Genomic DNA, 72,089 nt, shown 5'->3' with positions numbered 1-72,089 from the left:
TTTTGCCACTTCAGTAAGCATTTGTTGCTTCTAAGGCCTAATATTTACACATGTATTGGTAGTCATAGCTAGAAAGTAGAGTGCTCAGTTCTTCAGAAATTAAGGGTCTTATTTTTACCTTAAATCTTTACTTTGGCTCTCAGATCTCCATGATCAACTCAGGCAATGCTTTTTTCTTACCCAAGAGCACAAGAGAAAGGAACAAAGACACAGAACACAGAAATCTCTGTGAATTCCTGAAAGCTGGAGTTCGCACCCCCTGTAGTGTTGCCATTCACTGTTAGTTTCTGTCGGACCTTGTCAGACATTTGAGGCCTGTAACTGGAATCTAAGCTAATTAATGATCAGATCCAATCTGATCCCAGACCTGCTTTAGTTTCTGTCATGACTTCTGAGCCCAGTTAGGATAAAAAATTAGCTCAAATAAACTCAGAAAGTTCAAAACACAAATCTGTGGCATTTTGGAATCTGAGAGAGAACTTACCCACAAGCCTCAGTTGCAAGGAGAAAGCAAAGGACATCGGGTCCATTGTGTACCTCACATGGATTCTCAGTGTCCTCAGTGAGGACTCTCATGAAGGTCTCTGAGAGCTCTATCTTGGAATCTACAAATTTAACAGAGTTTAATTGAGCAAAGAGCAATTCACAAATTGGGCAGCTTAACTAGAGCAGGTTCAGAGAGACTCTAATGCTGTAGCGTGGTGAAGAAGGTTCATGGACAAAGAAGAGAAAGTGACGTACAGGGAACGTAAATGAGGTATAGAAACATCTGAATTGGTTACAGCTCAGCATTTGCCTTACTTAAATCCAGTTTGAACAATTGGCTTCCTTTATTGGCCAAAACTCCATGACTGGCAAAGAGGAAGGAGTAGAAAGGAGTGAAGATGAATGAAGCAAACTTTAGCTGGGAAAAATAGCTGACATTTTTGCTTTTATAACTTTTAAACTAAAGAAACCAATAATCCTTAACCAAGGTTACAACTTAATGAAAGAAGCAAGAGGTATCTTTAAAGAAGAATTTTTTTCAGGATCTAGAAAAGCTGCAGAAAACAACTCAAAGAAAGAAAATTCTCAATAGCCATAAATGAGGTGTAGCCCACAATTTTGTGCAGTCATATTTTCTAGGGTCCCAGGTTTTCAGCTGACCATTCATACATAAATTTCTAAAAGCCCCATATGTCTCTTCAAAATACAGGAAACCAAAAGCTGTGTACAGAAGGGAAGAGAACCAATGAATGGAGAAATTTATACAAATATCAAAACCAGAACTTCCCATGAATCAAACCTAGGCTGCTGAGGTGAAAGCACAGAACTTTAATTATTAGACAATGAGGCAAATTGGCCTATGCCATTATTCCCACAGAGGCAGTATTCAAAAGATTTTTTTTATCTTTGTTTTAGATCGGATAGTCACTCTTCAATTTTGTTCAAGAGAATTTTTAAGAGTGGCCACAACATATGTGTCTTCTTAAAATCTATTTTTTCTATTAATACAAATAAGGAAATTGTTTTGAATAAGAGATCACTAAAATTTATTTTTAGGAAAATTTAGAGTCCCGGCATAGTGGCTCATGCCTTTAAACTCTGGGAGACCGAGGTGGGAGGATCATTCAAGCTCAGAAGTTTGAGTTCAGCCTGAGTAAGAATGAGACCCCGTCTCTACAAAAAATAAATAAATAAATAAAAAGAAAGAAAAAAAGAAAGAAAATTAGCTGGACAACTAAATAAAAAAAAAAAATTAGCCAGGCATGGTGGTGCATGCCTATAGTCCCAGCTACTCGGGAGGCTGAGGCAGGAGGATTGCTTGAGCCCAGGAGTTTGAGGTTGCTGTGAGCTAGGCTGATGCCACAGCACTCTAGCCCAGGCAACAGAGCGAAACTCTGTCTAAAAAAAAAAGAAAGAAAATTTAGAAGTCCTTTAATTTAAAAGATCCATCTTTTGGCCATTAACCTCAATGGTATATTTATTCCTAAAGTGACTCAATTAAATACTTCTTTATAGAAAGCCCAGGTGATAGTTTTTCAGGTTTAGCCTGAAGAAGGCATGGAAAAGACAATTTCCAAGATTCCCAAAAATTCACTCTCAAAATTATACAAAGTCCTTTTAAGACAAAGACTCAAACCCCGGAGTATGACACATTTGGTACAAAGAGTGTGCTGCTTAGAATCTTATGTGTCTCAGACTCTCAGTCTTTTCAGATTGGCTGCCTGATGTGTTCCAAAAAAAAAAAAAAAACCACGCCCTCTGGATGTTAGAGACTGAGGAGAGAATTCCCGCTCAGTCACCAGAAGACAAGATCAGGGACATGATACAGGACAAGAAGGAAACTGTTAACGGAGATTCAGCACTTGTCCCCCAGGCCACATCAGAATAATGAGGAAAAGCGGTTTGAGGAGAAGGAAAGAGAAATTTATTAATTTGCCAGCAAAGAGGATGTTGACAGACTCCTGTCTCAAGGTATCAACCTCCTGCTTCCCAGCAGAAGTACAGAGCTGTTAATCTCATCTTTTGGCTAAAACAATCTCATAACCTCCACCCAGATTAATCCCATTTTGGGGCTAAAATAATATCGTGACCTCCACCCAGACAATTCCCTTGAGACATCCCCTGTGGCACAAAGAACAAAAGACATTCCCCTGCCCCTCTCCATGACTGGCCTGAGACAGGGATGCCCAGATCCTAGTTCTCCAAAAGGAGTGGGGGATGTTTTAAAGAGACAGAAAAAATTTTTGCCATTTTTTCAAGCCATTTCTTCTGTTCCCTATTCCCCTTTGTCTATGGAAGAAGGGGCAACTACTCTGTTACAAAACCGTATACAGTTTTTGTTTTCAGGGACCTGCAGCAATGTTTGCCTTAATAGACGCCAGTCCAGTCAGAACCATGTAACTGGCTAGTCCTCAGGGCTGGCTCCAGTGTCGGGTGTATGAGGTGCTAGGTCTGTGTTCTACCCTATGGTGACCCTCTTTATGACAAAAACAACACAGACAGACAATTGGCAAAAGAAAGAATGACAACAAACAATAACAACAGCAATAAAAGCTATTTCTGAGAGGAGATGGAATCAAACAATATAAATATTCATAACACAAAGTCCCAAAAAATATACCAATACCAGGGTTACTCACAAGACTAGTCACTCACAAAAAATTTTCTCTATTAATCTTAAATTTGGGAAGGACATTGATCTTTTACTGTCTGCTCAACTGGACCCCACGAAGAAAAAAACCAGGAATCTGACAGGTAAGTAAGGTATTGTACCATGCTGCCAGCTGGTCTTGGTTCCAATTTCCTCACTGTGGCTTTCAGGAGAGCAGAAAAAATGGTCAGAATCTAGTGCTATATGATTTTTGGTTACGAGGAAGTGAGTCAAACTACAGCTTGATTAATGCTTAATTATAACTATATTTTATCCAGAATTCTTGTTAGCCTTGTGAGGGCAGTTATAAAAATTAGAACCTATTTTTTATGTAAAACTTTGGATTGGGGGAAGAATAATAATACATCATTATTAATGTTAGTAACTTCCCTAATTTTGTATATGTACAAGTGATATTGGTAGGCAGAACATGATGTATAATAGAACCAGGGATCAGGGAAACTACATAATTTCTAAAAAGATAATTTTATCCAAAGCAATTCAATTTGAAGTTTTTTTAAACTTTAATAAGCTTGATAAGTATAAAATCTTCATTTCTCTTCGGGTTGCATAGACACAGCCTTAACTGACTCTTTATATAATCATCACCAAGTAATTATATTCCAGCTGGATGCTTTGTGACTCTCCTTTGACCACAAATTAGTCTGCACAAAATGACACAAGCCATATTGTGGCATCTTTTATTACTGCCAGTCGCTGACATGTAGCTGAGGACAATGAATATATTTTGAACAAGAATTGTGCTATTATCTGGAAGGCCAAATGCAAACCTGACTAACCACAAATGTCTAGGCCATTATTTTAGATATTTTTTTTCTGAATTCCCCATCCCTCTCCATAGTAATGTAACTAATTACTGGCAATACCTTTACATGTATTACAAGTTCATGAGATGTTTCTCTTCTCAGTTTTTTTCCTCCTCAATGAACTCGAGTTTACATATGAAATGTTAATAATTAAATTAATTGCTTGAGGCTGTGGATCATCCTACTGAGCCCTTTTCTTACCTCCAATGGCACGAGGCAAATGTGAGTACTCTACAAGCAACAGGGAATAAGGGAAACAAGTAATGTTCCTTGAGATTATCACAGGCAAAAAAGTTTTATGAAAAGCTCTATTTTTCTTGCATGGAAAAGCAATTCAATGAGCAATTCTTTTATAAATGCAAATTCTTAATTATACAGTTCCACAGAGTAAAAACAAATTAGCCATCTTCCTAATAACTATTCACATATCACTTCATGAATAAAAGAAAATAAGAGCAATTTTTATTTCTAAATATTTGCTCAAATCAAAAAAAATAATAAATAAACTAAAACAATACTTGATAGTGTAGGTAAATGCACATAGCAAGTACTAATATCAAAGCAATTAGATAAATGAAAAACTTTTTAGAATTATTATATTGACTTTGGACTGAAAGGTTTTATATCAATTATCTTACTTTGTGATGGTATAAAATAAAAATATAGAATTTTTTAACCTAAATATAAATTCTGTTTTTTACGTAAATGTATACTCAATTAAGCTTACTGAAAAAATTGGTAGAAATAAAGGGTATTCATAATCTAAAATCAAACAAATTAAATAGTGCTAACACATTAGAAAATTCAGAAGTCAATCTTAAAATCAGATAGTCATAACATCAGTTTTTATATTTTATGCTAAGAATAAAATATTATTGAACACATAACAAAGATTTGCATTAGCATTACATCTGATGTAGAGATGTAGAAATTAAAAGTTAGAAAAAGTAAATGTCATATGGAATCAAAACATAAGGAATTCTGTTGCTTCAATGTGGATAATAGTTCACTGTTGTTCTCAAGGTCTTCAAAATCAAAACATAAAGACTATGCTCTCAATATTCGATATATTTTTGGAATTCTGCATGGACTTTGTTAAACTGAGGTTTAAAAATCCTAATGAAGTTTTTATAGATTTATATTAAATAACTTACCTCTAAGTATCTCTTTTCATTTTTTTCTTATAAATTATTTTTCAAACTTCAAGTTATAGTATAACAGAATATATTGAACAAGACTATACTTCACTTTTTTCTTTTCAAATTGAAATTTTCTTTTTCACTTCTTATATGGAAGTGATCTATACATTTTAATTATTTTAATTTATTTCCTTCTTTTTTTTATTTTTAAAATATTTGTTCTTTTCATTCCTTGGTACTATGACTCTCCTATGCTCTCTCAATCTCTTGATTTTTCTCCCTAATTTTCCTGCAAATGCATTACTTTTCTAAGTCATATAATGAGACGACCTAATTTCAAGTTCTGTCACTGAATTAATAAAAGGATACAAGTAAAAGAATGCTGAAATTCCATGCCGTAGAATTAGAAAGAGAGCTATTCTTTTCTGCAACATTTTGGACCTCCTGATGTTCAGAGAGTAAAGATTTAAGAAGACAATAAAGGAGTTAATTGCAATAGTCAAGATGGGAAGTGATTAAAACATTTAATGGAACCATTTCATGATTGTGTTCATTGTCACAGCACTGCTAGGTCTTACAAAGATCACCAATGCACACAAATGCATGAAAAATAAAAATGCTTGGATCAATATTTTATTTTTCTTTGCTTCCAATTTTAATTTTCTAAAATATAACCACATTATGATTTTTAATGTATAGCATACATATTACATCTTGTCTTCAAAATCATCTCTTCAGTGATTACTCATTCTTTCCATTTTTACCTCCATCCTGACCACCGTATGAGTTCATGGTTATCAATAAATAGAAAGAAATTCTATCAAGAAATACAATTTACAAGGCAAAAGGAAAAAAAGGATCATTTGATAAAAAAGCTGAATGAACTGAGGGAAAAGGTCATGCAAATAAACTAAGAAAAGAACTACACAACCCTATGTTAATTCTGTTCAGAATTATTTTAGGTAAAACAGATATTTTAAAGTCCTATGGAGATGGTGTTGGGCTTTTACTTTCATCTTTGTTAATCGTAACCGGAATGTATACCTGACATTTTGTGTGTCAGAGACAGTTCCTGTACTTCATGGTACAAAATGGGTCTGCTCGTCTCGTCTCAGTTCCCATCCTTAGTGTGACACAGCCAGAGCTGATGAGACTTTTTCCTACATGAGTATCCAGACACTCCAGAGGTGAGGGATGAGGAAAAATGATATTTTTTCCTCTTCTTATAAAGAAGAAAAAGGCATCTGTCTCCCTCTGTTTCTGAAAGGTTCTTTTTATTCCAGTCCTCTCCAAGGGCCAGGCAACCCTGACATCTTCATTTTTCTGACCTGAAAATGGTTTCAAGTTCTGGAGCTTCATTCGTTTTGACATTTAAATTCATAGAGAAATAATGCCAGCCTGTCCCAGGTGCCTTGGGCTTTACCTAGGGGAAAGCCCAGGCTATAAAAAATTGACTCTCTGGGGGAGATAAGAAAAGTATGATAATTCATAGTGATAAGAACAATCAATTCGAAAAAATGGCTACAGATATAATTGTTATAATATGTGAAATGCTTATAAGAGAAGTGTAAGCAAGTATTCTCTACCTTGATAGCATATACATCTCTGTGGATTAAGAAGTAGAACTTTTTACAGGAACACTGAGAAAAATAAGAAAGTTTTATTTCTTCACGTGGCCAATTCAATTCAATGAAAAAATTGTGGTCAAATTCTTGCGGCAACCACTATGGCCAATTTTCAGGGGCATAAAACACAGTGTTTGTCTTCCAGATGTTATAATTTCATAGTGTCCTTGAAGTAAAAAAAAAAAAAAATCCCAACATAACCTTGAAGATATATATTTTAACAGGAATAGATTTATAGAACTGCATGTTTAATGTTAATAGGAGGAAAACATAACATCAATTTGTAATAACTTGAAATATTATGCAAGTGACATTTGACGTTGATCTTAAAGACTTTGTAAATTTCAGAAAGGCAACATTTCCCAAAGGAGTGCAGTTCAGACACAGAAAACTACACAGATAAATAAATTGTATATGAAATTACAGTATGAGACAATTCACATCACCTGATGTTGATCCTTATTTATGGTCCAATTAAGTACTTATTTTTCATGTATTCACTCAACAAATATACATATATATATATATATACACACACACATATCTTTGCCATGTAACAGAGATCATTCTAGGTCATTAACAGAACTGGAAAAAAGCATACAATTAAATTTAATTAATTACAGTATATATTATATGGGTACATAGCATGAAGTAAAATACAGTAGGATAAGAGTGAACTGAGTCTGGGGTGATACATTCCGTAGAATGATTAGGAAGACTTCTCTCCTAGGTTACATTGATCATTTGATGAAAATCCAGAATAAAATTATTAAAAAAGTTATACAAGTACAACAAACCAAAAAGTGTGAAAGTATTTATGTTGATACACTAGAGACTCAATATTTATTAGCGTAGGAGTGAAGAGAGAAAGCTTTTCCTCTCTCTGAAGGTTTGCTGAAAATGAATTGATAATAGGCAGATTCATAGGAGAAAAAGGCACACAAATTTATTAACATGCACATGGACATGGGAGTCCTGAAAATATGAGACTCAAGGAAGAGCCAGATGACCGAAGCCTTTATACTACTGTGGCTGTGAGCGGAAACTTCCCCTTTCCCCCAAAAGTTCACTGAAAGATCAACTCACAATTAAGGTAGATTAATAAGAGAATGAGATTTATGTACCATGTGCATGGGAAGAATCACTGAGTGATTACCTAACATCCCATTGATGTCCAGAAATTTTTATGCCCTCCTTTTGGAGGGGAAGGGGAGATAAGGAAATAGGTAATTCTGTTTAGGGGCAATAAATGATTGCTAGAGAGCATGACTGGATAGGGGAAACAGATTGGTAAATTAACCTGAGAGAGAGGTATTATGTTTAAAACGATGTGGGCCAGTTCTGGTTGCATTCTTGATCTTCTTTCCTGCAATAAATTGAGAAAACATGGAGGAAAAGGGAAGTCGATTTTTCTTTTGATGAGTTCCTCTGGTTGTGCAGATAGAGGGAAAGCCCCTTCCAAGGGCCTGTTGGTCTCTAAGAGCCTTTAATTCAAAGTACTCTTTATATCAAAGAGTCACATTTTGGGTTGAAATTTCCTAAGTTCCTTCATGGTAGAGAGAAGTGGAGGCTTGGGGAGTGGTGAGAGGTTTTGGGAGGGAAAAGGGAGGGAAGGAATGGTGAGCAAAGGCTATGACGCAGACAAAGTATCCCGGGCAGCAACCCTCAAAGTGCATAGATGGTAGCCTGTTAAAAGTTTCTCTGTGGGATTTTTGAAAGTGTCAGACTTTTAGTTTTGTTTTTTTTTTTTCCTGTGAGTTAATCTTTCCTAGAACCAGATAAGGAAGATAAGAGGGTCTCAGAGAAAGCCTGTTTGCATTCATTGATTACTTCACTAATGTAGATTTTCTCTACATATGCAAATCTCCCACACAAAAGGACAGCTTTACAGAGCTAACCCTCTGTTTGCAGCCCCTCTGAATAGCCATCTTTAAATACATTAGAGAAGCATATTTGGGGATGCCATATTTTGGTTTCCTTCACTCGTAAGCTCTTTTCACGAAAAATAGTGGGAAAAGCCATCTTTTGAACAAACATGATATGCATGCTAATGAATCTGTACTTAAGCAGATGGTGATAGTCTCTTTTTTCATAGCTTTACTGAAATATAAGTCACATATCATACAATTTACCCATTTAAAATGTAGAATTCAATGTTTTTAGTATTCCACAAAGTTGTACATTTATTACTGCAAGCAAACATAGGACATTTTCATTATCTTCAAAATAAATCATCCACCCCTTAGCACTCAGCCCTTTACCTCCCTCCAACCCCCCATCCTCCTCTGCCTTAGGCAAACACTAATCTACAATCTGTCTTTATAGAATTGCCTATTCTGAATATTTCATAAAAATGAAATTATACAATAAGCTGTCCGTTCAACTGTCTTCTTTTACTTAGCAGTTTTTAAGGTTTATTCATATAGTAGCATGAATTGGTACTTTATTTCTCTTTATTGCCAAATAATATCCCATTGTGTGGATATAGTACATTTTATTTTTCTATTATCCAGTTAATAGGTATTTGGATTATTTCAACCTATTGACTATTATATATAATCCTGATTATATATAGGATTTTATATATATATATATATATATAATTTACAAGCTTCTATGTGAGCACATATTTTAATTACTTGGGTATATACCTAGGAGTAGAATTGCTAGATCATGTGATAATTCTGTTTTATTTTAAAAGAAACCATCGGAGTGTTTTTCAAAGTGTCTATACCACTTTATGTGACTAGAGCAGTGTATGAGGGTCCCAATTCCTCCATTATCTTCAACATGTGTAATTATCTGGATTATTTTTGATTATAGTCATTCTAGTGGGTATAGACTAGTTTCTTGATATGTATCTGCCTGTTGGCCAATGATGCTGAACATCTTTTCATGTGCTTAGCTATTATCTTCTTTGGAGAAATGTCCATTTCAATCCTTAGATCACTTTTTTAAATTTGGTTTAACTTAATTTTGTTCTAATTAAAAACATTCAGTATGAGATCTACCCTTCTGACAAAATTGTAAGTGTATAATACATCATTGTGAACTCTAGGTACAGTGTTATAGAGCAGATCTTTAGAGTTTGTTCATCTTATTTGACTGAAAATTTATACTCACTGATTAATAATTCTCCATTTCCCCCTCCTACAACCTCCTAGAAACCACCAATCACTTTCTTATTCTATGAATTTGACTAGTTTAGATACCTCATATAAGTGGAATCATTCAGTATTTGTCTTTCTGTGACTGGCTTATTTCAGTTAATTACAATCTCCTCAAGGTTCATCCATGTTGTCATGTATTGTAGCATTTTCTTCTTTTGAAATTCTGAATAGTATTCCTTTATATGTACATACCACATTGCTTTTTATCCATCACTACATCAGTGGACATTTAGGTTGTTGCACATCTTGGCTATTGTGAAGAGTACTGCAGTGAACACAGGAGTGCTAATGTCTTGAAGAGATATCAGCTTTGTTCTTCTTAGTCAAGATGGATTTGACTATTTGTGGTCTTTTGTGGTTCTGAATTTAAAACTTACATTTCTACTTCTCTAAAAATGACATTGAAATTTTGACAGTGATTATATTGAATCTATAGAGTACTTTTGGTAGCATAACTATTTTAACATATTCCAGTCTATTAACATTGAATGTCTTTTCATTTGTTTGTGCCTTGTTTAATTTCTTTCATCAATGTTTTCTAGTTTTTAGTATACAAGTATTTCAATTCCTCAGTTATTTCTAGGTATTTTTTGTGTGTGTGTGTGCAATTGTAAATGGAAATGTTTCCCTAATTTCCTTTTCAGATAGTTCGTTGTTAGGTATAGAAACACAAAAGATTTTTGTATATTACTTTTGTATCCTGCAACTTTATTGAATTTATTTATTCATTTTAACAGTTTAAGCCACATAATATTCAATTACATGGAACTATTATATTATTCTCAAACATTTCTTATTGGCAAATATTTAGCTTGTTTTCAATATTTTTTCAATTAATAAATGCTGTAACAAATATTATTGTCCATATTATTTTTATAAGTATAAGTCTAACTACAGCAAAAATTCCTAAATGTTGAATTAGTAGGTCAAAGAACATGTGCATTTTGAATTTAAATATTATTTAAAAATGAAAGAAGTATCTCTTAGGTCAATAAAATATTATTCATCTACTATATGGAGCAAAATAAATACAAATTATTCTTTTATACTTATTCATAGTTCTTGTTATTTTCTATTACCAATGGATATGTTTCTGGTATAAAGTTTTCTAGCAATATTCAATTTTTTTAAAGTTACATATAAAATACTTGTCTGAGATATCAATTCCCGTAAGAAGCTAGGTGACCACATCCACATACTGGATCATATCACATCCATTTATCACCTCACACAATCATTGTTTCTGACACCAGTTATAATATTAGCCTTTGACTTTTATTTAAGGATTTTAGAAGAGGCTGTTGACAGATACAACAGTCAAAATCCTCTAAATACATTCACTTCTGTGAGAGAGGAAGAACAAGAAAATAATTACTACCTTCAAGATTTGGCATTTTCCTCCTTTTTGTTATTTTTTCTCTTTGACAGTTAGGAAACTCAACTTCAAATTTTATGTTCAGTCCTAGCAACTGGTACCAAAACAATATTACCTTTTTAAGACTAAGAGTAGCCTGTGGCTTCAAATATTAATATTTCTGTTTCCATTGTCTACCTTTATTATTGTGGCTTCTAATTCGCATGTGTGTCATGTGTGCTGTATCTAAAGTCTGAGGAAATGTGCAATATAATTGTTTTGCAGAAAAAAATAAGATATCAAGTCCCAAACTGGTATTAATATTATTAGTTGTTCTAAATAAAGGCTCATGGTCATCTACATTCAGGGAAAATGAAGGCACAGTTTTGCCTCCTTTAAGACAAACGAAGCCTGAGCTCTGAGAAATTCTTAAAGAAATTGGTTCAAATATATTTAATGTAGCACTTGTCAAATGTGTTTGACAATTATTAACATTCTTTTGAAATATTGTTCCTTGGGACACATGTGCTAACACCAGAAAATGAAATATGCTGGACCATTCCGTAATATTAATTTTGAGCCTACTCTGTCTCAGGCACTGGGCAAACCAATGTGCAAGTAAGATTTGTCCTCAAGGCTTCACAGTCTTTTCATATTCAAAGGCAAACATTTTCTAATAGATTTGACAAGAGATAAGAACTCAATCAAAAACCAAATAAACCAAAATAGTTTCTTGTTTATTAAGTATATTCCTTGATATTAAGTCTCTGTGTGCTATTTGCCAACTTTAGCTTTGTGATATTTTTCCAAATTATTATTATTTAGTGGAACATGTAAGCAAAATTACAGTTTTTATACACAATAAAACCACTGTCATTTAATTAGAATCATGCAAGAAGAATCTCAGTAACAAAGCTTGACGATATCTCGTCTTCTGCCTGGTTATAGAGGAAGAATAGCTTGGTTGTCAGACATACTGTATAAGGAGATGAAAAGCACTATCATTTGGGACCATTCATTGGCTAAAATTTTTAAATTGACCTTGGCAATGACCACAGAATGCTCCTAAAGAAAGATTTTAAAATGTGCTTTATAATATTTTTCTGGATATTTATTGGCTAATATAACAGGTGAACCATAATTACCAGGATAAAGAAATTAAATAAAATTTTTTTTGAGAAAAGAGTCATGAGTTTTATAAGAATTAATATCAATGAATGAAATGATAATGTCACTACCCTGTAAGGACAAATCATTAACAGGCAATTCCGATAAGGTTGTGTTTCTAGATAGGAAAGTAAAGCAGACATTGAGCATATCAATACTTGTTGGTTCACTCTAATACTGGGAAAAGAGGGAAAAAAGCAGTTTCTGAGAACCAGAGAGCAACAAGGAGGGCATTTTAAAGATAGGGAAGGACTGGTATGGGAAGAACAGAGTAAAAAGATTTTGGAGTGGAAAAATTGCCAGAAAAAAACACTTTATGGTTTTGTAGTTAAGTTACAGAAAAGAAAACCACAAGGTAATTGACATCAAGTTTCAAGTTATGTGATTATATGGATGATTGTGCCCTGCTGTTCATCATTTTCACAAGTTTCAGTATAAGAAGAAATGGACTTTCATAGGAGCAAGAGAAAGTAAGTTTTTACTGAAGACAGAATGATTTGATAGCAGGTATTAAAACTTGATATATGTTTCAAGGGACACTGTGTAACTAAGGGTGGCTTAGACTACATGTGATAGAATTTAGAGAAAGAAAAACTACTTTGGATTGAAACAAGCAAGGAAGACATTTATGGAACCTCGAATGTGACCTGAATTATGTAATAAAAGCTTATCTGAGAGTGTCACTGAAATCAGAATAATTAGGGAATAAACTAAATATATAAAAATTTCTAATCATTGTACTAACATTTATTTATAATTCTTTTCTTTTCTTTTTTCTCATTTGGTTGGTCTTCCTTTATTTATACAAGGATTTTGAAGGCATTGCAATTGTTGGTTGACTTTATTTTTTCAAATGTAGCCTCCCAATCTCTCAGGAAAAAAGTCCTTTTTTAAAAATGTAAATAGATTTAGGGATACAAATGGTTTTTTGTTACATGAATGAATTGCACAGTGGAGAAGTCTAGGCTTTTAAGATAGCTGTCACCTGAATAGTGTACACTGTACTCAACAGGCAAATTTTATCTAGCAACCCTCTCTTGCTTTGCCACTTCTGAGTCTCCAATATCCATTAAGTCGCTCTTTATGACCACCTGTACCCATTGCTTAGCTTCAGCTTACAAGTGATACATACAATATCTGTTTTCCCATTCCTGAAATACTTCACTTAGGATAATGGCCTCCGGTTTCATCCACGTTGCTGCAAAAGACATTATTTCATTCTTTTTTTATGGATGAGTAGTATTCCATGTTGTATGTATACCACATTTTCTTCATTTACTCATCAGTTGATGGACACTTAAATTAATTCCATAGCTTTGCAATTGTGAATTTTGCTGTGATAAACGTACTAGTGCATGTGTCTTTTTGATGTAATGGCTTCTTTTTCTTTGGGTAGACACACAGTAGTGGGATTGCTGAATTGAATGATAAGTCTACTTTTAGTTGTCTGAGGAATCTCCATAGTGTTTTCCACTGAGGTTATATTAATTTACATTCCCACCAACAGTGTAAAAGTTTTCCCGTTTTACCCCATCTGTGCCGACAACTATTATTTTTGACTTTTTAATAGCAGCCATTCTGATGGGGTAAGGTGGTATCTCACTGTGGTTTTAATTTGCATTTCCCTGATGATTAATGATGTTGTTGAACATTTTTTCATATGTGTATTGGATGTTTGTATATCGCCCTTTGAAAAAATGTCTGTTCATGTCTTTTGCCTAAATTTCAATGGGATTTTTTTTCTTGCTTATTTGTTTGAGCTTTTTGTAGATCTGGATATTAATTCTGTGTTAGATATATAGTTCGGGAATATTTCTCCCACTCTGTAGGTTGTCTATTTGCTCTGTTAATTATTTCCTTTGCTGTGCAAAAATCTTTTAGTTTAAGTCCTATTTATATATTTTTTGTTTTTGTTGTATCTGCATTTGGGGTCTTAGTCAAAAATTCTTTGCCTATGCCAATGTTTAGAAGAGTTTTTCCTGTGTTTTCTTCTAGAATTTTTATGGTGTCAGGTCCTACATTTAAGTCTTTAATCCATTTTGAGTTAATTTTTATGTACGGTGAGAGATAGGAATCCAGTTTCATTCTTCTGCATGTGGTTCTCTAATTTTCCCAGCACCATTTATTGAAGAGGATGTACTTTCCCCAGTTGCATGTTTTTGTCTACTTTGTTAAAGATCAATTGGTTTTAGGTGTATGGTTTTATTTCTGGCTTCCCATTGTTCTATGTGTCTACTTTTAAACCAGTACCATGATGTTTTGATTTCTATTGCCTTGTAGTATAATTTGAAGTCAGGCAATGTGATGCCTCCAAATATATTCTTTTTGGTTAGGATTGCTTTGGCTATTTGGATCTTTTTTGATTCCATATGGAATTTAGGATTGTTTTTTTACAATTTTGTGAAAAATAATGTTGATATTTTGATGATAATTTCATGGATCTGTAAATCACTTTGGGCAGTATGGACATTTTAACAGTATTGATTCTTCCAATCCATGAGCATGGGATGTTTTTCGTTTTGCTTGTGTCACCTATGATTTCTTTCATCAGAGTTTTTATTTATAATTTTTATATCTTAATAACCTTGAGCAATTTTTATGAGTCAGGCACTGAGTCAGGCACTATTCTTAATGTTTTATGTATATTAACTCATTTTTTTCTCACAGCAAAGTTCTGAGGTTAGTCAGGCCCTAATATTATCATTACTTTTCAAATGTGAAAACTTAAAGGTCAGTTTTAAATCTTAGTTTGGCCTCTGAAACCAAGGCCTTAACCATTTCACACTGTGTTCTCTTTCCTCAAATTTTACATACTCACATCCACATAACAAGTTAGACGTGCTAACTTCAACATGTAGGGTGTTTTACTTGATGATTTCCTCTGTAAGAATGCCTTGTCATTCAATAAACATAATTACTTTAAATACAGAAAGATGTATTTTTTCTGTTTTTTAAAAGGATATCTTTATAAAGTTCTTCAGAGATTAAAAAGCAACTGAACCTGAATTGAAACTATTATTTTTACAGCAAAGGCAGTAACTTATAATGACAAGTGAAGAAGTGACATGAGCATTTATTTTTTTCTTTACCACTTTCTCCTCTCCCATACATATATATATACATATAGTTTTGGGCCTAAGCATGCATATGAGTGTGTGTGTACATTATATATAGAGAGAGTATGTATTTAATAACTATATATCCATAATTATTATGGATGGATTACCTTTTTCTTGTTTTAATTATTTTTTAAACATGGATTCATGTCTTTCATGGTCATTTATCTGTCAGTTGTCATTCAAATTCAAACATTTTAATCCCTTAATGTTCAGTTAATACTCAATGCTCAGAAAGAAAATTATGTTAGAATCAATATTGTGCCCAGTGTTGTAAGTGAATGCACAGAGCGAGACAGCATTTCTTGACTATTTGATACTGGCCCACTTTACATTTGGCCTCAATGGAAACTATCTTGTCTGCATACCTTGACATGGCTATCTGAGTTTGCCTTTTAGTCTTAGCACTTTTGTGCTGCTACAACAGAATACCTGAGACTGGGTAATTTATAAAGGACAAAACTTTATTGGCTCATGTCTCTGGAGGCTGGGAAGCTGAAGAACACGGAGCCAGCATCTGGCAAGATCCTTCTTACTGCGCCATCCCATGGCAGAAGGTGGAAGGGCAAGAGAGGATGAAAATGAGAAAGGGTAAAAGGGGCCTGAAATAATTTATAACAAACCCACTTCTGGGATGATGGAAGCACTGCCATGATAAGGACATTAATCCATTCATAATAGCAGAGCCCTAATGACCAAAACATCTCTCATTAGGCCCCACCGTCCAACACTGTTGCATTGGGGATTAAGTTTCCAACACATGAACTTTGGGAGTCATATTCAAACCACAGTAATCTTCAAGTGCTTCAGTTAGTTGTTTGCTGCAAGCCTAATAGAAGAAAATAGTGCTTCCAAGAAACCATCTGGATCATTATTTCTATCCTTGCCTTAAAGTCACGTTTGCCAATTTCATTTAATAGGAAAATGTTGTTGCACATGTAAATTACAACATCTCTGTAATGTAGAAGCCTAGTCATGCATTTGAAAAATAGACAATTTACACAAACACCATCAATCATGCATATGCATGAAACACTCTGACTTACCCCTTTACTCCCATTATCAAAGAAAAAGTACTTTTCTTATTAAGATCTTCCATTGGAATCAAATGTTTGTCACGTGAGGCACAGTCTTTAAAAAGTGAAACACTCACTTAACTCTTCATCTTACTTTGATTGAAAAATTCCCTGGTGAAAAATTAGGTGGTTTGGAAAAGTGTATTGACTTATGCAGATGAAAAGGCATCCTAACATTCTGAAAAGTGAAAATGCTCTCCTAACCCCCTTAGGCTACAAATTGGCTCTAGGATGCCCTAGTGACTCCAGAAAAATCCATGTTCAAGTGAATCTTTTAACACTTAGTGAGAGAAGGAGTAATTTTAGCCACTGAAGAAAATTTAAAGCACAGACTGCTCTGTCGTTTGAATCATTCTCGGGGACAAACTTGACAATTTTGAAAGTCGCATTAACTAAATAGAAAAACTTACAAAGCAATCCCCTAGTGGTCTAACGGAGTTAATTCTCCAATTTCTACTAAAGTCCAGTCCCTTCCTTTACGGTAAGAAACTCACGGGAGTTCAGTTTCTAGGTCAGAATGCACAGGGGCAGTCAGTAACAGTGGATGCAGAGGCATTAGGAAAATAAGGAGAGATGATAGCAGAAATGATTGAGTTCTTCCCAGTATCATCTTCAAGGCTGAAGTTCTATAAAATATTAACATTTTGTGGCTTAAACATGTCGACACTCTGAAGACTTTTAATTTCTGACCTAGAATATTTTGACACTGTTGGGAAAAGAGCAAGTTTCCCAGTTTTAAAAAATCTACAAATGAAACCAGCAGCTCTGTTGATGCTACAGCTTATTAAAGATGCAAATTAAAAATATCAAAAAGCATGGGGATTTGCTTAACCTTTTACCAACTGTAAATCTTTAATCTGATCTTAATATGAACTTCGTTGATTTGCTTTAAGTTTAATAACACACTGAACTTGAGAAGTGTTAACAGTACCTTTAGTGGTCAAGTATTACATTTTAGAATTGATAGAAAAAGGTTAATTTGAAATCCAGTCAGGAAATCATATTGTGCAGCATATATCTGCTTTAGTGAAGACCTGACAAACTGCAAATGCCTCAGAGGAAAAATTCCACTGAATTAAAAGCAAGATTAATGTACTTGGAAATGAATTTGCATTCAACTGTAAAACAATATCATTATGCCAATTTTTTTTGGTGTAACCAGTCATTTCTAAGGCTCCTGTTCCTAAATTAGAAGGTTATATAATGCAAAAATGAAATTGAGGATGCTTAAGTTAAAACTAAAACTCAGCAGAAAGTTTTACTTATAAACACTGGCTCTCACTTACTATTTTATTGTAGGATTAATTTCGAAGTTCTGTTTTGTTTTGTTTTCATTTTATAACATGTTTAAATTAGCCATGGTCCATTAAAAATTAAAAATATACTATGTAGAAAAATAACCACTGCTATAACCTTTAGAATATGATTTAATTTTGTAATATCAGAAGTAGCATTAATAAAAAATACAATATCCAAATGACAAGAAAATAAGACAGTCCTTCATTTATTTCATCCTCTCTTTATTGGACAAAACATGTCATAATTACTTGAAATCATCTGCAGTATGAGAAAGAATAGTTTAAGATCATTTTATCACATGCCAAACCACAGTCTATTTTTGACAGTGTAAATTAGTCACTACTAAAAATAAGGTATGATGATGAATTACCTTAGAGAATATCTGCCAGAATTACCAGTCTTTCAAACCAGATTTCTTACTGAATTACACCTTGAAATAATTTAGGAACATGCTTCATCACTTCACCTAGTCCAATATAGAATCCTTATGATTTTAAAATAGATAGAATATCTCTGAGGTAAGTTTTGACTTGTGCTAACAAAATAAGTAGGTAGGTGAACAATCATGTCTGTGAACATATGCAGATATCAAATGTTAATTTTATCTAAGTTTGACACTGTCTCAAAGATGGCTGGTCATGGTGGTTTATATTGTTGGCAAATATAACTTCCATCTTTAAAACTCTAATTTGACTCTCCTCCACAATTATTCAAAATTACTTTCAGCCTTTTATTTATTCAAGAAGAAGTCAGTCCTTCCAGTCTCTTTAAGATTTACAGATCATAATGTAAGAATTAGATTAATGTATCCACAGCCCCAGGCTAATACCTAGTGGCATGAAGGATTAATTTTCTAATGATCACTCAAAATTTAAATTAATTTTATATTCAGATAATTGAGCATTTATTTACTCATATTATCATATAAAATATTTCATATTTTGGTAATTGTGGCCTTAATTGATTTCTGATTTTCACTTGTGAATGCATTCAATTTGTGACTATTCATTTGTGTAGATTTGCACAGTTCTTTACTGTTTACAGTAATAAAAAATTCTGCTAAAACAAAATACTATTTTCTGAAATCCTTCTCAAGGACATTGAATAAATTTCTGCAGGAAAGTGTTTTACCTGGAAATTATTTTGCTCCTGTACATGGAAATAGATTCAAACATTCTAGTGGTTTTTCTCCTCTCCATTCCTATTCATTTTTCCATTTTTCACCTGGAACAGTACTTTTTTTTATAACAAGTAAATTGTATTCACTCCACAAATCAAAATTCTTCGAAATGGCTTCTGATTCTGCTTATAATCTAATGCAAAATCTTTAACATAGACTCTATGGCCCACAATCATGTTTCTCTTGCCTAGCTTTTAGTCTATATTTTTGGCACTATCTCTTCTAAGTTGTTGAATAAAAGCCATAATGATCTTTAATATTTACAAAATGTCAGCTTTATAGAAGATATAGATGTGCTATTTATTTTCTTCACTGGAATTGTTGAATTATCTCCCAATATCCACCAAATCTTGAACTGTTAAATTCATACTTATCTACAGATCTCCTTTCCTTTTCTAATACTGCCACCACTACAATCACCATTATCATCATTAATAAACTGCTTCTGTTTAATTCTTCCATGATATTGTTAAGTTTCTCTGTGATAAGACAAAAAATAAAAAAATAAAAAAGAACGGTGAATTTTTTTTCTTCATTAAACACAGAAATGTATGCAACTCGATTTTTATTTAGATTTGCTATGAATATTATATTTTTTATAAATTTATCACCATCTAAACATAGTGAGGGTAGAGAATATGAATAAGAAAGGAAAAAAGCCCACAGTGAAACTTAAAGATATGACTCAAGAGCTAAAGTGAATGCTTCCCCCATCCCCACATGTTAGCTCTGTATTACTGAAGGCCTATTCACTGTAGTTACTTTTACACAGTAAATCATGTCCATGTTTCAATAAAAAATTATAAGCACACAAAAAACAAAAACCACAGTCTGAACACACCGAACAAACATCATAACCAGAGTCAAATGTGGCAGAAAATGTTGGAATTACCAAACCAGGAGTTTACAAAACTATCATTAATAAGCCAAGCTATTTAATGGGAGAAATTAGACAACATGCAAGAATGATAGATAATGTAAGTAGAAAAATGAAAATTCTAACAAACGTTAAAAAAAAAAACCGCTAGAAATCAAAACATAGTAACAGAAATGAAGAATGCTGTTGATGGGCTCATCAGTGGACTGGACACAGCTGAGGAAAAAAAATCTCTTAGCTTGAAGATATGGCAACAGAAACTTCCAAAGTCAAAAAGCAAAGAGAAAAAAAGATGGAAAAATACACAACAATATTCAAGAACCGTGGGACAACTACAAAATGTGTCAATATGCATAATGGGAATGCTAGAAGGAAAAGAGAAAGAAAGAAAAAGAAAGAAAGAAAGATAGAAAGGAAGGAAGGAAGGAAGGAAAGAAAAGAAAGGAGGGAGGGAGGGAGGGGAGCAGTATTTCAAACAATAATGACTGATTTTTTTGCAAATTAATTAATGAGAGACACCAAACCACAGTTCCAAAAAACTTAGAAGACATCAAGCAGGACAAATTAAAAAAAAAAAAAGCCAAACAAGCAAACAAAAAAATTTACTTATACCTAGGCATATCACATTCAGACTACAGAAAATCAAGGGAGAATAAAATATCTTGAAAGAAGCTGGGATCGGGGGAGACACCTTATCTATACAAGAACAAAGATAAGAATTATATCAACTTCTCCTCAGAAATATGCAAGTAAAAGGAGACTGGAGTGAATAAAGTGTTGAGAAAAAAAACAAAAGAAAAACCTACCAACCTAGAATTCTGTACATTGTGAAATCATCATTCAAAAGGGACAGAGAAATAAAGGTTATCTCAGATAAAAAAAACAAAAATCATTAAAACTTCAGGGAATTTCTTCCATTCCAAAAAATGTTAAAAGATATTCTTTAGACGGAGGAAAGTGATATAGGTCAGAAACTCAGACCTACATAAAGAAAAGCATCAAGGAATAAGTGAAGGCAAAAAAGAAAAAGTATTTAGTTTTCTTACTCTTAACTGATATTACAGATAACTGTTCAAAATAAGAACAACAATAGCTATATATATGCTTATGATATATGTGCATTATTCAATACATAATTGAATATATGTATATGCACTTATGTATAATGAAATGAATGATACAAGTGATAGAAAAGAGAAATTCAGAATATTTTGTTATAAAATACTTGCATTACTCATGAAGTGGTATAGTGTTATTTGAAAGTATACTTGCATTAGTTTTAAATGTATATTGCAAACTCTAGGGAAACCACTAAGAAGAACTTAAAAATAAGTATAATTTATATGCTATGAAAGGAGAGCATAAAGAATAATATAAAGTGTTCAAATAAAACCACAAAAGTCAGAAAAAGTGTAGACGGCAAAAACAGAAACAGTAAACAAGGGTAACTAATGGAAAACATTAACAAAGAAGATATGAATTCAACTATATCAATAATCACTTTAAATGTCAATGGTCTAATTATAACAGTTAAACATAGAAATTGTCAGAGTGAATCAAAAAACAGGACTCAACTGTATATTTTCTTCAAGGAAACAACATGAATCATGAAGACATATATTAACAGATTCAAAGTAAAGGAAGGGAGAAAGATATATCATGCTAACTAATCAAAATAAAGTGGGAGTAAGCTAGTTTAAGTTCAGAAAGCACACATTTCACAAGGAAAGTTGTTAGGGATAAAGAGAGGTTTTACATACTAAATACAGGGTTCAATACTCCAAGATGACATATAACCCTTAATGTGTATGTGTCTCAGAAGAGATGGTCAAAACTGATAGAATTGAAAGGAGAAACAGGTTAATCCATTATTATAGTTGGAGTCTTCAACATCTCTCTATTAAAAATGGACAGCAGGAAGAAAATTAGTAAGGACATAGTTGAATTCAACAGCACCATCAATCAAGTGGATATAATAGACATCTATACAGCATTTTATGCAACAAAACAGATATATGTTCTTCTAAAGCTCACATGGAACACTCATCAAGACAGACCACATTATGGGCCATAAAACATGCCTTCATAAATTTCAAAGAATAGAAATTATGCAATGTCTACTCTCAGGCCACAATGAATAAGCTAGAAATAAATAATAGGAAGATAAATGAAAATTCACAAAATACTTGGAGAGTAAATAATACATTTCTAAATAAAATGTGAGGCCAAAAGGAAATCTCAACCAGAATTTTAAAATATTTGGAACTAAATAAAAATGAAAACACAGTTTACCAAAATTTGTAGGATTAAGCAAAAACAGTCCTCAGGGGAATTAATAGCATTGAATGCATATATTAGAATTGAAAGATCTAAAATCAGTAATATAAGCCTTTCCTTTAGGAAGAGAAGAGCAAAATAAAACAAAGTAAGCAGATAAAAAGAAATAAAAATTAGAGCAGAAACGCAAATCAAAACCACAATGACATATTACTTAACTCCAGTGATAATGGCTTTTATAAAAAGTCCCAAAATAAGAAATGTCGGCATGGATGCTAAGAGACAGAAACACTCATACACTGCTGGAGGGGCTACAAACTAGTACAACCTCTATGGAAAATAGTATGGAGATACCTCAAAGAACTAAAAGTAGACCTACCATTTGATCCAGCAATCCCACTACTGGGTATTTACCCAAAGGAAAAAAAAAAAAACACATTCTATAAAAAAGACATCTTTACCCAAATGTTTATAGAAGCACAATTCACAGTTGCTAAGATGTGGAAACAACTCAAGTGCCCATCAATACATGAGTGGATTAATAAATTGTGGTATATGTATACCATGGAGTACTACTCAATCATAAAAATATAATGAACTACCTCTTATATTATCCTGGATGGACCTGGAGCCCATTCTAAGTGAAGTATCATAAGAATGGAAAAACGAGAACCACATGTACTCACCATCAAATTGGTATTAATTGATCAACACTCATGTGCACATATAGTAGTAACATTCATCAGGTGTCTGACAGATGAAAGCGGGGAGGAGGTGATGGATATATTCACACCTAACGGGTGTGTTGCATGCTGTCTGGGGGTTGGGCATGATTGTAGCTCTGACTCAGGTGGTCCAAAGGCAATATGTGTAACCAAAGTGTTTGTACCCCTGCAATATTCTGAAATTTAAAAAACAAACAAACAAAAAATAAATAAAAATTAGAGCAGAAATCAACAAAATTGAGAAGAGGACATCAATAGAGAAAATCAGTAAAATCTTGTTCTTTGAAAAGATCAATAAAATGGATAGGTCTTTTGCCAGGCTAAGAAAAAAAATAGAGAAGAGGTAACTGACTAATATTAAATATGAAAGATGGGGCATCACTACAGGTATCATGGATAGTAAAAGAATAACTAGGGATAAAATGAGCAATTCTATGTCCACAATTCTGATACTCAATTTGTAATAGACCAATTCCTTAAAAGACAGAATTTTCAAAAATTCACATAGGACGAAATAGATAATCTGAATATGCTTATATCTATTAAAGAAGTTAAATCAATAATTAATAAACTTCTAAAACAGAAAGCAACCCATGATATATTCATTAGTGTATTATCAAACATTTAAGAAAGAAACTTTACCAATTCTCGGAAAGCTCTCCCAAAAACTAGAAGCAAAGAGAATAGCTTCTAATTCATTCTATGAGTCCAGCATCAATCACCCTAACACCAAAACCAGACAAGAACATTACAAGAAAAGAAAATTACAAACCAACGTCTCTCATTAATTTAGTTTAAAGTATTCTCAATAAACTGAATACAACAATGTATGAAAAGAATTATATACCACAACCAAATGGGATTCATTTTAGGTATGCAAGGCTGTTCAGTTTTTGGAAATTACTTAATGTAACTCATCACATCAACAGGTTAAAAAAGAAAAATCACATTATCATATCAATAAAGAAAAAGTATTTGATAAAATCCAACATCCATTCATAATAAAAATTCAGCAAACTAAGAATAGAGGAGAACTTCCTGAAAATGATAAAGAACATCCACAAAAATCTACAGCTAGCATTATGCTTCATGGTAAGAAATTAGCTTTCCTGCTAAGATCAGGAAGAAGGCAAGAATGTCCTTTCACAACACTGCTTTTCAACACTGTTCTGGAAGTCCTAGCTAATGAAGTAAGATAATAACAGAAAAGAAAAAGTAGACAGATTGGGCAGGAAAAAATAAAACTGTCTTTGTTCACAAATGACATGCTCATCTATGTAGAAAATACAAAAGAATTAACAACAACAAAAAGACTTCTGGAACTAATAAGTAAATATAGCAAAATTGGAGGAAACAAGGTTAGTATACGAAAGCCAATCTCTTTCCTCTATACCAGCAAAAAACAAGTGACATTTGAAATAAAAACACATTCCTATGTACATTAGTGCCCCCAGAATGAAATATGCAGATATAAAGCTAACAAAATATTTAATATCTACAAGATCTATGTGAGGAAAACTATATCACCTTGATGAAAGAAACCAAAGAACACAATAAATGGAGAGCTATTCCATGTTTAAGGATAGGAAGACTCATTTGTCAAGATGTCAGTTCTTCCCAACTTGATTCATATGTGCAATGCAATCCCAATCAAAATTTCAGAAAGTTATTTTGTAAATATCAACAAACTGTTTTTTAAGTATATATGAAGAGCCAAAAGACCTAGAATAGCCAACTCAATATTGAAATATAAAAAAGTCCACGTACTGACAATACCCAACCTGAAAGCTTACTAAAAAGCTATGAAAATCAAGAAAATGTAGAATTGGAAAAAAAAAAAAGACGAATAAATGAAACAGAATATAAAGCCCAGAAATAGACCCACATAAACATTGGCAACTGATCTTTGACAAAAGTGCACACAGAATTGATCGAAGAGAGTCTTTTTAACAATTAGTATTGGAACAACTGGACAACCACATGCAAAAAAAAATGGATCTATACAGACTTTACACCCTTCCCAGAAATTAACTCAAAATGGATCATAGACCTAAATGTAAGTGCAAAACTGTAAAACTTGTAGAAGATACCACAGGAGATTACCTAGGTGACCTTGCATATGGCAGTGTCTTTTTGTATGCAACACTAAAGGCATGATCCATGAAAGAAATAATTGATAAGCTGCGCTTTATGGCCGGGCGCAGTGACCCACGTCTGCAATCCTAGGACTCTGGGAGGCCGAGGTGGGAGGATGGCTCAAGGTCAGGAGTTCGAGACCAGCCTGAGAAAGAGTGAGACCCTGTCTCTACTAAAAATAGAAAGAAATGAGCCGCACAACTAAAACTATGTAGAAAAAATTAGCCGGGCATGGTGGCGCATGTCTGTAGTCCCAGCTACTCAGGAGGCAGAAGCAGAAGGATCACTTGAGCCCAGGAGTTTGAGGTTGCTGTGAGCTAGGCTGACGTCATGGCACTCTAGGCCGGGCAACAGAGTGAAACTCTGTCTAAAAAAAAAAAAAAAAAAAGCTGCACTTTATTACAATTAAAAAAACTTGATTTGCCAAAAACATTGTGATGAAAATGAGAAGACATGCTACAGATGGAAGGAAAATATTTGCAAAGAATCGTCTGATAATGACTATTACCCAAGATATACAAAGAACTCTTAAAACTCAATAGTAAAAACATGAACAACCCAATTAAAAAATGAGCAAAAGTTCTGAACAGACACTGCACCAAAGAAAATATACAGATAAATAAGCACATGAAAAGATGTTCAACATTATATGCCATTAAGGAATTGCAAATTAAAACAATAGATTAAAACACATCTATTATAATGGCCCAAATCCAAATCATTGACAACATACAGTGATTGTAAGAATGTACAACAACTAGAGATTTCATTCATTGTTGGTGGGAATGCAAAATGGCATAACCACTTTGGAAGACATTATAGCATTTTCTTATAAAACTAAATATACTGTTACCGTCCAATCCAGCAGTTATACTCTTTAGTATTTACCCAAATGAATCGAAAACTCATGTCTTAACAAAAACATGCACACAGATTGTTATAACAACTTTAATCATAATTGCCAAAACTGTGGAAGCAACTGAAATGTCCTGCATTAAGTGAATGGATAAACTGTAGTACATACAGAAAATGGAATATTATCCAGCACTAAAAATAGTGAGCTATCAAACCACGAAAAAACATGAGTAAAACTTAAATACATATTATTAAAGCTAATCTTAAAAAGTTGCATGATTCCAGCTATCTGATGTTCTGAAAGAGGCAAAACTACAGAGACAGTAAAAAGATCAGCGGTTGCTTTATGGATTATGGAATAGGAAGCAATGAATAGATAGAACACAGATGTTACAATGTTATATACATGTCTTTATACTGAACTTGTTAAAACTTATGGATATATAATACAATGCCTACAGTGAGCCCTAATGTAAACTATGGACTTTGGGTGATAATGATGTGTCGATGTAGGTTCATTCACTGTAACAAATGTTCGGCTGGGTGGGCGGGTATCTATAGTGAGAGAGGTTGTACATGTATATGGGGACAGGAATTTTATGGAAATTCTCTGTACTCTCTGCTTAATTTTGCTGTGAATCTAAAAAATAAAATTCACTATTAAATAATAAAAAAGAAACTTCACCACAATGCCCTTTTAAGAAAAATGACCAAAAAAGTACTTCATAAGTACTTCATTTAATAAAGAGCAGCATGTGGATAATGTCAGCAAGATTCTCCCTAATCTGTGAAATAAATAAATACAAAAAAATAAAGGCAGACAATATTTACTGAAGCAGATACTGAAAAAGGTAGTTCAAGTGGGTATAAATATGGTAAAAAAAATTGGTGAAATTATATATAGCAACTGAATAATAGAAATATAAATGAATCAGGTAATTCATCTCCTAGCAAGCTGTTTAACCTGAAAAATGTTACTTAATTTTGTGGCCTCGTAGGTAAAATAAAGGTATGAACTAAATGATCTCTAAGTACATCTCAGGCCCTAAAACTATAAAATCTTAAACAAGTGCCCCTAAAAACCTACTAAGTTCCCAGGGCTGTGAGATATGATAGAAATGTAAGAAGTAAAAGTGTAAGATAAATATGGGAAGATAGTTCACAGAATACCGGTTTTAAAGGAAACAAGATATGTGAAGGCTAGGTTGAAAGAAAGAGGATGAAAGAGAAAAAGGCTTAGAAAAAAGATGAAATAATGCCCTTAGACAATGACAAATGGAAAGGCAGATTGAGACAAGGCACAAAGAGAAAAGGGAAAGAAGAAAAATTAGAGAACAGTTCTGTTAAAGGTCAATTTAACCTTCACATGAAAGTTTAACTCAATTTCCTGAATACATTTTGAGGTCAGTAATGTCTTATTAACTTAGTTTTCTCTGACTGCAGCTAGAATCTAAATGTGATTCTTACGAGTGCAGAGCACGGAAAGGTGTGTAACTGGCTCACAGGTCTTTGAAGGCTTAAGGTCACGCTCAGCCAGCAATGGCCACAGCAATCTCATCAGACGCGGGGGACAACCACAGGCCTGAAGTCCAGTGTCTCTGGTACGTTAGAATCCTTGACACACTACGAGGAAGGCCCTTATTGATAACAATTCTCCCTTTATTCCCAGCTCCACAGGGTAGGATACTTCAGGGATGGCAACTGTGGTTTACATGAAGGCTTTTTAGCCTTGAAATTGATATTCAAGTTAAAATTATGACTCAGTTGCTTATTAGCCTGCAACATTTTCCTGAGTCACCAAGCTTCCTAGAACCAAAGTTTCCACATCTGTGAAAAGCAGTTATATCTCATAGGGTTTTGTAAGGATCTAGAAAAGATGTCAGTGTGGAAGGACTTTACTGTTCAACTTTGGTTTACTTCATCAATCATCTCAGTTCTTCAGGAGCTGGCAGCCATGACCATCCCACTCAATGTTAAATGTAGCCTGCCCGGAAAGATAAGAATTAACATTAACTCAGTGTTTTGTCTGTACCCGGCACATGTAACACACTCCACATGGATTCATTTTCACAACAATTCGATGATGTGGTTTCCATTGCTACTCGTAGCTTATTAAAAAGGATAGATAAGGAGTTTATGAATGAGGACCTGAGGTGCAGATGGTTTATGTAATAAAATGTCCAGCATCAAACTACTAGTACAAACTGATGCCATCAGGATTTCACTGAGGCAATTCTATGTGTCATCCCTATATTCTGCATGAAGGACAATTATTTTCCTTTTTTTTTCAAAATGTTGTTCAATCATTCTCCAAGTCCTGTATTCTTAAAACATTGAAATTCATATTAAAAACATAGTCAAAAGATAAAACTTGGTCCCCTTACGTTTTAAATTGGTTTAGGGTATCAAACGGCTTATGTAAATGAAAGGGAACTACTGAAAATGAGGTTAATATCTGGGTCACCTGTCACAGATACATAAATAGTATGAAGATCATCCAATTGGAGTCTTTCCATAAAAGCCTCATTTTCACGGGAAGTCACTCTCAGTAATGAATCGATTTAGGCAGCCATGTTCATGATTGTACAAGAAATTTATAAGTGCATAGAATGTGAAATTACACCTGTAATTCTAACTATTTCTTTGGCTGAAATCTGCATTCCCTAAAAGCAAATGCTCTGAGAAGTACGGCATGTAGAAGCTTGAGAGTCATGCACGCCTACATATGACTGAATTCCCTTCAGCAACTTTGCCAATAGCAGGTTTGGAAGGGGTGATAAGCCAAGCAATGTGGGGTGCTGGACGCTGCAGGAGACGGATGAGCATGCATCGTTCATGTGATGTATCCCGGGAGACTGGAGCCTGGTGACAGCACCAGTGCACATCCCCACAGCCCAGTTGTGCCCGCGGCCTGCCTCGCCCTCGCTGCTTTTTTGCCCACACCAGGAGATGACAAGTTCAATGGAAATTGAAGGGTTTTAGAAAAATTCTAAAATAAACCTCAAACACTTGTTTAGAGGATTCAAGTGATTTAAGTAAGATGTGACAATGGATAAAAAACTGACTTTTAAAAGTGGTATCATTCCCCTATCAGAGCTATTGAAAGAGATTACTTTCATCTCAGGAAGCTACGTTCTCAAACTGAGTCCTTGAATCAGGGTCGTCAAATTCCAGTTTACCAGTTCATTTCCAAATGCAGGATAACATGATACAGATATAACTCGATTGAGTTTCAAGATGAAGCCCTTTGGTTGTACTCACCATTTTAGGAGTTTTGGTAGCCGTGTGTGTGTGTGTGTGTGTGTGTGTGTATAAAATTTATATATGTGAAATTTATACATACAAATGTAAAGATATTACTGAAGGGTTAAATTTTTATTCTGTTTTCTTAGGTTGACTGAAAAAAGATATTCTTTCCATTTCCTCTATTTTTCATATTTTATCCCACAATTTAGGACTACCTTCTGGTCACAGTGCAAATCTATTTGGCAATTTTGATAATTTTCCAAATGAGAACATATTATATAGAATGTATTTATTCTGTATTAACTCAACCAGGCACTCAGGAAAACTATCTCAAAATTGCCTTCTTGAAAAGCTATACAATCTGCAGCAAATGTTCTGTCAATTTTATACCTTGCAAAAAATGAAATGAGCACTGACACAAAGGTGGCAAGATGAAAAATGATAGAAAAACCACACCATTGTGTTGTTCTTTTCATAATAGCATCAACTCTAGTTATGTACAATGTAATTATATTCACTCTAAGTTGTTGACCTTCATATCTTTTTCTTTTTGTCAGGAGCGAAAGCCTTGTCCGAGAGCCAAATGTTATATCTGTTGTCCACTGCTTTAAAACGCTATTGAGTGATGGTCAAACACATGGAGTCGCAGCTCTGAGAGAGGTGCCACTGCCCGCGGACGCCTACGGCAACCCATCAGTGGTCCTAGCAACAGCTGAATGCCTACACATAATGAAGGCAAATTTGGACAATTTAACTGACACCATTTCTTAAAATTGATCTAAAAAGAAAGTCCCTGTTACACCAATAAATAGTATTTGGTCTGGAAGAAGTGAAATTAGATACTGACATATCCATTCAGGTGACAGATAATTTGATTTCCTACTGCACATCAAGCAGAGTGCCAAGCACTAGCAACTATTGAGAAAGAAAGTTAGCTGACCTCAGACAGTTTTAGTTTCACAGAAAGAAACAGATATTAAAAACAAATATGAAAATGTATTTCTAGGTATTTTTACTATTATATCTCTACATTTCTTCTATGAACTGTGCATTTTTTAACAGGTCCTATAGCAAAACTGCTTTTTCTTGGCTAAGTGGAAACAGCTTTTTGTTTCTTCTAAGTTGTGTTTTAAATGTTAAAAATAAAATGTAAAGCATATTAAACAAATTATTAATTAAAAATACTTTACACCCCTCCTAAAATGCCATATTTTTTCCTGGACCATTCATTTTAATGACATAAACTCATTCAATTTTTAAAATAAAAATTTTGAAGTATAATGTACATGCAATAAAACATACAGGATTTAAGCATAAAAGTTCAATAGGTATTGACAAATATACACCTCCACCACAATCACAATAATTTTGTATCATCCTGAAATGTTCTATTTCTTTGTAAGTCCAAATAACTACTAGTCTGTCTTGTGTGTTCTTTTGTGTTTTGTGGCTTTTTTTTTTTTTTTTTTTGTCACTGCAGATTGGTTCTACCTTTCCTAGAATTACATATAAATGGAATCATCCAGGGGGGTACTTACTTGTGATTTTTCACTCAGAATAATGTTTTGGAGATTCATCCCTGTTGTTAGGTGAATCAGTAGTTCATTCCTAATGATTTTTGGGCAGTCAACCAAGTTTTGATATAACACAATCTGTTTATTATTTTACCTACTGATGCACACTCGGGATGTTTCCAATTTCTGGCCATTATAAACAAAGCTGTCATTAACGTTCTGTGCAAGTCCTTGTACCGACATATTTTTGCATTTTCTGTGTTAAATAACTAGGAGTAGAATTAGTGGACTGTATGTTAAGTGTGTGCTTACAAGAAATTGTCATGCTGTTTTCTAAAGTCATTGTGATCTTTTACATTTCCACGAATAACTACTGAAAATGTCAATGATAGGTATTTTCAGCCTTTTAATGTTAAATATTCTAGTGGGTATACGAGGGCTATCTGGAAAGTATCCAGCCATGTAATATGTTCTTGTTATATTAACAATGGCTGGATACTCTCCAGACAGCTTTTGTATATCTCCTTGTAGTTAATATCTCATTGTGGTTTTAATTTGCATCTTAACTAATGAGAAATGATTGAATATATTTTCAATTTCTTACTGGCCATTCATATATCTTGTTCTGTGAAGTATCTTTTGAAATATTTTGTCTATTTTTTAATTGAATTTGTTGTCCTCTTATTGAATTGTAAGATATATGTATATATTTTTAAAAGATATTTGCCATATCCAAGGTCACAACCCTGATAAAGGTAATCAAGTGGAGGACCACTTATGCCCAATTGACCTTATAATTTTGTCTGCTTTTCCAACATGATCCCCACGGGTTTCCCCCAAGTCCCATTAATCAGCATGTGAAGATGTTGTCTTTCCTCTTCCAAAAAGACACGTCTCTGTGAGTATCATTATGCCACCATCCCACCTTTATCAGGGAAACTGTCAAGAACTGTGCCTGATCTGAGATCTTACACTAATTCCCAGCTACCAAGTTATGTCATAGTTTCATGGATGCTGGCGGTAAAAACAGGACTCCAGGGTCTGAGTCAAAGAACTTTGTTACTCAAGGAAATATTAATAGCAATAACCAGAATATCAGATTCTTCCTAAACTCCAGTACCCAGAGGAAAACATGAAGAAGCTAGATGATAGCTATGCATGCAGTAGGTTGCATTACATGCAAGGGAGACTGAAATTAGGTAACTCAGATCTTCTATAATGTGAGTTACCATGTCTGCCCTTTGCTCCAGAGGAAGACACTGTCTTTATTATAACTAGGGTGTAAGTCAAGTAGCTTTTTACTCCAGAGAGAGATGCTACCTATTTTCCAAGGCTATTTGCTGTTCAAACATTCCTTAAAAGATAGTGAAAAAGGCAGTCAGTGCTTCTGCTTCTAAGACATGAAAACTTGTGAGAGACCCATAGAGAATTGTTTCTCAATGTAAAATTGAAAATTGTAAGAATACTAGTAATGCAAAATTTTACATCAGAATGAAGGATAGTATAGTCTATTTATTAGATCTTAAATCTAAAGTCACATGATGATAATAATAACATTCATTCAAAATACGTATTGTTTAACTATAATGTGCTGAGCATTGTCACAAATGCATAAGGTTGCAATTGAGATATATATATATATAGAGAGAGAGAGAGAGAGAGAGACAGGGTCTCACTCTGTCTCTCTGGCTAGAGTGCAGTGGCGTCATCATAGCACACTACAACCTCCAACTCCTAGACTCAGCTGATACTCCTGCCTCAGCCTCCCAAATAGCTGGGACTTTGGCATGCACCACCATGCCCGGCTAGTTTTTTTTTAATTTTCTGTAGAGATGGGGTCTTGCTTTTGCTCAGGCTGTTCTCAAACTCCCACCTCAAACAATCATCCCACTTCAGCCTCCCAAAGTACGATTGATAGTTGGAAAAAAAAATAATTATTGTCTTTAGACATAGTCAAGAGGATTGGATCTCTTAGGGGTCCCCACATATCACAGACAAATATAAATAAATATATTAAAGAAGAAATGATTGACTTTTTTCTTAGAATCTGAAGCTCAGCTCTAGTACAGAAAATATTTATAACCCTAAATAGCTGCTCTCATCACTAACATTGAGTAGATCTCAGTGAATTATTCTTCCTACCTCTTTCCCTGTATCTTCAAATAAAAGAGTGACTATTCCAAACTTTATGAAAGTGTTTGAATTATGTTGCTGTTAATTTGGAAAATGCACACTGTTTCAAAATGCGAGGAGGATTGACTGGAAGAACCTCTTACATAAGAAAAACACAAATTAATTAAGGCGCTTATTCTTATATAACTAAAATGTCACCTCCCAGTAGTGGTAGACATCTTTTATTCTTCCTTTTCCTTTTCTCCTCCTCTCCTCCTCCTCTTCCTCCTTCACTTTGTGTTTTATTCATGGTTCCAGAGGGTGTTTACAAGTTAACTTGACCTTTTCAACAATTTCACATGACACTGAGGAACATAAATAACAGTAAGTCATAATCATCATTCATATTTTTAGACAAAATATATGTGAAACATTATGTCACATGTTTATAATGTCGACTAAACAGATATTGAAATAGCATTGTTAACATTTTTAGTTTTATAAATAGCCAATAAGATTTAATTAAACTTTCAAAAATAAGTAAAACAATTCAGTTCAAATTGTTTACTTGAAAACTGGAAATACTATAATTATATTTTGACTTTTAATATTAATATATTTTTTAAATTTTAGAATAAAATCATTTTAAAAGCATGAATTTTTAACGTTAACTTTAGTTTGCCTATTTGTTAAATAATTAAGTATTATTATACTTTAAACAGAATTATATTTAATTTGTTATTTTTTACATCATCACTGTCAATGGAACATAAATTATGGACAATCTTTATGGTACCAAAACAATTTGACATTATTAAAATAAAAGCAAGAAAAAATTTCACAGAATAAAACATAAACTGTTATGAATTATTTATATCTTTATTTTTTTATTTGTTCAAATAACATAGGCAATCACCAAAACACCCACATGTGTAAAAGAAATATTAAATTCGGGCTTCTTTGATAGTTTAACTCTAAATCATATATAAAAATAGCTTTACATGCAGATTTATAAAGCTATATATATATTTTTTTTCTTGAGACAGGGTCTCACTCTGTCACCCTGGCTAGAATACAGTAGTGTCATCAGAGCTCACTGCAAACTCAAACTCCTGGGCTCAAGGAATCCCCCTGCCTCAGCCTTTCAAAGAGGTGGGACTATAGGTGTGCATCACCACGCCTGGCTAATTTTTTCTGTTTTTAGTAGAGATGGGGGTCTCGCTCTTGCTCAGGCTTTTCTCAAACTTCTGATCTCAAATGATTCTCCCACCTTGGCCTCCCAGAGTGCTAGGATTACAGATGTGAGCCACCATACCCAGGCATAAAGCTATAATATTTAAAGAAAGATGATAGAAGATATTTCATTTAGAAGTTTGTTAACTTTGTTTATAAATATAACATCTTTAGATGTATCTTCTGTGTGCCTCCATTTTTATTCTTGCCAATAACTTTGCAAAATATAGGTGTTGGCTTGCTGATTTTAGCATTTCCTCCATGGGAAGAGAATCAAAAGAGTTCAATTTCATAGCCTCTGCTAGTTTCGTGATGCTGAATGAAGGACAAGGTTGATAGCGCATCATTAAGTAGAGAGCATCACAAACATTGGCTGTGCAAAGTTAAGCAAGGATTCTATTAATAATATTTACCACTGAGCTCTACTGCTCTGAATAATAAAGCAAGAACCAGTTCTGGTAGGGTAGTTTAAATATGGGGTGGAGGGAAGACAATGATGCCAATACACCCTTCTCTATGTAGAGATGCCATGTATGAGGGATACTATGAGAAAACTCAGAAATATTAATGGACACAAATCTCCAAGAATCAAAGAAAGATGAAAATTTTCAAATTAAATTTAGTCAGAATGCATAAAACATGATAGTAAAATTTATAATGACAAAGAAAAACAAAGAAATAGAAGATCATTTTTAATGAAACAAAAATCAGATGTAACTCAAACTTCCTAACATCTCCAGATATAGTAAAATGATGAGTTAATATTTATGAATCATTGCAGAAAAAACTTTGAATATTGAATGTGGTATCATTCATATATAATAGCAAAACAACAATATTATCATAACTACTTAGCCTTAATAGAGTTCCTGGCCAAAAATTGGCCCCCAAACACTACAACAATAAACAAAATAAATTGTGATTCTTTTAGAGATGTGGAAAAGCAAGGATGACCAAATACCTTATGAAAGCTTCCTTGTTTGTAAAAATAACAATTTAAAAAATGGCTAGACTGAAAATATAGAAAATGTATAGCCATAATAAACCAAAATGATGTAGACTGTATCTACAGAATAAAAGAGAAATAGACCAAAGCAACATGAAAGAATGCCATATATTTTTCTTTCCTCTTCTTGCTTTTGTTTTATTATGTAAATATTTTGTTTTGTTTTATATTTCACTTGCTGAAAAGCATTAAATATGGTATTGGCTTATTATGTATTACATACCCAACTGTTTTTTGGTTTTTTCCTACTGGTTTCCACTGGAGGGAAAAAAAAGAAATTTCTACCCTTTCATAGACAAGCCAAAAGGCAGAATTCCAGGAATATTTTTCTCTAGCTATTCTCCCCTTTCTTACACCTGTTCTCAAACCGTATGCCATCTTCACCAGCACCAGGACAAATGGCCACCTGCCCACGTATCTGTTTGATCCCGTGGAGAAAGAGCCTGAATCTAGATTAAGGGACTCCCTACCAAACGCTCTTCTGGCCACTTAACATTTGCTTGGTTTAGGTACAAATTTTCATTTCCTTGACCCAAAATACATTTATCTATAAAATGGCAGTAGAGAAAACTTCCCTGCATGCCTTCCAGAGAGTTCTCGTAACAATATTTGTGATTATAGTTTACTCTATAAGCTAAAAAAACAGCTGATAATAGGGTGCCCTAATACTACCAGTTCCAATTTCACAGCATGTATTAAAAATAATCTCTTCGTATATTAAATCTACCTTTCTAAGTGATTAAGCACTATTTAATTATTTATTTATTTTACTCCAAAAATGTCATTCATGGAAATACCCAGTCTCCTAAAGAGTCTGGAGTCAGTTCTAGATTCTTTTAATAAATAGTCACTATTTAAATTTAGGTTTAGACTTTAATCATCCAGAAAAAAGATATGAACCCTTGGAGAAAATTTAAAAAGAAAGAAAATGCAGAGTGAAATATACACATGAGAAAAGAAAGTAAAGGGAAAAGCTAAGAGTGTAAGGGAGGGAAGGGAAGGGAAGAAGGCAGGTGATTATCACTGGTAGTCAGTCAGATTGTTCATCTATGAGATTACAGACCAAAGAGATAAAGGCTCACCAAAATTCAGAAACACTATAAACTGCCCCACAAACTAGTCTCAGAAGAGCAATAGTTTTTGAGTGCTTCATCTGGCAGCAATTTGCCTAGCTTATGGTTTTTATGTTCTTAATAACCTGTAATTCCTTCTGAGTGGTATCTCATAAACACACTATGTAAATAATTAATTGGGTGTTGAACCACTGTTATTCTACGTAGTCTATTAGTATTCATTGATTCTATAAAAAGTCCATTTTGGTTTCCTTTATCACATGGACCCTTATATTTTTCTATTTAGTTCATTTAGCATCCTGATATTTATTCATTCGCAGCAGACCTAGCTTTGAATAAATGCTGCAGCAACAGCAAAACATCTCCACCTTGTTTTACCTTGAGGAAACAAAGTGACATATGAACCACTGAGTTCAATATTGGTCTTCCTCAGTTTGAAGTTAAATTGTTGGTGTCTGTATTTGGAGGCTCTCTACTGTGCAATCTAATAGATTACACATATATTACACATATGCATACACACTCACATATATGTATAAAAACAAAATATGATTAAGCATGATAACACAGCAGACACTGCTATGGATGTCTGAGATATAGATATGAACAAATCAAGTATTCATCTTATCCTCATGAGCTAATAAGGAATCCAGTGGAAAAGACAAATTATAGTCAAGAAGAAATAAATACATATAAAGGCATAAAATTATGGAAGCTAAAATGAAGAAGTTGCATTAGAAAAGTTGGTCAAGAAAAACCTTTAGGAAGAGATAATACTTGAGAAGCAATATACTTAAGTTAACAGAAAGCTCTTTCTAATTTTCACAATATGACAAGTAGGAGGATATATGTAGTGGATCTGTGGGCAACAGAAGCTTAGGAATAAGTGGGAAGAGGAATCTTGGCTGATTACCTGGCTTAGTTGGTGCTAAAGGTAGTAAAAACCCAATTGGTATTAAAAATATAGTTATCCCATGGCATATAGTCATAAAATGGGAAAATAAATTATTGCTAATGGATACCTAGAATGAAGTATCCATTAAAGGTAAGATTCTGGGGAACGAGTGTTTGTTGCCAAAGGGAATAAAGGGTACCAGGACTTCAAGGACTATGGGTCAGAGTTCCCACTTGTAAAAGATAAACACAGTCTTGAAAATATTGTGGACTGAAGCCTTGAGACATCTATATCTGTGCTGGAAAAAAAAAAAAAAAAAAAAAAAAAAAAAAACACCTCTATCTCTTGCAGCTACCGGGCTGATTAACCAAAACTCAATTGCATAATTTGTTCCTATTGATGAGTGAATATCATCAATTTGCACTCACAATTTTACCAGATGCTTACTGTAACAGTTATTATATGATCTGGAAAAGAGCAAGAAAGAATGGGATTATTAAAATCAGAATCTTGTGTTTCAGAAGCTCAGAAGATATGGTGTAGCCATCCACTCCAACTCATCCTCTTATACCTTATTAGTAAGCATTTGTCACCTAAGTTGATCAGGCTGTTTCTGCCTTTCTAGAAAATCTTTTAAAACCTATGCTTAGGTATCTACTCAAGAGACTTTGATTTAATTGGTTTAGACTGTGACTTTGACATCAATACTTTTTAAAAGCTTCACAGGTAATTATAATGTGCAGCCAGGGTTGAGATTCACTGAATCAGAGGGTGTGTGTTTATTTGTTGGTTGCTTTTATTTTTCCTTAGTAAGAGAACTGGAATAGCTGGGAGTGGTTTTAATTGCTTGCTTGGTTGACTGAAACCTTGGCACCAAGCAAATTAAGTTGAGATGTCAAACATCCTTTGATATTAGTAAAGAATCCAAAGAGCATGGGGATGAGAATGCTGGAGTGATTTCAAAACGTGTGACATGTCCAACCATTATTCCAACATGTAACTTTTTGTAAGTCTTGCATTTCCTCTTTACAAAATGGATCAATAACCTTACTTTTCTCATATGACTATTGTGAAAGTTAATAAGTTAATATTATTAAAATAGTAAGAAAATTACCTTATGCCTACCTACATTTCTACAAAGACAGTCTTTTAACTGTTAGCAATAATCATGCTGATGCTCACAACAATAATGATGACAAGCTCAAAGCCAAAAAGTGACCAACTCTTTACAAAGACCACAAGAAATATAGTGGAAGAGGGTAACAACATATTGAGAAGTATTTTAGGCCAAAGATTTCAATAGGTATGAAAGTAAATCCCAAGATGTTAGAAGGACAGTAGTAACATGACTGCTAGAGGTATCACTGGAACAATTACCATAATAAGCTGTAGAGGCAGTATATAAATTAAAATTATGACCCTCACTGATTTTTGTTTTGAGATAATTGCTCAGGTAGTCAGAATAAAATAGATATCTTACAAGGTCGTACTGATTTATAGAAAACAAAATCAGGTATGAGGATTAGATGTGGCTTTGAGCCATGGTGCCAGAGAATCCTGGCTCCTTACTCAATTCCCAGATTGAATAGCAGTCAGTTCACAGATCCAGAATGATTTGAAGAACGGTGACTCATGGCTATTTACCAGTTTCACTTTGAACTATGGAAAGAAAATACCTTGATCTTTCCTGGATATTGACACTAATTTCTGGAGAGCTAAAGGCCACTACTTGTTACTTTCCACTGGTTAAAATAAAGGACTATGGCAATGGATCCAATAGACTACCAAACACTCCTGTTTTAACAATCCCTGAGTATGTTTTGGAGTAGTTATCACCTTAAATGGAGAGTTTGTCCTACTGGCTTTCTGATTTCTTCAAAAAGTTGTATTTGTAAATAAAAGGGTAAGAGGGAGATTCTAGATTGGTTGACATAAATAGTTTTGGAGAGGAAGCACATAAAAATTACCTTCTGGCACAAATATAAAATATGAGAATATTTATTTGAATAATTACTAAAAATTTCTCAATAAAGAGAGACAACATGTTTCTGTAGATTCAAGTCAGCCTTCTTCCATAGCTATCTCAGTTTTGCTCAGCGAAGACATTAAAGATATGAGTATAATGACAGAGCTGGAGACTGTATGAGCTGAAAAGCAAGCACTTCCTTATCTAAGGTAAAACTAGTTATCATTTTAAAGGTACCTTATATTCCAGTAGCAGTGAACAAAGCAAAGCAGGTAATAAGATATCATATTCTCTACAAAGAAGTGGCAGATTGATCGCTTTGGATCTGTTCCATCATGAAGAGGCTTTTCAATTCCAGCATCATGTTGTTAAATATGAGATACTTTATACATTATCATGGTATCCCATTTAACAACACTACTTAAAAAGAAAATACCTCTCCAGTGAATGAAGTAAGGCAATAGCTCATGCCCATGGAATATATCATATTTCACTATGGGAAGAAGGATATAGATTTGGGGAGTCAAAACAAAATGAAATAAATTGCATCTTATTATAATGTTTACTATGGGTTCAAAAATATCTATGCTTTCTGAACTTTACAGCAATTCTCTAAAGAATGAGTGCTGGTGGAAGATAAGGGCTATCATCTATCAATACTACAACAGCCAGGAAGTCCTATTGTCTGTCCTAACCACACCCCCAGGTTCACACAGCAGCACAAATTCAAGAGAGCTACAGACATGCAAACTACAGACTCAATCTGTTGATCCCACTCAAGATTTTTAGAGCAAGCAATTTAAAGGGGGCTCTTTCCAGTGGTTGTAAGCTGTATGATTATGTATTTTTATTGTATGTCCCTTGTGTTCGGGTTCATTAAGTGTTTTGACATGAAGGTTTATAGTGTCAACAAGTTTGGGGTATTTTCAGCCATATTTTAATGAAATATATTTTTCTGCTCCCCTCATTAGGGGACAACAATTAAATATATTAGGTCATGTTGAATTGTCCCACAAATAACTGATATTCTGTTAATTTTTAATAGTATTTTTTATGTATTTCCTTTTGGATTATTTTTAGCATTATTTCTTCAAGTTAACTACTCTTCAATGTCTAATCTGCTAATTCCATACCGTGTATTTTTCATCACATAAGTTTCAGTTTTCATTTCTAGAAATTTTGTTTGGTTCTTTTCTACATGTTCCATTACACTACTTCATAGGATCATTTTTTCCTTTCTACCTTCTTGAACATACACAATACAGTTGTATAACTGTTTAATGTCCTTATTAACTAATTCAACCTTCTCTTCCACTTCTGGACCCATTTTGATTGGTTATGCTTCCTCCTTATTACAAGTTTTAATTTCTGCTTTTTTGTGTAACGACTAATTTTTGATTCAATGTCAGACATTGTAATTTATCTTGTTGGATGCTGAGTATTTTGCATTCTTATAAATATACTTGAATTTTTGCTCTGGGATGCAACTTTGGTACTTGGAATTAATTTGATTCATTCACTTCTTGTTTTTAAGCTTTGTTAGGTAGGGCAAGAGTAGTGGCTTAGTGTAGGATGATGTTACCCCACTATTGAGGCAAAAATATTCTGAATAGTCTACTAGATGGCCCAAGAATTATGGCAATTTCCACTATGCTAGTGGTAACAGGAACTAGTTACCTGTTGCCTTCATAATACAAGGAAAAATACTGATGTTCAGTATCCTTCTAAACACCATACAAGACACTCTGCAGATTTCCAGAACTTTCTCTCTGTGCAGCTCTCTTTTCTCCAGTGCTCTACTCTGTTAATCCTACCAGTCTTCGCTTCCCAAACATTAAGCTTCATTTCCCCAACTCAGGAAGGCCCCTGTCCCTGTGCCACAGCCTGGAACCTATCTCCAGGCAAGAAGCATGAATGATCATAGCACTCACCTCATTTTATTCCTATCTCTCAAGGACTACTACCTTTTGTTGCTTAACATCTAGTATACTGAAAAATGAATTTAATACATTTTGTATGTTTTTTTTAGTTGTTTCAGGTGGGAGGGTAAATCCAGTCCTTTTTACTCCATTTTGACCAGATTCAAAAGTCTATAATTTTATATATATTTTTATGTAAAATTTTGTACAAATTTTGATGATGAGGCATGAATAAGTTCAATAGCTTACTCAAGATTATAGGACTAGAAAGGGGCTATGAGAGATTCCAATCCAGGGTATGTTACTTGCATCCAAATTTTTAATTTTTTTTTTAGACAATGCAATAAATTTTAGAGACTTTATTAAAGTCAACATTATTGACACATACCATCATGTTCTTTTCACTAAATTACACGTTTGCTTTCTGAAATAACTTTGCCAATGTTTTTAACACCGGTTATGAAACTGCCCTTCAATTATGGGCTATAAGGCGAGAACTGTGGTAAGGGCCTGGCTGAAAATAATGCACAGGGCTAGCTAAAAATAATGATAATAATTAGTCATTGTCCCCCTGTAATTGCCACCCTGGAGCCACACAGCTGGAGGTCATAAAGATTCTTAACCTCTCCCCATAGCGTGTTTCCATAAAGATTCTTAACTTTCTCTGTAGAGAACATCACCTTTTCCCAAACCTAAAGGTAGTTTTCATGATATCTTCCAGGCCCCGCATTCCAGTGGATCGATTGGCCCACCAAGACCAGCGGCCCAGACCAAGAAACTGACTCAACTAGAATTATGACCCCAGGGACTGGAGCAACACAGGAAGATGATTTCCACACCCTATAATTCTGCCCCAAGTAACGAATCTAATTACCTAATCCCCTGCCTAGTAAACTATCCTTAAAAAACTCTGTCTCCCAAATTCTCCAGGAGACAGATTTGAGAAATGCTTCCCATCTCCCCGCTTATCCCTGAGAGGAATAAAGACTCCTTGTCCATTGCAAACTGGACTGTCTCAGTACATTGGTTCTTCTCTGTATAGCAGGCAGTACAACCCGGTTGGGCAGCAACAGTTACATAAAGAAATCATTTGACAAAATTTGCCTAACAATCATGGCAGGCATGATACTATTCAACACTCAAAAATCACTAATCCAGCATTATAATTACCATAGCATAACAAGATTTGTTAGATAGATAGTGAGATATTCTAGGTCTCCTAGGGATGAAAGTGGGTGCTGTTGCCCTCATCTTGGTCCTGCCCCACCCTAATTCTCCATACCTGGGGGAGAAAGGGATACCTTATCAATCTTGGAATCAGAACTTGGCCTGCCAGCTGCAAAAGAATGCAGAGGACTCTCTAGCCCAGGGGCCAAGCAGCATGGGTACCATAAAGTCCAGAAAGTGACCTAGAACCCACATGTGCAGTTAAGGCTCAGGTCATGTGACTCCCAGCTGTCCAATCAAAGTGGTTCCATGGTGACCTCTGAACCACGAGCAAGGTCCCTACCCAGGCACTATAAAATAAGAGGCAGACCATAGCCAATCTCTTTCTTTGTAACCTTCCTTTGGTTCTCACTTTGCTGCAAAAATGGATCCAGTCGTCATCCATGGCGTATGTACCATACTCTGTAAACCTGTACCTTGCCCTTGACCTATAATCCTATCTTTCTCTCTTCAATAAACCTCATTTTTGTCCTTGCCTTATTTTGGCGTGTCTGGTCATTCTTTGGCCATGGGCGTGCCAAGAACCGACATTTCAGACTAACACATGGCATATTTTCACTGCAAGTTAGTATAAACTAAAGAACTGGGCCATTTTACCAAATGCTTATCAAATTTTCAGTGTGGTAGAAGAAATCTAGTAGCTAGGCTCACAAGCAAATATTTGGCAAGCAGTGCATTTCTAATAATGAAACTGATAATTATACTTCTTTCACACAGCTGTAATTGAATAAATTTAATTGCCTCTTCTGCTTAACTTTAATGCTAGGTTTCAAACAATTGTATGGACAGAAAAGCAACACTAGAGGAATTACTCTAGTGTTGCTTTCCTTCCTATACAGTGGTTTGAACTCAGGCAATAAAGATAAATGAAAAAGGCTCTATACTCGATTTTCAATTATAGCAAACCACAATTTTCCTTCTCATTACCATGATGCTCTTCATTGCTGCCTGGGCAAAACCTCTTCACTGTTGTTGTCTGATGCTACTGTGATTCTCAACGTGAGGAGCATTTGAAAATCAAAAGTTGAAAGTGAGGGATCAAATTAAAGGATGTGATATGTGAAAATGTAAAAATTTACATTAAAAGAAAGAAATGGTGAAGAACAATACTGTTAATTGCTAGACTGACTTCCAGAAGATCGATGGGGGATGCAGAAATTTTGAAAGATTTCATCAATTTTTGTTTCAAATTTTAATCATAATATTACAATTTAAAAATCTTCAGATAACAAATATTTGTCTACTTCAATTAGAATACATCCATCAATTTTTATAAACATCTTGTATTTTTCTACATCATGATATTGGCAAACATTTCTCAAGGACTTAATCTCAAGAGACTTTAGTTAGCTAATATTAGGCTTTTTCTTCAGTCTATTGTTTCACTACTCAGTTACATACTTTTATGCCAGATTGTTTTTCATGTTAGTCATATGTCATATTAACTTCTTTCTTTTGACAGTTTCTTATTCTACATGCTAAATTACTAAGTACTTGTCATAGTTCGGATTGCTATGACAGAATAATCAATTCAGGAAGGCTTCGCCCAGTGCCCTCATGGACTCCCAAAAGGTCCCATCTCCAAATCCCATCATAAAGAGCATTTGGGCTTCAATATATGAATTTTATGAGGACACAGACATTCATTCCATAACAGTAATTGATAACATCACATTGCTGTTTAAAAATTAGCATGGCTAACTGGTAATCAAACTTTTAAGTAGACATAGAAAAACACAAATTTTAATTATAAAGTTATTAAATGTCTATCTTGATCTTGAGTCTCTTTTTCTTAAAAAATCAGATAATTAGGTACCTGGCCTATAAATTTATTAACTTTGCTTAAATAGATCTGAACGGGAAGTATGGAATTAAAATACACACAGAACACACACACATAGACATGCACACAGACACCTCACACATACACATGAGTGCACTATACTAATATTCTATAAATGAAAATCATTCATCCAAAACTACCAAAGATTTATAAGTACATGGTCCTTCTAAAAAACAACTAGATTTCATTTGGTAGTTTCGGTTTTGGGTATAGTAGATCGCTATAGAGGGGTTTATACTTGACTAAGTATAGTGTAGATTTGGGAAATCTAAAGTATACATTTAGGAAAATAAAACTCATTGCATGGTTTTTGGAGAAAAGACATTCATAATCATGTCTGTATTATATATTTGTCTGTGAAGATAATATGAACATGGATAGAACTTTACACATACTTGCTAAGAATTATCATTTAAAATATGATAGACCTAGTCTCAAATTATTTAAGAGGTTATTTATTTAGTAGGGGGGTTGGAAATGAACTGGAACACAGACATCATGCCTTTTAAACTACTAAGCTAGTAATCATCCCAGAGAAATTGTCTATTTATTGAAACAATTTTTATAGTTTTATTATGTACATAGTTTACAATTTTTTTTATTTCTGGGCTATTACCAAGGTGTGTTTAAATATGAAGCTCAGAGAGGATTTTTCTGTTATACTTCATCTCTAGCTTTAAATTAATATTTTACTTTCATAATATGTATAATGTAAGCAAGGCTTTGTTTTCCATGAGAATAATTTACAGTATCATCCTTAGCTATGTTCAATCATTTCTGTGAAAAATTCTAAATTATTCATATTAATTAATAATTTATAAGTATTCAATTTAATGTTTAATATTATTTATTTCAAAATTAAATATTAATGTTCATTTAGTATTATTTTATTTAATGTTAATCATAATAAATTACGTATTAATAAATCAAATTAAATAATAAAATATGCAAATACTCTTAAGATCAAAATTTCATATAACAAATTTTTCAGGCAAAAATTGTGGGGAAATTTGCATGAAAGATATTTTTATTTTACTCTAAAATACATAATATTGGATTGGCATTTATTATCATTCCAACTTCACAAATTATGATACTGATATATTTCAAAGATTTTTATGAGTATAATTTAGCAAATTATTTTACTGATGATGGATGTATTTCCCATCTCACATGCCCTTTTGCAATGTGATCTTGCAAGTCACCCAATAAAAGATAGAATTTATATCTTCACCAATTTTGGCAGGTGCACTGACTGCTTTGATCAAAGAATAAACTGGAAATAAATCCATGTCAGTGCTGGTTATAGCCCTTCACTAGCCTGGAATCTCCTGTTTCTTATCCCTTAGAGACTAAAACTGCCATATACATAGTACAGGGACTTTAACTAGAGAAAGGAACCATGTGGAGAGAAACTGAGGCATAGTACATGTGAATGAGAAAGCTCTCCTGGATTTCTAGCCTTTGAATGACTCTATCTCTAGTGGCTAAGTTACTACAAATGTCTGAGAGATCCCAAATGAGAATCACCCAGTAGAAAGCAGTAAACACAGAGAACCATGAGAGATAAATAAAATATTTTTTCAGCCACCAAGTTCAGGGATGGTATTCCACAACAGTTAACAGGAAAGGTTCATTTGTGAAATAACAACTAAAATATTATCCAATGTAATAATAATAATTATTAATGGTACATTGTATTTCCCAGAGGTTTTGGCACACCATACTATGTTTCTTCACAGTCTTAAGAGTTTTATATATTTTAAATTATTTATGAAAGCATTATTAAATGTTTCTTATGATAATTCTGAATATTCAGAAATCTGACTTTGAGTACGTGAGTCAAATTGATATGCATGGAACTCAAATCTAATTTCCTAAAGAATAATCTGTTAAAATCCATAGCATTGTGGGAAACAAAACATAAAATAAATTATGGTGATTTTCAGGTGTGTTTTATACATATTTTAAAGCAATATTGATTCACCATTTTTATTTAACTCATATACTTTATGACAAAATGCATTTTTCCAGCTTTATTAATGCATGATTGACAAATAAACATTTTATATATTTAAGATGCACAATGTGATGATTTAATATACATATATTATGAAATCATTATTACAATCAAACTAATTAACATATCCATCACCTCATATAGTAACCCTTTCTTTTTATTTTCTGTGGTGAGAACATGTAAAATCTACTGTTTGCAAATTTCAAGCATATAGTATATTAATATTAACTTTAGTCACCATGCAATACGGTAGATACCCAGAATTTATTCATCTTATAACTTGAAGTTTGCACCTTTGATGAATATCTCTCCATTTCCTCCACCTCTAGCTTTTCGAACCAATTTTACTCTCTGTTTATACAAGTTCAACTTCTTTACATTCCATGTATACATGAGATTATGCAGTCTTTGTCTTTCTGTATCCGGCTTGTTTCACTCCACATAATGTCCTCCAGGGTGGTTCATCCACATTGTAACAAATGGCAAAATGTACTTCTTTTCTAAGGTTGGATACTGTTCCATTATATGCGTGTATGCATTTTTTTTTTTTTTCATTTTCTTTACTTACGCATCTGTCTATGAGCAATGAGGTTGTTTTCATATCTTGGCTACAGTGAAAAATGCTGAAATGAACATGAGGGTGCAGCTATCTCTTCAACACATTAACTTCATCTCCTTTAGATATAAACTCAAAAGTGGGATTGCCAGATCGTGTGGTAGTTCTATTTTTAATTTTTTGATGAACTTCTGTACTGTTCTCCCTAATGGCTATACCAATTTACATTACCACCAAGAGTGTACAAGGGTTCCCTTTCCTCCGCATCTTTTTCTGCACATCCTCTATATTTGTTATCTGTATTTTGATAATACCATCCTAACAAGAAATCTCATTGTGGTTTTTATTTGTGTTTTCTGATGATTAGTGATGTTGAGCACTTTTTTTTTTTTTTTCATTTTATTGTTATGGGGGATACAGAATTGCAGGTTACATACCTTGCCCATGTACCGCCTTTCCCCCCAAGTCAGAGCTCCAGGCGTGTCTGTTCCCCAGATAGTGCGCGTTGCACCCATCATGTAGGTATATATCCCTCCCTTCCCCACCCCCCTTCCCGAGTCAGCACCTTCAAGCATTACCATTCCCCAAAGGGTGCACAATGCACTCATTGGTAGGCATACACCCATCCCCTCCCCCACCCCCCACCTCAGTCTGATATCCGATTGGTGTCGTTCCTAGATGTGTATTTAGGTGATGTTCAGGGAAACCAATTTTCTGGTGAGTACATGTGATGCTTGTTTTTCCATTCTTGGGATACTTCACTTAATATAATGGGTTCCAACTCTCTCCAGGAGAACCATAGAGATGTCGTATCTTCATTAGTCCTTATAGCTGAGTAATATTCCATGGTATACATATACCACAGCTTACTAATCCAATCATGTATTTATGGGCATTTGGGTTGTTTCCACATCTTTGCTATTGTGAATTGTGCTGCTATAAACATTCGGGTACATGTGTCTTTGTTACAGAATGATCTTTTTTCTTTTGGGTATATGCCCAATAATGGGATTGCTGGATCGAATGGCAGGTCTACTTGAAACTGTTTAAGATACCTCCATAATGCTTTCCACAGGGGTTGCACTAGTTTGCAGTCCCACCAGCAGTGTATGAGTGTTCCTGTCTCTCCACATCCACACCAACATGTGTTGTTTTGGGTTTTTTTGATAAAGGCCATTCTCACTGGGGTTAAGTGATATCTCATTGTGGTTTTGATTTGCATTTCTCTGATGATTAGGGATGTTGAGCATTTTTTCATATGTTTGTTAGCCATTCTAATATCTTCTTTCGAGAAGTTTCTATTCATGTCATTTGCCCACTTTCTGATAGGGTTGTTTGATTTTTTCTTGCGATTTTCCTGAGTTCTAAATAGATTCTTGTTATCAGTCCTTTATCTGATGTGTAGTATGCAAATATTTTTTCCCATTCTGTAGGTGGTCTGTTTATTCTTGTGACTGTTTCTTTGGCTGTGCAGAAGCTTTTTAATTTAATCATGTCCCATTCATTTATTTTTGTTGTTGCTGTGATTGCCTTGGGGGTCTTCTTCATAAATTCTTTACCTAGGCCAATGTCTGTAAGAGTCTTTCCTACATTTTCTTCTAGAATTCTGATTGTATCACGTCTAAGGTTTAAGCCTGTTATCCACCGTGATTTGATTTTTGTGAGAGGTGAAAGCTGTGGGTCCTGTTTCAGTCTTCTACAAGTGGCTAACCAATTCTCCCAGCACCATTTATTGAGTAGGGATTCTTGTCCCCAGAGTATATTCTTTCCCGCTTTGTCAAAAATTAGGTGACTATATGAGGATGGTTCTATATTTGGATTTTCTGTTGTGTTCCACTGGTCTGTGTCCCTGTACTTGTGCCAGTACCAGGCTGTTTTAAGAACCACGGCCTTGTAGTATAGTTTGAGGTCTGGCAAATTAATACCTCCCATTTTGTTTTTGTTGCTTAAAATTGCTTTTGCTATACGGGGTCTTCTCTGGTTCCATACAAAGTGTATAATTATTTTCTCTACATCTGTGAAGAATGATGTTGGTAATTTAATAGGGATTGCATTGAATCTGTAGATCACTTTGGGTATTATAGACATTTTAACAATGTTGATTCTTCCGATCCACGAGCATGGTATATTTTTCCATCTATTTGCAAGTTCTGCTATTTCTTTTCTCAGTGTTTCATAGTTTTCCTTATAGAGGTCCTTTACCTCTTTAGTTAGGTATATACCTAGATATTTTATTTTCTTTGTTGCTATTTTGAAGGGTATTGAGTCTTTAATTTGGTTTTCCAATTGACTGTTATTGGCATATATAAATGCCTCTGATTTGTGTATATTAATTTTGTAGCAAGAGACTTTGCTATATTCGTTAATCAATTCCAGGAGTCTCATGGTTGAATCCTGGGGGTTTTCCAGATATAACATCATATCATCAGCAAAAAGTGAGAGTTTGATCTCTTCCTTCCCTATTTGGACTCCCTTGATTCTGCTCTCTTGCCTGATAGCTCTCGCAAGGACTTCCAATACTATGTTGAAAAGTAATGGGGACAGTGGGCAGCCTTGTCTGGTTCCAGTTCTAAGTGGGAGTGCTTTCAATTTTTCCCCATTCAGAATGATGTTGGCTGTGGGTCTGTCATATATGGCTCGTATCATTTTTAGGTAGGTTCCATCTACGCCTATTTTGTTAAGCGTTTTTATCATAAAAGAGTGTTGAATTTTGTCAAATGCTTTTTCTGCATCTAATGAGAGTATCATATGGTTTTTGGTTTTGCTTCTATTTATGTGGTGAATTACATTTATAGATTTACATATGTTGAACCACCCCTGCATCTCTGGGATGAAGCCCACTTGGTCGTGGTGGATTATTTTTTTGATAAGTACTTGGATTCGATTTGCTAGTATTTTATTGAAAATTTTTGCATCTATATTCATGAGAGAAATTGGTCTGTAGTTCTCTATTTTTGTTGCGTCCTTTCCTGGTTTTGGTATCAATGTTATATTGGCTTGGTAGAACGTGTTGGGGAGAATTCCATCCTTCTCAATATTGGAGAATAGTTTATGTAGGATGGGCACCAGTTCTTCTTTGTATGTATGGTAAAATTCAGGTGTGAACCCATCTGGACCAGGGCTTTTCTTTTTGGGAAGGTTTTTTATTGCTGTTTCAATTTCGGTTCTTGATATTGGTCTGTTCAGGTACTCTATTTCTTCCTGGTTGAGCCTGGGAAGACTACGTGTTTCTAAAAATTTGTCCATTTCCTCCGCATTCTCCAGTTTGTGTGCATAAAGATTTTTGTAGAATTCATAGATGATATCTTGTATCTCTGTAGCATCGGTTGTGATTTCTCCTTTCATGTTCCTAATGAAGGTTATTAGAGATTTTACTTTTGTGCTCTTGGTTAGTCTAGCCAGAGGTGTGTCTATTTTGTTTATCTTTTCAAAGAACCAACTTTTTGTTTTATTAATTTCCCTTATAGTTTCTTTGTTGTCCTTTTCATTTAATTCTGATTTGATCTTAGTAATTTCTCGCCTTCTGCTGGGTTTGGGGTTGTTCTGTTCTTCTTTCTCCAGCTGTTTGAGTCTATTTGTTAGGTTGTCTATTTGCAGGTTTTCTGTCTTTTTGATATAGGCATTTATGGATATGAATTTCCCTCTCAGGACTGCTTTAGCTGCGTCCCATAGATTTTGATAAGTTGTATCTCCATTGTCATTTAATTCAAAGAAACTTTTGATTTCCATCTTGATTTCTTCCTTTATAGAATAATTATTCAGGAGAAAGTTATTTAGCTTCCATGACTTTGAGTAAGAGTGAGGGTTTCTGTTTGTGATCATTGTTACTTTTGTTCCGCTGTGATCTGAGAAGATGCATGGTATAATTTCTATTTTTTTGAATTTTTTAAGACATGATTTATGTCCTAGGACATGGTCAATCTTAGAGAATGTCCCATGAGCTGATGAGAAAAATGTATATTCTGTGGACTTTGGGTGGAATGTCCTATAGATGTCAGCCATGCCCATTTGTTCTAGCATTCTATTTAGGTCCATTATGTCTTTGTTTATTTTCTGTTTAGAGGATCTGTCCTGTACTGTCAGTGGGGTGTTAAAGTCTCCAGCTATTACAGTACTATTATCTATCATTTGGTTCAGATCTAGTAGGGTTTGCTTTATGAATCTAGGTGCACCTAGGTTGGGTGCATATATATTGAGTATAGTCATGGCTTCTTGTTGAATTGTGCCCTTGACCAGTATGTAGTAGCCATCTTTGTCTTTTATTATTTTTGTTGGTTTGAAAGCTAAGTTATTGGAAATTAAGATTGCCACACCAGCTTTCTTTTGGTTACCGTTTGCCTGAAATACCGATTTCCATCCTTTTATTTTCAGTCTAAATGCATCTTTGCTCGTTAGGTGGGTTTTTTGAAGACAGCAGATACTTGGATTGTGTTTTTTTATCCATTGGGCCAGTCTATGTCTCTTGAGAGGGGAATTCAAGCCATTCACATTTATTGAGAAAACTGATAAGTGAGACGGTTTTTTGTTCAGCTTGTTGGGTAGAACTTCATTGCGATGTTTTCTCTCCTGAGCCATTGTGGTATCTAGAATTTCATCTTTAGCTCTTGAGTAGTTCTACATTCGTGGATCTTTCTTGTGCTGATCCGTGTGTAACTCTCTTTTGAGTACTTTTTGTAGGGCTGGTCTTGTCTTGGTGAATTCCCTCAACCTTTGTTTATCTGAGAATGTCTTAATTTCTCCTTCCTATAGAAAACTTAGCTTAGCTGGGTACAAGATTCTAGGCTGGGCATTATTCTGTTTCAGAAGTGTGAAAATGGGGCCCCAACCTCTTCTTGCTTGTAAGGTTTCAGCTGAGAAATCTGGCGTAATTCTGATGGGTTTTCCTTTGTAAGTTACCTGTTTCTTTCTCCTTATAGGTTGAGCACTTTTTTTATATAACTTTGACCATTTGTATGTCTTCTTTGGAAAAATGTCTATTCAGGTCTTTTGCCCATTTTTAAATTGGATTATTTGTTTTTTTCTATTCAGTTGTATGGGCTTCTTAAATATTTTGGATATTAACCCCTTATTTGATATATGGTTTTTAAATATTTTCTCCTATCTCTGGGATGCAAGGCCGGTTCAACATAAGCCAATGATTGTGATATACTACATTAAAAGAATGAAGTATAAAAATAATAGAATCATTTCAATAGGTACAGAAAATGCATTTGAAAATATTGAACACCTTTTTGTGATAAAAATTCTCAAAAATTAGGTGTACAAGTAATGTACCTCAACATAAGAAAGACCATATATGAAGAGCCCACCCCTAACATCACAGTCAGCAGTAAGAAGCTAAAATCAGGAACAGTGAAATGCTGAGATCAGGAACAAGACCAGGATGCCTATTCTCACCACATTTACTCACCATAACACTAGCAGTCCTAGTCAAAGCAATTAGGTAAGAAAAAGGAATATTGAAATCATAAATGAAGAAATAAATCATTTCTGCAGATGATATGATATCATACATAAAAAATCCTAAAGACTCCACCAAAAAACTCTTATAACTAACAAATAAATTCAATAAAGTTTCAGGATAGGAAAGCAATATACAAAAATCAGTTGTGTTTCTACACACTAACAACAAACTATGAAAACAGAAATTTAAAAAATCCTATTTAATATAGCATCAAAAAGAATAACATACTTGGGAAAAAATTAATTAAGAGGGTAAAAGATCTGTACACTGAAAAATATAAAATACTGATGAAAGAAATTGAATTGAGACACAAATAAATGGAAAAATATCCTATTTTCAAGAATTGGAAAAATAAATGTAAAAAGCTCTATGCTGGGGATCAAACCCGGGATCTCATTCATGCTAAGCATGCACTCTACCACTGAGCTACATCCCCACTACAACCTTAGGTGTGAAACGATTAGAATTCTAGAAGAAAATGTAGGAAAGACTCTTACAGAAATTGGCCTAGGCAAAGAATTTATGAAGAAGACCCCTAAGGCAATCACAGCAACAATAAAAATAAATGAATGGGACCTGATTAAATTAAATAGCTCTGCACAGCCAAAGAAACAGTCACGAAAATAAACAGACAACCTACAGAATAAGAAAAAATTTTTGCATACTACATATCAGATAAAGGACTGATAACAAGAATCTATTTAGAACTCAGGAAAATCAGCAAGAAAAAATCAAGCAACCCTATCAAAAAGTGGGCAAACGACATGAATAGAAATTTTTCAAAAGAAGATATAAGAATGGCTAACAAACATATGAAAAAATGCTCAACATCCCTAATCATCAGAGAAATGCAAATCAAAACCACAATGAGATATCACTTAACTCCAGTGAGAATGGCCTTTATCAAAAAGTCCCAAAACAACACATGTTGGCGTGGATGCGGAGAGACAGTAACACTCATACACTGCTGGTGGGACTGCAAACTAGTGCAACCCCTGTGGAAAACATTATGGAGATACTTTAAACAGATTCAAATAGACCTACCATTGCATCCAGCAATCCCATTATTGAGCATTACCCAAAGGAACAAAAGTCATTCTATGACAAAGACACCTGTACCCGAATGTTTATAGCAGCACAATTCACAATTGCAAAGATGTGGAAACAACCCAAATGCCCATCAATTCATGAATGGATTAGTAAATTGTGGTATATATATACCATGGAGTATTACTCAGCTATAAGAAATAACGGTGATACGACATCTCTTTGGTTCTCCTGGAGAGAGTCGGAACCCATTATTATTAAGTGAAGTATCCCAAGAATGGAAAAACAAGCATCACATGTACTCACCAGAAAATTGGTTTCCCTGATCATCACCTAAATGCACATTTGGGAATGACACCAATTGGATATCAGACTGAGATGGGGGGTGGGGGGGGATGGGTGTATGCCTACATGATGAGTGCGATGAGCACTGTCTGGGGAATGGGCACGCTTGGAGCTCTGACTCGGGGGGATAGGCTGTACATGGACAAAGTATGTAACCTGAACTTTTGTACCCCTATAATAAACTGAAATAAAAAAAGAAAAAAAAGCTCTATACTATCCAAAGTAATAAACAGATTCATTGCAATCCATATCAAAATTCAATGGCATTTTTACAGAAATAAAGAAAATGTTATCCTAAAATTCATACAGAAACATAATAGATCCTTAATAGCTAAAACAATCTTGAGAAAGAAGAACAAAATTGGAAGCATCAAACTTTCTTATTTGAAATTATATTACAAAGCTATCATAATCCCAACAATATGGTTCTAGTATAAAACAGCCACATAGAACAATGAAACAAAATAGAGAACCCAGAAACAAACCCACACATTTATGGTCAACTAATCTTTGACAAAGGTGCCAAGAATACAAGGCACAAAAAGGACAGGATCTTCAACAAATGGTGTTGGGAAAACTGAATATCCACATGCAAACAATGAAATTGAAACCCTGTCTTACACCATATACAAAAATCAACTCAAAACAGATTAAAGACTCAGAGGTAATACCTGAAAGCACAAAATTCATCTAAGAAAACATACGGGAAAATATCTTTGATATTGATTCTGGAAATGATTATTTTGGATATGACACCAAAAGTGCAAACAACAGAAACCAAAATAAACAAGAAGGACTGCACCAAGTTAAATAGTTTCTGCATAACAAAAAAATGCACTTAAATATAGCATAAATAATGTTGGTTGTAGGTATCAAATTAAACCAAAACATATTGAGAATATGAGAACAAGTAAATCCATGTTCTAAACAGTTAGTTGCACAATGTAACATTATATGATCAGGAATCAATTATTATACAAAAATATTTAAAATCAGCTGTCATAAAATGATAAATAATTTACTAAAATATAGTTAAAATACCTGATGAAAAAATTTAGAAAAATGCTACATAGCTGACAAGAAGAAATGCACTAATTATCAATAGCTGCATTAAAAAATTTATCCCCAAACATAGAGGCTTAAATCACAGTAAATACATAGTAGCTCATAATTCCTGTGGCTCAGGAATTGAGGAGCAGCTTAACTGGGAAGTTCTGTCTCATAGTCTGTCTTTAAGTTGCAGTTGAATTGTCAGCTGGGGGAACAAATCTGATGGAGACTGGAGATCTCCTTCCGAGATGGCTCACTGGCATGACTGGCAGGTTTGTGCTGGTTGTTGCTAGGACCCTCAGTGTAGTCCCTGAGTGCCCTCGCTACATGGTCTCAGGCCAGAATGAGAACAAAGAAGAGCAGTAGTAACGCCTTTTATATCCTAGCTTTGACAATCACACAGTATCATTTCTGCCACATTCTATTTACTTAGAGGCTTTAAGCCCAGCTTACGTTCAAGCTGAGGAAAACTAGTGTCTACGTTTTAAAGGGAGAAGTGCCCTCAAATTTTTGGACATACTTTAAAACAACCAGAAGGGGTAATTCAATTTGACTTCATCATCATCTTCAAAAATTAATTGAATAAAAGCGCTTGACATGCTCTTTATGCATGACGAATTGAATGAGGAAAATTTCCATTGGATTTTTGCCTGTCTAGATAGTTTTAATTAGATGTAGCCCCCAAATTCAAGTAATTCCCAATGTAATATTAATGTATAATATTAACTAAAATATAAGGATTTTATTAAGGGAGCATGACACATGTTTATGTCTAAATCGTGACTGGCACTACTGATTACCAAGTTTAGACAGTTGATTTCTCTATATTTTAACTAAGTACAGCTTTTATTGTTATCTAAATGAAATTGATTTTTAATTTAACAATAATCTTAAAAGTTTTTGCTATATGTCATTTAACAAAATAGACTGAAACATTAGCAGAGTAGAGAAGAAGTCAAGTCATTAAAGACCTAGGCTTTGTGGTAAATTTACTAGGGCTGGAATCCAGGCTTTACCACCCACAAACTGGCTTTGTAGGTGACTTGTCTGTCTCCTGGCTTACTTAGCTACATAATGGGGATTTAAAAAAGGCACCTGGTCCATGAGGCTGTTGTGAGGCTTAAAAGTCTCAGAAGAGTGTAAACATTTAGCAATAATCAATACAAGCTATTGTAATTATTAAAAACAAATATCCTTATAATAAGGGTTTCTAAATTATTTTGATTTTAAAGTAGGAAAATAACCTAAGGTACAAACTTTTTTTTAAAGATGCCAAGTATCTAGCTAAAGGATTTTTCCTTTTAAAAAAAGAAGAAAACCAAATTTCCTCTGATTTTTCAAGCCTCTACATTCAATTTTCCAGTGTTTTATCTGATCAGAAATCCACTTACCTACAATGCAGACATGATTTTGTAATTATGAAGGAAATGACAGGTAATGGCTTGAGAAAACACATCTCCCATTAATTCTTAGTGATTACCTCCATTGTTTTCTTAAATCCTAAACAGATTACACCCCGGTAAGACTTATTAGCAAGTACTCAATGCCGTTTGTGAAGGTGCCCCCACGGTGAGCTCCAGACCAGTAGCCTTAGGTTCTCAGGTAAGAAAGAGGAGCTTCTGGAAGAAACTTATGCTTAGCATTTCTGAACTGTGATTACTTTCCCACTTTGTTTATATCGTCTGCTTTCCTCCCTCCTGTGGGAGAATTAAACAGCAATTTTACTCACTGGAGCAATTAGCTCATTATTCACTTCATTTCAAATGAAATATTGACATTAAACAGGCCCCTTTAACCATTACAATGACCATAACTAGCATCTCTATTGTTCTTGAAAAAGACATTTTACCCTTTCTGGAATGCCAGCATTATTACTCTTACAATTTTCTTTGAAAGAACTAGCATTGAAATTTCTATTATAAAATTCACTGCTGGCCAGGCATAGTGGCTCACACTTGTAATCCTTGCACTTTGGGAGTCCAAGGTGGGAGGATTGCTTGAAGTCAGGAGTTCCTTTGAAATCAGCCTGGGCAAGAGCCAGACCATCTCTACTAAAAATACAAAAAAATAGCCGGGCATGGTGGTGCTTGTCTGTAGTCCCAGCTACTCTGGAGGCTGAGGCAGGAGAATTGCTTGAGCCCAAGCGTTTGAGGTTGCTGGGAGCTAAGCTGATGCCATGGCACTCTGGCCTGGGCAATAGAATGAGACTCTATCTCTAAATAAATAAGTAAATAAAGAAATTCACTGTAAGTCTTGTTTTTATCATTCATTTTTTTTTTTCAGTCCAGTTGCCTGTAGATGGAACTGATGGACTAGAGTAACCCAAAATGGTAGCTTATCATCAACCCTGATATTTTTCATTGATACACAATAAACTTATACCTCCTTCACCTCCAAGGTATTTATTATTTTGCATACTATTGATTTTTTTTTTTTTTTTCTATTTCTGTGTTGGAAGAATGAACATGGAAAGAGGTTTTTTTTTTTTTTTTTTAGTGAGGAATGTCCATATCGTTGTTACAGAATATCATAATTTTCTATACTATATCATTTGTGGAAATGTCATTTTTATAGACGTAATACTTTGGGCATAAGGATGAGGTGTGGAAGTGGTCAGAGGGGGACAGGGAAATAAACACTAATTAAATACATTTCCATTGTTGGTCAGCACCATTCTTCTACTTTGTATCTTGCTCTAAATTTATTACTCTTTATTTTTCTTATTCTATTACATTTCTATGTATGAGGAAATAAAGGATTTAGAGCCCATAAATTTGATGGCTTTAATTCTAATAATTTTGTTAGAATGTTTATATTTTGCATATTATTTACCAGTTAAATGATTCAAATATTCTGTGTGGCAATGAAGAAAACTAAAACCCAGTCTTATCCTCTCATTCTTGCTTACTTTTTCTCATTTGGATTTGAGCAGATTTTTACCCTAGCTTTTTCAAAACATTTTAAATATCCCCAAATGAAAGTAGCCATCATTCTATATCTTCCAATACAAATAACTTTAGCAAAATTTAAAGCACACTCTTTGCCCCTGATGAATTAATTTTGATTATTTTTAATTAGATCATTTTTGGAGGTATTTCTTCAAAATAGCTTAGAAAATAATTCGTGCTGTCTTTCCCTTGGTTGATGAAAGTTTAACCTCCTATAATCACTTGCTGCATTATGTGTCCACTTTCTGAATAATCATGTTACGTTTGCTTAAAATTATTCACTAGAGTATTTCTAAAAATAACCAAAGAAAATGTTTTAATTTCTTTCTCATTTTTTCAAAGCCTTAGATCTATGAATCAGACATATAATCATTAAATTTTAATAAATCTAAACTTTTGCTAACTTTGTCTAAGTGTCCCTCTAGTGGAATGCTCTCATATAAAGATCGCAACCTACACATAAACTAATCTTGATCAAGGTTACATAGCTTATTTATATTAAATCTGAAACAATAACACAAATACCCTGATTAGAGGTCTAGTCATTTACCATGAAGATGTGCTTTGTATTCAGCGTCCAACAAAACACAGATAATAATTAAATCTCTACATGTCTCCTCCACATTACGAAAGCCACCTATTACTAAAAGTGGTGATCAGCTCCAGTTTTTTCCTCTTAAAAGCTTTCAATATCATATTCCATGTTATAAAAACCTGGAGTCTGATTTTGAAGTTGTTAGTGGATTGGAAGTATTTTCTGTTGAGTGGGGTTGCCCAATTTGTAACAGAGATAGTGATGCAGTGTGATAAAGAGTCTATTTCCATTTATATATTTAACTGCTGACGGCTTTCTGACTCCAGTTTTATCAGTGCCCCTGTGAGCCCCTCATTTTGGCAAGATGACAAGAGGGCCTGGGTTCTGTCTCCTTTGGTGCTGGTGGGAAGTCCAAACCGTGTAAGGCCTGGCCTGGAGCAGGAAATCTGGCCATAGACTCACCCCCGAACAATTTGCCTCGCTTTGCTGTCTCAAGCCCATTTCAGACCAGTTTGGGAGTTTACCGTACTCTTCACAGAAAGCCTCATGATGTGAGTCATAATGCTTTTACTATTATTCTTGGTGCATATGTAGACTCATCATTCTTAATATCTACATCAAATTTTGGATGGGGTTTTATACCACCCTCTGTGGGGCAACCATAAGACATGGAGCTAGTAAAATGGTTAATTTATCACATTTGTAAATCTATCCCAGAGTTAGAGAAAATCAGTAGACTCTATCACAGGAATTGCAAACTTGAATTTCTACCAGAGACAGTAAGGTTTAGTAAATAAGTGAGGTAGACCAGAGCAAACTGATCATCTATGACACAACAACTATGTGTCTCCAGTGCAGTGTCATCTTCCACATATAGAATTTAATGTCGTTAGATTTTCTAATTTTCTATCTTTATTTGATAGAAAAATACTTACATGCCTAATTTTAAGATTTACTTTATGTAGCTATATTAATCAAGAGATTGGCATAAGGGTAGATATCTAGGACAATGGAACAGAAAAAAAAATCCACTAAATAAACACAAACATATATGGTCACTCAAATTTTGACAAAAATGGCAAAGTAATTTAATGGGAATGGGACAAACAGCCATTTCAAGATATGGTGCTGGAATAACTTAATATCCATGTGGAATAAAAACTAAATTTAGACCTTTACCTCAAAGCATATATAAATTAACTTGCAGTGGATCACAGAACTAAATATAAAAGATAAAACTCTGGATTCTTGATGAAAACAAACGAGATAATAAAGGAGTTCTTAAATAGGAAAAATAAAGTACAAATCGTAAAGCAAACATTTAAAAATGGTCTTATTCAAAATTTTTTTTAAAAATATTCTACAAAAGTCATTTTTAAGAAAATATAAAGGTAAACAATGAAGGTTTAGAAAATGTTTGCACAATGTATATCTGGCAAGTGACCTGTGGTGAGAATAAATGGAAACTCTTAATGTCTCAATAATTATAAGATAAAACAATAAATGTGTCTACAAATATAAAGAGAAATGTTTTTCACAGACACTTCAAAAGATAATCCGTATGAATAGCCAATATGAATGTATGCTCAATGTCATTAGTCATCATTAATCAACAATTTAAAACCATAATGAAATATTAAAATATACCCATTAGAATGGCTAAAATGAGGGAGACTGACAATAACAACAGTTAGCAACAGTTAGAGAACTGAAACTCAATCATTGCTGGTGGAAATATAAGGTGATACACTTTTCAAAAGTTTGGTTATTTACTATAAAGTTAACCTACAAGGTACTGTATGATTCAACCTCTGTACTGTTAGGTATTTTATAAAGAGAAATTAAAGCATATGTACACATAAAGACTTGTGCATGAATGTTCATATTATCTTTACTGTTATATCCCCAAACTGAAAATAACCCAAATGCCCATTAACAGGAGGATGGATAAACATATTGTAGTATATTTGTATCAATATACAAATGAGATACTGCTTAGCAATATATAGGAATGAACTATTGACACATGAAACAATGTAACTTTCTAAATAAGTGAATTGAAAGAAGTCAAACATAAAAGACCACCTAAGGAATACAAGACATAACCTTGGATACCTGTTTCTCAAGACTTCATTTATCATCTTTCATGTTTTAGACAAAATTCATTTGAATTGACAAATAGGCAATGTTCTGTTCAATTTTCATGTAGTAACAGAATTTTATAAAATATTTAATGAGTACTGATAGATCCCAATGTAGATGTGCTACTCTATAAATACATTAAAGGGAGTTTATTTTCACTGCCAGAGTATTGATCAAGTCAATATAAACATAACACCAATTTTTACCTTCATTAAAATTGTTTTTTTTAATTTATTGACTATAAGCAATTAATAAAGTTAACATGTTTGCTTTTAGCATACTTTTCCCAGTCTTTCTATAGCTGGATGAATATAACTGAGATCCTGAGCATCAAGAAATGTGTGGGATATCATATCATGTCGTAGAGCCATTCTTCTTGTCCCCTCACACAGTTGGAAGCAGAACTCCACTTATGAATTATTTCTGTTCTCATTACCATCATGTGTTTCTCTACTTGTTCAACCCACTTCTTCAACTCTATTCCAGTCCTAGGGATTCAACCTTTACTACCCATGACACTAGAACAACCTTTATTTTAATGTTTGTTATGTAAATCTAAATGATATTTCACATTGATATGATAATTTATTTAACTGAATTACTGTAATTAATGCCCTAGGTGTTCAGAAATTATTCTTTGACTATATATTTGTTGTCATAATATACACACATATAAAATACATACATATACACACACACACACACACGCACACACACAGATGAGTGCCAGTTGAGATTAAGTGACTGGAATATAAGAAATATTCAGTCTAAAAAGTTTTCATATGTAATTTTTGTATATGGTTTTAAAAAACAAAATGCTGACATTCATTTAGATTTAATAGAGAGGTGGAAAATATTGAAAAATAAGAATAAAACAAGAGTTTAATACTGGATAGTACAGAAAGTTAATATTCTCTAAATTCATTCTTTGTTTTCCTTTGGTATGATCTATAAATCAGGTGTACTAATTGTTAGGTTTAAAGAATTCACCCTCCCCAAACTTCCATAAAACCCACCCCTCTCCCCTCCTAGGGGTGTGTTAGGCACATAGCCTTTGCCAGACCCCTAGGGAGATAAGAGAATGAAATGGAAAAGGGGGACTTACTTTCCTTTTCCCTCCTGATAAGGACTAAGCTTATCCCTTCTGATTGTTCCCTAGGGAGACAAAAGAATGGAATGCAAGAAGGGAACTTACTATTTTCCTTATCCCTCTGGGGTTGTTTGAAAAGTATTTACCCCTCCCAGAAAAACTATAAAACCCAAGGCTCTCCCCTTTTCTCTCATAGACGCTCTTTGCCCTCCACCCACCTGCACCCAGATGCTCAAAATAAACAGCATTTTGCTACACATGAGGCTTCGTGTGTCTCTGTGTGTGTGTGTGTGTGTGTGTGTCTCTCTCTCTCTCTCTCTCTCTCTCTGTCCCAGACCTAACACTAATACCATACTTTAATCAATCCATGATATTTACTGATACACTGCACTTTGCACTGTGCTAAGTTCTTTTATATGAATTTAAATTAGAAAATTATGAAACATTTAGCTTTTATTATATTTTAGACATATTTTAGAAATATTTCCTTCACAAAAAATTGCAAGTTACAAAATTATATCTAGTCATAAAAATATTGTTTTACTTAATCATAGTTTGTCATGATTAGAAAATTACAGAAAACTGCTTATATAAGTCAAAACCAGCATAATAAAATGAAGAATTGTCAATAACAATTTTGGAGTTGATGCTAAGTAGATATCTCTGTGTTTCAATTTAAAAGAAAATAATTATTTAATTAGTCATGAGAACAGAGCTTCTGGGATCTGTATGTATTGAGTAAATCCACACCTGTTGTTCTACAAAGAAACTTAATTGAGGAAAATAGTGACAAACTAATCACAGGTGGACTTTGGGATCTGAAAACTCCTTTTAGCTCAGTTCTGTTGTCAATGTCCATCATCAGTTGTAAATACAATAATCCCTTTTTATTTTCAACAACAGCAATGAAAAAAAAAAAAATTCCTTTCTGTTGGGTTGCCTGTTGCACCTCCAGAGAATGCCTAGCGCTTCTGTGGCCAGGTGTGCACAACAGGAGGGAGTTAAGATAAAGCTGTCAGAATGCTAACAATTGTGCCTTGATGAGCTCTTGTTATTTTAAGACACACCTGCTCCAAGTCAGCAGGATTCCTGAGGAAAATCAGAAATGTGTTGGATGTATCCCAAGGCACATAAAAGATTGAATTCAATTCTATCTAGCTGATGTTTAGAAATTTACAGCAGTGCTGACTGGGCTAAATGCCTTCCTTGCAAAATTCCAGAAGACACAGTGTTGTATTTGTCAGAGAAAATTACACAGCAAATCCCTTGTTAAAAATGCATAAGCTTCTCCCTGCCCTTACCCCTCCTTGCCTCTTCTTGAGACAGAGTGCTGGGCACGACCAAAGTAGAAATGTGATGGGAAGTTCTGCCATTATTTGTAATGAAAAATTGGTGTCCACTCACAACTTCAGGATTAAATGATGATTCATGAAGTGCTAGTGTTTGTACTTCAAACCATAGAGATTTAAAAAGAAAACAGTGCATAAGCACATACTTAGAAAAATCAAGTTAGGTACTGATACAAAAAAGTGTTGTCCCATTGTTCTTTATACTTTCCATTATTTACCTAATTTCCCCCAAAGAATATTCATTAGTTTTAAAATCAGAAAAAAAGCAATAAATGTTTATTAGTTTTTGCTTGGGTAGTATAGAAACTTATGAATATTAGAGCCACAGTCCAATATTTATTTAGAAAATTTAAGTAATATGATCCATTGTCTATGTAACATATTAAAAAACCAAATGTTTGCTACAATATCTCATATTCTAGATTACTATTTCCATGGGAAAATGGTGAAAACAGAAATTATATGTCAATGAGGCAGATGTCAAATAGGATTTTATTCTGAAATCTTGAGAGAAGTATGTATACATATCATGTTATTCCTAACAATGTATAATGCTATTTTTAGAAAGTATATTTAATTCAAGGTAAAATAAGAAATTAGGAGCTGACATCAAATAGAACCAAAAAAAAGTCTGAGAAAAAAATGAGTTGTACCTTAGAAGGGAGGTTTGAATAGTAAAATTCATGCCTTTGGTTCCTATAAATATAGATATAGATACACACACACATATATATTTTTTTCTGTATGAAATGAAAACTCACAGTGACATTCTAGCAAAGGTCACAAAAAACAAGAAATGCAATCAATTGCATGCTATAAAATGGCTTTACAATTAAAACAGGAACAATAACAATAACAACACAAACAAGTTGGGTTGTGGCTTAAGAGAAGCACAACTATTCTCCTCCCAGGGCTTAAGAAAAAGGCAGTTTCCCCTTGTGTTTGTGCACATTGTATCAACTACTTAATGTTATGAACATTGTTTAAAAATATACTCATGACAAGTGTAAAATGAAGATCTGAAGTGGTATTTCTTATGTTACTTAATATAAATTTATTGAGGAAATCCGAGCATATACTGAGTTTCAGCAGCTCCCTGGGCAAAGAACAGAGAATAGAAGTTAGAAGCCACAGGTTTTTGATGTTTTGTTGGTGTTGTCTAAAATAGGAATAATAATAGGATCTACTTATTAAGGTTGTTCTGAGAATTAAATGAGATAATAAGCTTAGGCAAGAATCTGGCATAATAAACAGCAAATAAATATTGGTTATAATTATTACACAATATTTGAAATGAATGATGAATTGCTCATGTTTTAGGAAATTGTCCACAAATATTATTTCTTTCAAAGATTTTTTTAAATGTCTCATCTGATGCTGTGTTCCAGGGGATACTCAAGAAATGAATGTATAAAGTACACCAATCCTTTATGATCGCTAACTACAAAGACATAGGGTTTACCAAGAAAGCAGGTAAGTTGTGATATGACTTACATCTGCTAATGAAAATTCATAAGCCCATTAGACCATGAGCCTGAATAGAAAGTCACCTTCTGTCTTCAAGTTTATGGAGACTTGAACCAAGGTGATGCCATCTATTGGCAGGAACTAGTGTGAAAAAGGTTTGGGTCATCTAATAGCATATATAAATGAACACCTAGTCTGTGCTGTTCTATGCCAGAAAGCATGATTATATTATTTAGCCTAAAAAAATTAAAAACAAGTATACCAAACACTTAAGCCAGAGATCCCCAACCTTTTTGGCACCAGGGACCAGTTTCGTGGAAGAAAATTTTTCCAAGAACCAGGGGCAGGGGGATGGTTTCGTGATGATTCAAGTGCATTACATAGGTTGTGCAGTCAAACCTTTCCGCGAATGATAATCTGTATTTGCAGCCATTCCCAAGCGCTAGGATCACTGCCTGACCTTCACCTCAGATCACCAGGTATTAGATTCTCATAAGGAATGTCCAACTTACATCCCTTGTGTGCACAGTTTACAACAGGATTTGTGCTCCTATGAGAATCTAAGGCCACTGCTCATCTGACAGGAGGCGGAGCTTATGCAGTGATGTGAGCAATGGGGAGCAGCTATGAATACAGAAGCTTCCTTTGCTCACCTGCTTGCTGCTCACCTCCTGCTGTGTGGCCTGGTTCCTAACAGGCCACAGACTGGTACCAGTCCACTGCCCAGGGGTTGGAGACCACAGACATAAGCTATAAAAATTTTATACATTATATAATATATCACACACCTATAGGATTTAACAGAATCTACGATACTTCTAATGCATTTTCCATATACTTACGAAATCTGAAAATGATCATGACAAAATATCTACTCTTCAGATTCTTACACAAATGTAAAACAATAATTTAAAAAAATTAAAGAGATATGTGCAATTATAGGAAGCAATAAAGGGTAGCATGCAAAGCAGGGCCCTCAGACTTTAGAGGTTACCAAAAAACAATGTGTCATGGTAAAGTATTAGAATGTATACCTATTTGCTAAAAAAGAAATTATGCTTTAATAGCACACTGAATTCTGATCAATAACATGACAGATACCATATGTGAGTTAACCTAAGGGAAGAGTAGCCAAGGATGCTCTCACTTTTCCATTTGCTCTTAGTATACTGAAATTTATGGCTATTTCTAGTTTTAACTAAAAAAAGAAAATACTTGCACTATGAGCAAAAGAAATAAAATAACTGCAAAATAATTTGGATTAAGGATAGTTCTAGTTACACATGCACAAGTGAACAAATAGGAAAAAGCAGAATTGACACTTACCATACACCTGATATCACCCTATTGTCTGCCAAATCACAAAGTAAATCATAATCTGGTCAGATCCAATAAGAAATGAGCCCAAATTTTCAAGTTATTAAAAATTTCATAGAAATATATATTTACTTATAACATTACTAAAATATAATGTGCTCTAAGTATATACTTTTTTCTGAAAACTTAGCTAATTTTAGTATCCAGTTCTCTTAAGTATTATTTTCATCAATATTTCAACTCCTTGAAAGTTATGCAAGGTATCTTTTATAATGTACTTAGTATATAAAGCATACTTAATTTTTACACACATCAATGTACATTTAATAGGGTGATAATATTTCACTAATTTGGATGTTTAATCACATAATGCTGAGAACATTGGTGTACATACTAGCTTAAGTGATTAGCTAGCTCAGAAGTCAGTGCTGTGGAGGAGGATTGGGAGTGATGTTCTGTTTCAAGGTGAGCTGTCTGGGAACATGATGGACAGAGGCAAAGAACTACATTGTGTAGATAGAGACGAGATGTTTAGGCCACTACAGCCTAATAGTCTGCATAATTATTTATATTTTTATCTGGAAAGCATATGTATATTTTCATAATGTTATTATATATTTTTTTTTCATCTTTTCATTAGAGGGTGCACAAACAGAACAATTAAAATAGAATAAAAAATTTTATTGGCAGAAGTGTCCAAAACTGTCATTGAGGAGAATAGTTTTCAAACAATTGTTTTCAATAGAAATATATCTTTGGAAGAAGTGAAGCCCAACACGGAAAGTGGGTAAGAGATCACGTTTTAACTTGAGACAGAATAGAAGGTCAAAATGAGCTCCAGTTCCCTGACCAACATTCCCTCCAGTGGCAGCTCCAACTGAGCTGTAAGAAATCCCGGAGGTAGCTCCAAAGCTCAGCTTAAAAGTAACTTATGTATTACCAGTTTCTCCTTCTATAGGTCATCAAACTAGAAACCCTTTCTGTTAAATCCTCTGCCTAAATTCTCCAAATTAACTGGAGAACTGGGACTAAACACGTGGATTTTCGCTTAGGTGAACTTGCATACTTTACTGTGTAAACAAGATGTGCTGTCTTAACTAAAGGCCAAATAGAGATGGTATTAATATGATCATGGTATTTCAGAAATTAAATTTGAATTAAATATTTTAGTAAAATAGCAAGAGCCAATGCAATGGATCAAGTAGCTACTTTATAACTATGCATTAGTTTTGACTAATAAACAAAATTCCTTCACATTTTTAAAATACTTTGATGTATATGTTTTCTGACTTCATTAGTATAATGTGATATTAAATGTGATTCCACACACATATTAAAACACCTTTGATAATTTTACTTTTAACAGTCAAGTTCTTCAAAGTAGAAGTATGTATTTTTCAGTCATTTGTAAGACATAGCAGAGAAGTTTATTACTTTTTAACTGATTATTGTTAAAGAACTATTTTTTATCACACTTTAGAAAAAACTAAATATTTTCAATATTTTACTTGCAAAATATACATATGATGGTCAAGATCTGGCATAGTTTGCTTGGCATTGTTGTTTTGCGTGATAACACATCTGTGCAAATAAGACAGTCAGGCTGAGGAATAGAACAATCTTTGGGGCATAAGACTCCAAATGTGAGATATTCCTCATTATATTTATTAATTAGTGACCAAAAAAAATATTTTTAGTATGATAATGTAACAGTATCAGTCCCTCCATCTTAAAACTAACTAATAACGCTTTCTTTTATAATGCCTAATGAGTGCGATGTGCACTGTCTAGGGGATGGACACGTTTGAAGCTCTGACTCGGGGGTGTGGGGGGGCAAGGGCAATATATGTAACCTAAACTTTTGTACTCCTACAATATACTGAAATAAGACTAAAAAAATAATAATGATAAAAAAGAAGAATTCCAGGAACTGGCCTTGAGTAATTAACTATAGAACCAAGATTGCAAGACTCCCTCCAGGAGAAAAATGCTGAGCAGTTAATCCTCAATTCTGCATGGTCTAGCTAGTCCCAGCCAGACCACAAGATACCCACTCTTCGAGATAACCATCAAAACAACTTATGTTGACCTGCTTGTAGCCAGTTCCTGCACATAGCTTTCCAGAACTCCTTTCCCTTTAAAATCCTTTAGCTATCTTAGATAGTCTTTGGGACAATAGTCCATCATCCCCTCAGGGTACTGCTGTCTGACTAAACCCACTTTTCCTTCCACCAACCCCTGTGTCTAGGGTCTGGCTTTCCAAGCAACAGGCAGCCAAAAACCTGAGTTCAGGAACCATACTATACTGTGACTCTGGGAGTTTTCCAACTTTAATCAAAATGTTGTTCATTATGGTGGGTAAAGAAATATCTTTAAAATTAAATGTATGTAAGTACGAAATACCTTTGCTACGTTTGAAAACTACCAAAAAATGGATTTGAACATGCAATTTTCAGAAACCATAAAAGTCAAGATTTTCCCTAAGTATTGAATACTTACATATATTTAATTTTAAAGATATCTACTTTCCTACTATAATGAACAATAGTTTGATTAAAGTTGGAAACAAAAAGCATTAGAAGACTTGAATAGTAAAAATACAATTGATAGATAAAATCATTGAAGTATTAATTTAAAATTTAATTTTATAAATGAAGTTTAAAAATTTCAAAATGCATAAGTATCACTCATACTTATGCATGGTCAAAATATTTGTACAATCTCTTGCCCAAATCTATAAATAACTAAATTCTCTTAAATTATTTGACTTAATATTATTAACTTTCATTTTTATTTGCTTTTAGAAATTATCACTTATAACTTATAAAATTAAATAGTTATCATTATGAAATTTTATGGAGAATCACACTTTCATTGATTATTACAACAAAAAGCCAATAATCAATTATTTATTCAAGTAAAGCTGAAAATAATGAACTTTAAAATCAATCATATTTGTATTTTGTAATATGCGATACTAGTTAAAGATGACACCAACAAAAATAATTAAGAAGATAAGCATATATTCATGTATATTGCTGGATATATCATAGAAAAATAAAAGCTAATTAAATTAAAACTATTTATTCTATATTTGTGGATAAAACAAAGAAAATCACTTATGAAAACAACTCATAATTGAAGACATAATCAGACCAAAGCAGATTATTCAACAGGAATGAGGGTTCTTACTGCATTGCTTAGTCATTACACAGTATTTTCTAGTGTTGCTACCATGAATAATGCAAAAAATAAGAATTAATAAATTCAAAATGTTTATATAATATGTATAAATTATTCATCGCCATATGTAATTCTAACTGCTATAGATGAATATTAGCTGTTAAAAATATTAGTTTGATGAGATTAAAAATGAACACATGGCAATATTGGGCAGCATACCTGAAACACATTTGCGGCAGAAATATAAATGTGCTGTTGAAAATAATTAGCTCCAAGATATTAACTCCTATCCCTTATCTCCCTTTCTTAAGGCATTGAAAAACCCACACGCAGTAAATCTTATTAAAAATATTTAATATTTCTAGAAGTTCTATTATATGCTAAACATCATTCTGTAAAGTGTGTATATTCATTTTAATTATCATGATGTAGGTCAGTGATTAATAAAACGCTGTCCAGGTTCTAAATCCAACTTGGCACTTGTTCTCATAAATACAATTTTGTTGGATCACCATCTTGCCCATTAATTTGTATTGTCTATGCCTACTTCGCTATGACAGCAGAATTGAGTAGATAAAACTGACCGTATGACCAGTAAACCCTAAAATAGTTACTATTTGGTCCTCTACAAAAAGACAGCCTCTGATGTAGGTAATATGATTTCAATTTTCAAGGAAGCTTAATATCAGGATTACACAAACTGTAAATCCTGGAATAAGAGAGGAAATCCAATTTTGATTGACTGCAGGTGATTATGTTTCTTGTATTATACAATATAAAAGTTCAGAAAATAAATGACACAGGATAGGAGGATGTAGATTTTTTATGAGCTGTTCATGCATAAATATCTTGGGGCTTTACTTGACTGAAGGTTAAAGAAAATGTTTATATAATCATATACTGAGTTTACAGTGAATAGAATCCAGTGCAAAGGCTTTACGACATATAGTGTTCTACATTCAGATAGTCAGACTATTATCTCTAATTTTCAGTACCTCAATCATTTGTTCTCCTTTCCTTCCTTTCTGTTAGAAGCAATACACCATTTTTAATCTAAAACTATTCCATCTACACTATATTGTATCTCATTTTGACACTCCAAGATCTCTGTTGATTAGTCTCTTTCATCACAGACAACTTTTTGAAAAAAAAAAAAATTGCCCTTACTCAGTCTATTTTTTCACTTCCAATATACTCCAGAACTCATTGTGGTCTGGTATCTGTCTCATCTAATCCACTGAAAAAGTTGTGGTCAAAAACAGTGAGGATATCTTTGCAGCTGAGATCATTAGACACTTTTCAGTCTTTATCTTATTTGACCCTTTATACTTGACACCATCAGATACTCCATTGATATTGACATTGTCCATTTCCTGACATCAATATTGGTGTTCTTGATATTCAATAATAGAACTTATCTTTTTATTCTCTGTATTCTTTTGGGTAATATTTTATTATCATTTATTTAATATTTATACAATTAAAAACTATGTATTTTAGTCTGTATTTTCTCCTCCTAAACTCCAGAATTATATATCTAACTGCATTTTCTATGTATTCACTTACTACCCTGCAGGCATCTCAAAATTAACATGCCCCAGTCTAAGGCCATTATGGCCTCTGTCACATGTATCTTCCACTCATGTCGTTGTGTTCTCTATCACAGTAAATGGCATTTTCCTCTACCCAGGCCAGGCTCAAGCAGGCACAAATCTGTATAATATACTCAAGGCTGTATAGAATTATAATATCAAACTATTAATTAAAATGAGAAATGTAGCCATCAACCAGATTGGCACATTCATGTTTGTTGATGGATGTTTTTGTCCTAAGGCAAATCAAAATGGAAAAAAATATAAAAATTCAAAAGTTGTTTGGGAGCATAAATTCATAGCCAGGTTTATTTATTTCAGAACTTCATGTCACTGGATAAAACAAAACATGGATAAATATTTGTATAAAACAAATAACTCAAATATCAAAGAAAAAGATTTGTTAAATTTTACAAAGGTGATTATTATTTCATATATTTATTAATAATGACATAGGAAACACTCATAAATAAAATAAAGTTTCAAGAGAGTACTTATATGATGATCTCATATATTATATTATCATGTATCTATACAGTAAGATATATATTTAGTAGAGATTTTAATATTTATGTATAACAGTATGATATATAGTATAGAGATATATGTATAGTTATATATTTGAATATATTTTTCAGAGATATAAACAATGTTAATAGAGGAGAGTACTACCTAACAGAAGAATTAAGAAATATCCTACTTTTTACATTCTAGCCATTTTGCTTAGGAGGGTTAATTACACATTTGTTTTCTTAATTTTGTAAAGTATTACCACCACTGATTGATAAAGCACTGTTAACAATTTGTTTAAAACATCAGATATCGTAGCCCCTGCTATACTGTCCAACACAAGATAGACACTCACATCGACACTGATTATTCCAAAAGTTAATATTTCCATATGATAGGAATATAGATATGACTAAAATGATAAAAACCCTTTTACACTAGCTAGAACTTACATTATTTGAGTAGGTAAAAAATAAAGCAAACAAAACATGTACAATACAATTTCAGGTAGAGATAAAATACAGTAGGGTTGGAAAGGAGATCTCTGAGAGGGCTTTGCTACAAAGGGTGAACAGCAATGATTTCTCTGCAGGACTGACTTTAAGCTGAGATCTGAATGAAATCAGGGAGAAAGCTACGTGAAGGTCTGGGGGACAGAGTATTTCACCAGCAGGCAGCAATGGCAAAGGATCTCAAATTGGAGGGACCATAAAGCCACTGAGGCTGTGGCATAGTGAATGATGGGCAACTACAAGAAATTCAGATGTAGGCAGAAAACAAAGTTCCGTGAGTATTGTCATATTTCTGCATGGTCAGGGCTTTCTGAACAAAGAGCACTGACACCTTGGTCAAAGGACAATTGAACAGCAACCTCACATATAAAGGACTCCATAGAGATATTAAATCTTACTGCTAAGAGTCATGTGCTTACCTTTCAGGTTGGTAAGATGCAGTCTTTCTCTCTTCTTCCCAGAGAGGATTTCTTTCCATTGCAAAGTATTCCTTCCTCTCTCTGCAGGACAGGAGAAACCAATGTATCAGCTAATGTAGATATAGGTTCCAGTATTATAATTTTGAGATTCCTCTCCTGTGGTACAAAAACCCCATCTACATGTGCAAGTGACATTGGGCCATTGGATAATTGGTATAGAACCAACCAGAACTAAGATGTTCCATGAGTAAAGAAGTGATCTGTTCTTTGATCCAGAAACCTCTTGTTTCTTGCAAAATAAATTAATAAATATGAAGATATAGCAGAGGAACCCTTTTGTATCTCACTAAAATATTTGATTTTTATTTCAGATGAGAGATTAATGGTTGCTTTGATAAGGTAGTAGATGTGGAGATTTTCATAAGAAGTAAAAATAACGTACTTTGAATGTAAATCTGATGGAAAGGCACAAACCCTGTTAACACTAGATGCCAAAATAGGACTCCCCACTTCCATCCTTGCCTGTCTAGAATTTATTTGCCGCACAGTA

This window comes from Eulemur rufifrons, chromosome 19, assembly GCF_041146395.1.
Source record: "Eulemur rufifrons isolate Redbay chromosome 19, OSU_ERuf_1, whole genome shotgun sequence".
Lineage (NCBI taxonomy): Eukaryota > Metazoa > Chordata > Mammalia > Primates > Lemuridae > Eulemur > Eulemur rufifrons.
This window is presented reverse-complemented; position numbering follows the sequence as displayed.